The sequence below is a fragment of the Physcomitrium patens genome, chromosome 8, assembly GCF_059467195.1.
Source record: "Physcomitrium patens ecotype Gransden chromosome 8, ASM5946719v1, whole genome shotgun sequence".
NCBI classification, from domain to species: domain Eukaryota; kingdom Viridiplantae; phylum Streptophyta; class Bryopsida; order Funariales; family Funariaceae; genus Physcomitrium; species Physcomitrium patens.
The window spans coordinates 15164201-15236289 of NC_143417.1; the positions used below are offsets into that span (position 1 = coordinate 15164201).

The 72089-nt window shown below is 37.3% G+C and overlaps 3 protein-coding genes and 1 long non-coding RNA gene across 9 annotated transcripts; 3 read left to right on the forward strand and 1 right to left on the reverse strand.

The window, feature by feature from the left end:
* The first annotated feature begins 25512 nt into the window (after window positions 1-25512).
* Window positions 25513-29870, forward strand: LOC112285878 (BTB/POZ domain-containing protein At3g05675). Of its 4 annotated transcripts, none has more exons than XM_024527199.3 (6): window positions 25516-26129; window positions 26766-26935; window positions 27076-27213; window positions 27329-28337; window positions 28493-29100; window positions 29370-29870. In XM_024527199.3, the coding sequence occupies exons 4-6, from the start codon at window positions 27669-27671 to the stop codon at window positions 29485-29487; spliced, it is 1395 nt and encodes a 464-aa protein (XP_024382967.1). In that variant the 5' UTR covers window positions 25516-26129; window positions 26766-26935; window positions 27076-27213; window positions 27329-27668; the 3' UTR covers window positions 29488-29870. The 4 variants fall into 4 exon arrangements, with proteins under 4 accessions (XP_024382970.1, XP_024382967.1, XP_024382969.1 ...); XM_024527201.3 differs by having other exon boundaries at window positions 25561-26129; window positions 27038-27213; XM_024527198.3 differs by having other exon boundaries at window positions 25570-26129; window positions 27052-27213.
* A 429-nt stretch (window positions 29871-30299) lies between these two features.
* On the reverse strand, window positions 30300-32465 carry LOC149988490 (uncharacterized). Of its 2 annotated transcripts, none has more exons than XR_016504587.1 (3): window positions 32329-32465; window positions 31655-32150; window positions 30300-31344 (listed from the first exon to the last, which is right to left on the reverse strand). It is a non-coding gene; the product is annotated as an uncharacterized LOC149988490 (long non-coding RNA). The 2 variants fall into 2 exon arrangements; XR_016504588.1 differs by having other exon boundaries at window positions 32364-32456.
* A 1725-nt stretch (window positions 32466-34190) lies between these two features.
* On the forward strand, window positions 34191-42135 carry LOC112285540 (uncharacterized). Of its 2 annotated transcripts, XM_090252676.1 has the most exons (18): window positions 34191-34401; window positions 34725-34802; window positions 34954-35106; window positions 35230-35389; window positions 35535-35856; window positions 36098-36229; window positions 36380-36572; window positions 36839-36966; window positions 37095-37307; window positions 37546-37724; window positions 37901-37982; window positions 38104-38661; window positions 38833-39257; window positions 39419-39517; window positions 39721-40275; window positions 40393-41213; window positions 41326-41456; window positions 41704-42135. In XM_090252676.1, the coding sequence occupies exons 3-18, from the start codon at window positions 35016-35018 to the stop codon at window positions 41851-41853; spliced, it is 4239 nt and encodes a 1412-aa protein (XP_090108802.1). In that variant the 5' UTR covers window positions 34191-34401; window positions 34725-34802; window positions 34954-35015; the 3' UTR covers window positions 41854-42135. The 2 variants fall into 2 exon arrangements, with proteins under 2 accessions (XP_090108802.1, XP_024382213.2); XM_024526445.3 differs by having other exon boundaries at window positions 34191-34802.
* Window positions 42136-48695: 6560 nt separating this feature from the next.
* On the forward strand, window positions 48696-51872 carry LOC112285514 (glyceraldehyde-3-phosphate dehydrogenase, cytosolic). Its single transcript, XM_024526417.3, has 6 exons — window positions 48696-49423; window positions 49976-50124; window positions 50259-50914; window positions 51005-51088; window positions 51220-51309; window positions 51435-51872. Exons 1-6 carry the CDS (start codon window positions 49414-49416, stop codon window positions 51496-51498), a joined length of 1053 nt encoding a protein of 350 aa, XP_024382185.1. The 5' UTR covers window positions 48696-49413; the 3' UTR covers window positions 51499-51872.
* The last annotated feature ends 20217 nt before the right edge of the window (window positions 51873-72089 follow it).

Below are 72089 nucleotides of genomic sequence, written 5' to 3' on the forward strand. Positions count from 1 at the left end.
ATTTTCATATAGTAGCCAAACCACAATACAATAACATATGGATAGCTTGTGGAACAAGCTAATTATATAGCATACACATAGAATACTTGCTTTGCAAGTTAAGACATGTAGCTTGTAAAGTCAACACATGTTGGATGTCATATAAAACGTCGCCATGTAGCTCTTAGATGGATAATATATATAAAGGCAAGAATGAAGCCTTCTTCACTCTTGTCAATTCTTTTTTAGTCGAGATTCAAGAGTCTTTAGTTTTTTGGTAATAGCCATTCTAGCTTTTTTTTAATATACATGTTTCTTTATTTCTATTTTGTCATACTATTTTAAAAAAAATCTTATTTGATTATTTTCTTTCATTAATTTTTTATCTTTTTCAGATTGACAAGAATATACTTTTAATATTAGAGCTATATCTTTTTTTGATTAAAGGTGGATTATCTCATTCTTTTAATAAGACATAAGTGTATTAGAAAGTTGCAGATTATCTTCTTTTGAATTGATATTGTCTTAAATATTTTATTTTTTTTTAAATCCTCTCTTTTATTTTTCTTAAGTGATATAAGACATCTTTTCTTTTTTAAGTATTATTATGATACAGCTTCTTAAAATAAAGAGTGTAATAGTACAAATGTAAGAATAATTAAAGAAATTAATACTTATAATCCATCAATATAATTTGCCACCACAATGAGCAATAAGAATGGCAGAGAATAAAGATATTGAGATGATTGGAGCTGCTTCAATATTTGTACCAAATAATGTTCCTTCTCCTATGATAGAATATCTTTCTAATATTAGAAAAATAAGGATTAGATTTTCTAAGAAGTTTCATGTCATAAGATCTAAGTTTTGAAGATTTAAAAATCAAGTAAAACTTATGATTGAAATTCAAATCCAAAGCTATTCAATTCCACAATTATAAGTTAGATTCATTAATACACTTCTTTCAGATTCAGCATTATCATGGTTTTTTTTTTTCTTGAACAATAAGATTCAATATTGAATATTTTGGAGGCTTATTTGATATAGTTTTGATTCCTGTATGAAAAACATGATGTAATTTATGTTGCAACCAATAAGATCTAAATTGGATAATAAAATAATTGATTAGTAACATTATATGCTTCACAATTTTGATAATTTCTAACTAATATCAAGTCAAATGATGTTGCACTTATTAGCCAATGTTTTTATGGATTACAATATTAACTAAAGAAATTGATGCTTAATTTACTTGATCTTCAAGTATTGAATTAAGCAATTAACTTTGCTATGAAATGTGATAATCAATTTTTTGAATTTTGATGTAAGAGTTGTACAAATGCACCCCAATATTACTATAATTCAATGGCAATACCAATGTTTGTTCAATACATACTTTTGAAAGTAGAGAATATACAAATTCATGCAACACGTATTAAACTTCTTATTAAACAAGAAAAAACTTGTCATCATTAGAAAAGATTAAGCTTAAATTATGAAAAACCTAAGCATACTGCTCAACATTACCTGTCACGGCCATAATCATGTAAGCTAATAATTACATATAGAAATAGGTAGAAGTAAGTAAAAGTAGGTAAAAGTAAATTAATTCTATAATATTTAATATAGAAGCTTTCTAGAAATTTCCTAGACGCTGCTTTGACTTCATAGGTGTCTTTAATTGACTTTTTGGATTAGAAACGTGGTCAACAAGTTGGCCATGTGCCACACATATTGGTAGCTTGAAGATCAAGCTAACTATGTGGCCCACACATAGAAAAACTTGCCTTGTAAGTCAAGGCATGTGTCCTATAAAGTCAACACATATTGGAGGTCCTATAGAACGTCGCCACGTAGCCCTTAGTTAGAGAGTATATATAGAGACAAGAGTGAAGGCTTCTTCACTCTTGTCAACTCCTTTCTTGCTTCTAGTCTAGTTTCAAGGGTCTCTAGTTTTCTTGTCTTTTGGTAATAGCCATTCCAGTTCCTCTTTTAATATATATACTTGTTTATATATATTTTGTTACTTCTCTTTGAGTGAAGGCTCACTTGTCTGAATTATTTTTTCATCGAGTTCTTGTCCTTGATAGATTGACAAGAGTGCACTTACAATATCAGAGCTTTGTTTTTCTTGAGTAAGAGTGGATTACCTCTTTTTCTTGACAAGACATAAGCATATTAGAAGTTTGCGGATTACCCACTTCTAAACTGATATTGTTCTTAGTATCTTCTTTGTTATCAAGTCTTTTTTTTTTCTTTTGTCTTGAGCAATTTCAGACAAATTTTTCTTCTTAGTATCATTATGGCAGAGCTTGTTGAAATGAAGAGTGCAATGGCACAAATGCAAGAACAATTGAGGGAGTTAATGCTTGCGATGCATCAACTCAATTCACCAACACAGGAAAGAACAAGAATAGCAGAAAAAAGAGATATAGAGATGATCGGAGCTGCTTCAACATCTGCACCAAATCACATTCCTTCTCCAATTGTACAACACCCTATAAGTACTAGAGAACCAAGAATTGCTTTACCCCAAGAAATTTGATGGTACAAGATCAAAGTTTCGAGGGTTCATCAATAAAGTGCAATTGGCAATTGAACTTCAACCGTAAAGCTATCCAACTCCAGGATCACAAGTCAGGTTTATTGGCACTCTACTTTCTGGTTCTGCATTATTGTGGTTTTTGTCTTTTCTTGAACAACAAAATCCAATATTGGACAATTTGGAAGCTTTTTTGGCGGAATTTCAATCTATGTATGGTGAACACGACGCAACTCGTGTCGCAACAAACAAGATCCGAATTCTGCGATAAAGAAACCGCTCAATAACAATGTATGCTTCACAATTTTGACAACTTGCAATTGACATCAAGTGGAATGATGCTGCAATCATCAGTCAATTTCTTTATGGATTACAATACAACGTAAAGAAATTGATGCTCAACTTATCTGATCCTCAAACTTTGAGTCAAGCAATCGATTTTGCAGTAAAATGTGATAATCAATTTTTTGAATTTTGATTCGAGAGTCGTACACGGGAACCTCAACGTTATTACTCAATGGCAACATCAGCATCTTCGCCAAACGTACATTCGGAAGTAGAAGACATGCAAATTGACGCGGTATGTTTTAAACCCCTAACTGAGCAAGAAAAGATTCGTCATCGTCAAGAGGGATTATGTTTATACTACGGAAAACCTAAGCACACTGCTCAACATTGTCCAAAGAAACAACGTAACTATAAAATGAGGGGTACGGCGGTCAAAGAAGATAACATATCGGAAAACAGATTCGTCCAGCTACAATAGGGACCGTGCAGCTGGAACCTTGTACAATTCCTAATGAAGGTCCTATCCTCTTCTCAAAACCCTCTTCTTATTTTATAATAGAATTATATTTAGGACCTAAGAATTACAAAGCCTTTGCTTTATTAGATTCGGAAGCCTCAGCATGTTTTTTAGATGAACAATTTGTTAAAAGTCATAAAATACCTTTTGTACAGGAAACTAAACCCGTACATGTAGAAGTCATTGATGGCCGTCCTTTGTCTTCTGGAGATGTCACTCATGAAACTCGCCTTATAAAAGTAACAATAAACGGTCATGATAGCTACATAGCTTTTAAAATAATTAAATCCCTGTCCAATCTAGTTATTTTAGGTTTATCCTGGCTAAAAAAATATAACCCTCGAATAGATTGGAATTCGTGTAAACTTGACTTTCCTCAAAGCATTATTAATAGTTCTACCAACCAAGTAAAAAGTTATAAATCTAGTATAGTAAAACCCGTACTGATAGGTGCAAAAGCATTTATATACGTAGCAAAAGAAGGATCAACTTTTGCTATTTATGCTGCACCTATTTTTGAAAGCGTAAAGACTTCAAGTGGCATTCCAAGTCAATATCATGATTATCAAGACGTTTTTGAAAAAAAGAATGTAGATATACTTTCTGAGCATCGTCCATATGATTGTTCAATCGACCTCAAGGAAGGAACTCAGCCACTATTTGGACCAATTTATAGTTTATCGTAAGATGAGTTGGCTGAACTCAAGACATATATTGACGAGAATTTAGCGAAGAATTTCATACGCCATTCAAAATCTCCAATAGGAGCTCCAATTCTATTCGTAAAGAAAAAAGATGGATCTTTGCAAATGTGTGTTGACTATCGAGGACTCAACAAGATCACAATCAAGAACAGGTATCCATTACCTTTGATATTAGGACTCCTTGACCAGTTGAATCAAGCTAAGATTTATACAAAAATAGATCTAAGAGGAGCATATAATCTAGTACGAATCAAGGAAGGAGATGAATGGAAGACTGCGTTTCGAACTAGGTACGGACATTTTGAATATAATGTCATGCCTTTTGGACTCACGAATGCATCAGCTACTTTTCAACATCTCATGAATGATGTATTTCGTGAATTCTTAGACAATTTTGTCGTCTGCTACCTAGACGATATCCTGATCTATTCTAACAACGTCGAAGAGCATGAAATACATGTTCGTCAAGTATTACAAAAACTTAGAGATGCAGGATTGTACGCCAAGATGGAAAAGTGTGTATTTCACACTACTCAAGTTGACTTTTTAGAATACATCATTTCAAATGATGGTCTCATGATGGATTCTAAGAAAGTCCACACAATCATGGATTGGAAGATTCCAAGGACAGTAAGAGATGTCCAATGTTTCTTGGGATTTGCCAATTACTATCGGATCTTCATCAAAGACTTTTCACGAGTTGCAGCTCCACTTACACGCTTGACTAGTAAAGATAAATTCCAATGGAATCAAGAAGCGGAAGCAGCATTTGAAGCCTTGAAGACATCGTTTGTATCTGCACCAGTCTTATATCGTGTTGATTTTTTCAAGGCATTTTTTATGGAAACAGATGCATCGAATTTTGCCTTGGGTGTAGTTTTGTCACAAATAGGAACAGATGACAAACTTCATCCGATAGCTTTTCATTCAAGAAAATTCTCAGCAACCGAGATCAATTATGAGATCCACGATAAAGAACTGCTTGCAATCGTGGATTCCTTTCAAGAATGGCATCATTATCTAGAAGGCGCTTCTAGTCCAGTCACTGTGTATATAGATCACAAGAACCTCGAGTATTTCATGTCAGCACGCGTGTTGAATCGTCGTCAAGCTCATTGGAGTATATCTTTGTCAAGATTCGAGTTCATTATCACTTATCGACCAGGAAAATAACAAGGTTTGTCTGATGCATTATCTAGATGTTCTTATTTTGCACCAAAAGAAGGAGATGCAACTTTTGAGCAACAACGAACGGTCCTCTTGAAACCGGAGCAATTTCATCTCCTAGCAATGAAATCAACATTGACTATTGATTCAACTTTTCTCAAGCAAATCCAGTCCAGTATGTCCTTAGACCCTCTTGTTCATGATATTGAGAATAATTCTTCCAAGTCTCATGATTCTTCTAAGTTCGAGTTCAAGAATAATCTATTATATTTTGAAGGACGCCTATATGTTCCAGAAGGAGAAGCACGTTTACGTGTTCTTCAAGTACGTCATGATTTTCCAGCAACAGGATACTTTGGATATAATAAGACTTTGGAACTCATATCAAGAGATTTTTGATGGCCACAAATGTAGAAGTCAGTCAAAGACTTTGTACAATCATGTAATATTTGTTCAAGATCAAAAACTCCTCGTCATCGACCTTACGGACTTCTTCAGCCATTACCTATATCAGAACAACCATGGTCTTCTGTTTCTATGGATTTCATCACAGATCTTCCAAGCTCAAGATCTTATGATTCTATATTTGTGATAGTAGATCGTTTCACCAAGATGGCACATTTTGTGCCATGTACAAAATCTATCACAGGTGAAGAAACAGCTAAGCTTTTCATTGATAATATCTATCGCTATCATGGATTATCTAAAGATATCATATCGGATATGAGAACTCAATTTGTGTCGAGATTCTGGAGGACCCTTTTCAAGATTTTAAAAGTGGACATAAAGCTATCTTCGGCTTTCCATCCTCAAACTGATGGACAAACAGAGCGCGTAAACCAAGTCTTGGAGCAGTATTTAAGGTGTACCATCAACTACCAACAAGATGATTGGACAACCCTTCTGCCATTGGCAGAGTTTGCTTATAATAATACGATACATTCTTCTACGCAATAAACACCTTTCTTTGCCAATTATGGCTATCATCTACGACTTGATGCTTTTGATTTTTCAAAAGTTGATAATCCTGCAGCAGAAGATATGGCAAATCGGTTGTCAGAGTTACATGCAATAATGAAGGCGCAATTGAAGGAAGCTCAAGAACGACAAAAGATAAATGCAGATGTATATCGTAAGGAGCAACCACAACTCAACGTGGGTGATAAAGTATGGCTACTTCGTCGTAATATCAAGACCACTCGTCCTTGCGACAAGTTGGACTATCGAAGGCTAGGACCATTTTCTATTTCTGCACAAATCAATCCAATTGCATATCGTTTACATCTATCGAAGACAATGAAAATCCATCCAGTATTCCACGTGTCTCTTCTTGAACTATACAAGACAGTGGACATACCAAGAAGATGACAAGCTCCACCTCCTCCTATAGAAGTGGACAATAATAAAGAGTTTGAAGTAGAAGAAGTCTTAGATTCAAGGCGGCGTCGAAATAAAATAGAATATCTTATCCATTAGCACGGATATGATATTAGTGAACGCACATGGGAGCCAATGAAGAATCTTACAAATGCAGCAAAGGCGATGGAGGCTTTTCATCGACGAAATCCATCAAAATCAAGATGAAAACCTTCTTTATAAAAGAAACAACATCTAGGCAAGATAACATTCTACTTTCAATTCTTGTTCGTAGCTTCATTGTAGTAGTGGCGCTCAGGAGATGAAGAACCAACAACCAATGGATTTAACTCAAGAGCCTTCATTTGTTGACTTGCCGGATGAGACATTACGATTGTCACAACCTTCAAGACGACGCAATCGAGATGAAGATCTTCAAGAACGACATGTTCTTTCTCGAATAGATGGTGAAATACAACGCGTTTGGTATCACGACTTGGGAAGGGACTCCCGATGTTTGGTGATTTTGCTAGAGGTAGGAACAACTCCTAATGGTGTTCCAAATATTCTATTTGAAGGAAGTTACGAAGGCCTCAACAATGATCAAATAACTGGGTGGTCTTCCCGCCCTGGTATGGGACACTACCGATGGTTGAGAGGCCCTATCAATCATCTTCGAAGAGAATAGAGATCAGAGTATTTGGCGAATATAATTCGTCGCATCATAGATTTCCTCAACATATGATGACCGCTCCTCGTGGAACTCGTCCCTAGAAGGGGGGATAATGTCACGGCCATAATCATGTAAGCTAATAATTACATATAGAAATAGGTAGAAGTAAGTAAAAGTAGATAAAAGTAAGTTAATTCTATAATATTTAATATAGAAGCTTCTTAGAAATTTCCTAGATGCTACTTTGACTTCATATGTGTCTTTAATTGACTTTTTGGATTAGAAACGTGATCAACAAGTTGACCATGTACCACACATGTTGGTAGCTTGAAGATCAAGCTAACTATGTGGCCCACACGTAGAAAAACTTGCCTTGTAAGTCAAGGCATGTGCCTTACAAAGTCAACACATATTGGAGGTCCTATAGAATGTCGCCACATAGCCCCTAGTTAGAGAGTATATATAGAGACAAGAGTGAAGGCTTCTTCACTCTTGTCAACTCCTTTCTTGCTTCTAGTCTAGTTTCAAGGATCTCTAGTTTTCTTGTCTTTTGGCAATAGCCATTCCAGTTCCTCTTTTAATATATATACTTGTTTATATATATTTTGTTACTTCTCTTTGAGTGAAGGCTCACTTATCTGAATTTTTTTTTCATCGAGTCTTTGTCCTTGACATTACCCAAAGAAGCAATAAAACTACAAAATTAGGAGTATGGCCATTAAAGAAGATAGTATGTTGAAATATAAATTTGTTCAGCTACAATAAAAATTGTGCGAGTGCGATCTTATACAACACCTAGTAAACGCCATATTTTTTCTTCAGAACTTTTTTTTTTGTTTTATAATAAATATTATTTTAGGACCTAAACATTATAAAGCCTCTATCTTATTAGATTTAGGAGCTTAAATAAGTTTCTTAGATGAAGAATTTGCTAAAAGACATACGATATCTTTAGTGAAGAAATCTAAATTTTTTCACATAGAAGTCATAGATGGTGGTCTATTATCTTTAAGGGATGTTATTGATAAAATCTCTCTTATAAATATAGCAACTAATGGTCATATTAGCTTTATAATATTTAATGTCATTAAATCTCCTTCTAATCTAATCATTTTAGATTTATTATAATTAAAAAAATATAAACTTAAAATAAATTAAATTTTTTATAGCTTTAATTTTTTTCATAGTATAATTAAGAATATAGTTAATTAAGTAAAAAGTCATTAATCTAGTACAAATAAACTTGTGTTTATAGATGCAAAAAATTTCTTATATGCTGCAAAAGAAAGATTATTTTTTTCATTTATAATACACATGTTTCTAATGGTTAAAAGACTTCAAGTGGCATTTCAAGCTAATATTAATTTTTTAAAGATGTATATATAAAGAAGAATGCAAGTACTCTTTCATAACATTATTTTGATGATTAATTCAATAATCATCAAAATAATTTTTGAATTAAAAACTTAACTACCATTTGGACTAATCTACAATTTATCACAAAATGTGTTGGTCAAATTCAAAGAATATATTAAAAAGAATCTAGCAAAGAACTTCATATGATATTCCAAATCTCCTATAGGAGTTCTAATTTTATTTGTGAAGAAAAAAGATAGATCATTGTACATGTATTGATTATCAAAGACTCAACAAAATTACCATCAAAAATAAATATGTACTATTTTTTATATCTAGACTTCTTAATCAATTGAATTAAGCTAAGATTTATATAAAAATAGATCTATAAGAAGCATATAATTTATTATGCATTAAAAATGAGATGAATGAAAGATTGCATTTTGAATTAATTATGGACATTTCAAATACAATGTCATGCCTTTTGGACTTGTAAATATACCAGCAACTTTTCAATATCTAATGAATAATATTTTTTGATAGTTTTTAGATGACTTTTTTGTTTGTTACTTAGATGAAATCTTAATCTATTTTAAAAATACAAAAGAATATAAACTTCATATTTGTTGTCTATTACAAAAATCAAAAGATACAAAATTATATGCCAAGATAAAAAATAAATAAAAAAAAAGTGTATATTTCACACTACTTAAGTCAATTTCTTAAGATACATTATTTCAAATAATAGACTTATGATGGATCCTAAGAAAGTTCAAATTATTATGGATTGGAAGATCTCAAAAATAATAAAAGATATCTTATATTTTTTGATATTTTCCAATTATTTTTATTTTATTTTGTACCAAAAAAATACATATTTTAATCAATAAAGAATGTTTTTCTTGAAGCCGAAGCATTTTCATCTTTGAGGAATAAAATCAGCATTAATTATTAATTCAACCTTTATGAAAAAAATTCAATCAAATATGTCCTTTGATCCTCTTATTGAAGATATCAACAACCTATTTTATTTTAAAAGACACCTATATATTCTAAAAGAAGCACATTTATGTATTCTTCAAGCATGTCATGACTTTTTTAGTAGCCAAATAGTTTGGATATAACAAGACTTTAAAATTTATATATAGGTATTTTTGGTGGTTGCATATATAAAAGGTAGTAAAAGATTTTGTCCAATTATGTGCCATTTTTTCATGGTCAAAAACTCCTCATCATTAATTTTACAAACTTTTCCAACTATTTTCCGTACGTAAACAACCATTGTTTTCTATTTCTATGGATTTTATTATGGATCTCCTAGTCTTGGATTTGTATGATTCTATATTTGAAATAATAGATCATTTTATCAACATGGTACATTTTGTACCATGTATAAAATCTATCATACATAAAAAAAAAAAAAAACTAAGATTTTTTGTGAAAATATCTATTGTTATCATAGATTATCCAAAGATATTATATCAAATAGATGAATTCAATTTGTATTAAGATTTTGAAGAAACTTATTTAAGATTCTATAGGTAGATATAAAGTTATTTTTGGTCTTTCATCCTTAAATTAATAAATAGACAAAGCATGTTAATAAAGTTTTGGAGTAATATTTGAGATATACCATCAACTAACAATGAAATGATTGGATGATTCTTTTACCATTGGTAAAGTTTGCCTATAATAACATGGTACATTCTTCTATTCATCAAATACCTTTCTTTGCTAATTATGATTATCATCTATGATTTAATATTTTTGACTTTTCAAGACTTGATAATCTTATGGTGGGAGATTTGATAAATTATTTATCAAAGCTACATGTAACAATGAAAGTACAATTGAAAAAAGCTCACCAAGGACAAAAGATAAATACAATACCTATTAAAAGAAATAACTACAATTTAACATGAATGACAAAGTATGATTACGTTGTTGTGATGTCAAGCCTACTTGCCTTTGTGACAAATTGGACTATCAAAAACTTAGACCTTTTTTATTTGTGAACAAATCAATCTAATTTCTTATTGATTATACCTATGGAAATCAATAAAGATCCATCTTATATTTTACGAGTCTCTTCTTGAACCATACAAGACAATGAATATACCAAGAAGTAAATAGGTATTATTTCTTTCTATAAAAGTAGACAATAATAAAGAATTTGAGGTAGAAGAAGTCTTAAATTCAAAGCAATACCAAAATAGGTTGAAATATCTTATTTATTAGTATAGGTATGATATTAATGAATGCACATAGAAGCCAATAAAGAATCTTATAAATGTAGCTAAGAAGGTGGAAGATTTTTATCAATGATATCTATTAAAATTTAGATAAAGAATAGCAAAAAAAATTTATAAAAAAATCAAGATCAACAAAAGATAATATTCTATCTTCTATCTATATTTGTAGCTTCTGTATATATTGTGGCACTAAGAAGATGAACCAACAACCAATGGATTCAACTCAAGAGCTATGATTTGCTGACTTATTAGATGAGACATTGTGATTGTTTCAACCTTCAAGACGATGTAATTGAGATGAAGATCCTCAAGAATGACATATTTTTTTTTAAATAGATGGTAAGATATAATATGTTTGATATCACAACCTTGGAAGAGACTCTTGATATTTGGTGATTTTATTAGAGATAGGAATAATTTTTGATAGAGTTTCAAATATTTTATTTGAAGAAAGTTATAAAGACCTCAATAATAATCAAATAATAGGATAGTCTTCCTACCTTGCTATGGAACATCATTGATGGCTGACAAGATCTATCAACCATCTTCAAAGAAAACAAAGATCAAAATATGTACCAAATATAATTTATTGTGTCTTAGATTTTCTCAACATAAGATGACCACGCCTTGTAAAAGTCATCCTTAAAATGGAAAATAATATCACAAAAAAACATACTTATTATAATAATTACTTATATGATTAAATAGAAGTAGATAAAAATAAATAAAAATAGATTAATTTCATATTATCTTCTAAAAAAGCTTTTTAGAAGCTTCATAGATATAATTTTGACTTTATACATATTTATAGTTGATTTTTAGGTTAGAAACTTGGTCAACAAATTAACCATGTATTGCACATGTGAATAAGTTGTAGAACAAGTTAATTCTATAGTGTACACATATGATACTTGCCTTGCAAGTTAAGACATGTGGCTTGCAAAGTCAACACATATTGGAAGTCATATAGAACATTACCATATAGCTCTTAGGTAAATAATATATATAGAGGCAAGACTGAAGCCTTTTTTAATTTTATCAAATCTTTTCTTACTCTAGTCTAAATTCAATAGTCTTTAATTTTCTTTGCAATATCCATTCTAGTTTCTTTTCAATATATATATATATATTCTTTTATTTCTATTTTATCATACTTCTTTGAAAAAAATCTCACTTAATTATTTTTTTTCATCAGGTTCTTGTCTTTGATAGTTTCTAATCTATTAATCAACAAAAAAACATGTGTAAAATAAAATATGCATCTATGACGCTTTTAAGAAACTTTGCCATAAGATAATATTAAATCTACTTATATTTATTTTCTATTTAATATTTCTTATCTAAATAAATATATATGTTCATGATATTACCTTTCATATGTCAAGGTGCTCAAACTTGATATTATTGTCCAGTGAGCTAGGTAATTTCACATCTTTGACTACCTCATACATGTCAAGGTACTAAAGCTTGAAATTATTACCAAATGAATTAAGCAACTTCACATCTTTAACTTTGTTAGACATATCAGAGTATTCAAGTTTGACATCATTGCCAAATAAATTAGGCAACCTCATATCTTTGGCTACCTTTGATATGAGATATTGCTCAAGCTTAACATTATTATCAAATGAATTAAAAAAAAAATCACATCTTTGACTACTTTAAATATATGACGATGCTTAAGTTTGACATCATTGCCAAAGAAATTTGGCACCTTCATCTCTTTGACTACCTTATATATATAAGAATATTCAAGCTTGATATTATTGCTAAATGAATTATGTAATCTCACATCTTTGACTATCTTTGATTTTAGGAGGTGCTCAAGTTTGACATCATTACCAAATGAATTACATAATTTCATATCTTTGACTATCAGAAGTATATAGAAGTATTCAAATTAGACATTATTATCAAATAAATTTAATAATCTTACATCTATGATTATCTTTAAAACTTAATTTAATAGTTTTATTTCTAATCTATAAAGAATTTTTTAGAAGGCTATAAATATAACACATGGATTTTCAAGAGCTATTATAAATTATAACAAAATATATGACAAAATTTAAAATAATAAAATTGATAATTAAAATTTTACTTATTAAAATTAGTCTTTTGTATTTAATTTTTATAAAAAAATTATCTATTATTGAAAATTTGACATCAATTCTAAAAAAACATATTAAAAAACTTATTAATTATTCTAAATTTAATTCACTTATAATATTTAAAGATTTTAAGGCATTAAATAGTTTTTAATTTTTGTGAATTAATCATAAATTTTAAAGCAAGAATAAATGAAATGGTAGAATCTAAAGCTTTATTTAAATTATATTTAATAGCATCCAAAAATATATTAGAATCATTGAAATATTAATAAATAATTAATTAATTAAAAAACTAACTACAAATAAGGCTTATTACTTTATTTTAATAGATCCTAGATTTTAAACTAGAATTTAAAATCTTACCTCATATGAATTACCAAAATAATTCATGTATTGTATTTGAACTAGAATAATGCAATTAAGATGCCAAGTGTGAATATTTATGTAAAGAATTAGATTAGAAAAGATAGATATAAGCAAAATAAAGTTAAAATATATATAAAATTAGTATAAAAAATCTAATATAAATTTCTACATAGAAAGCATCTTAAAGAGTATCAATTGAATATCTTTTTGCATCTCTAAAATATCTAAAAAGAATCTAATTAATTCAAAATTCTAATATTATATAATAGTATGTGGTCTTAATATGGTATTATATACAATCAAAATATAGTCTTTATATGAGTTGATATATAATAAAATAAAATTTTGAATGCACATTGTATATGGGCTAGATAAAAATCCACAAGATTAGGTATAAGCTATAAGAAGGGTATCAATAGGTCAAATATCAACATTTGGTTATCAAGCCATCCATTGTAGGCATTCAAATTACGAATAGGAATTAAGCTCAAGTCTAAGATCTTTTCTTCTTTGTCTTCTTTTTTATTTTTTTTCAAGATGTTGTTTTTTTGAGAGCTCTAAGATACTAGGTTGTTAAGATTTGAGGATTTTCTCGTTTTTTTGGACTACGTAGGTTTTTCTTTCTTTTTGTTGAATTCTGAAGTATAGAACTCTACATTTGGTATATTTTCTCTTCTTCTATATTGTAGCATAATAAGGATTTTTTTCTTCTCTTTATTGTGGTCCTACAAAGCTCTATGCATTCAAGCAAGTGGCATCTAGGTATTTTTTATTGTTTTTTTCATTAAAGGATTGCAATAGCATCATATTGATTAGATTCAAGTATTTATTAATTCCATGTAGTAGTACCATTGGATATTATATTGCATTATTGATTTTATCCTATAGTGTAGAATTGATGAATTATCATATAATTATAGCAAGTTGTTAAGAGAAACTCTTTGCACTAATATACTACAATTTTGAGGATGCAGCTTATATCAAGTCCTTGAATCAATTATTGTCAACCACTTGGAGTAATTAGAAGAATTTAATTTTCTTTTTTTCTTCTTTCTTCCTTTGGTATAGCATTGTGACAAGGCTTACAATTCAATAGTCAGATTGTAGTTGGATCAACACCAAATCAAGTCCTTCCTTGAGATATCACATCTACATTGGGCTCTCAATGAATTGTGTTATTGAATTCTAGATACAAAATTTTAGTTCATTCAAGGGTGCATGCTAGTTATGAAACTTACATAAACAAGTATTACAATTAATTATAGCTTGCCTTATGATGATCCATCTTAATTTTGGAATTATTGGTATTAATATAGTATGTCAAAAATATATTATTATAATAGTTTTTAGCAACTAAAGAGCATTAAAATTATAGCATCCTTGATTCAATATAAAAACTACAGCAACATACATTGCTAGTTGAAATTATAATACACTTAAATCTAACTTTTTTGAATATGGCAGAATTCCAATTACAAAGACTAGCAATGTAAAAATCAATGATTCTTGTAGGTACAACAAATTGAGCCTTAGTTGGATTTTAAGCTTGAAGGCATCAGCACCAATAAGTCTATGGCCAATGATTATAGAATACAATCAAAAAGAACATCTTGGATTGAAAGGCATCAAAAGAAGGAGATGTTGGCTATTGAATTTTCCATTAGGAGAATCATATCAAGGATATTCAGACCAAGAAATTATGAATTCTTTGATTTACTACAATATCTTCAAGCTTAAGACTTTTGAAATCTTATATAAAAATTGGAATCAATTTAATAAATAAATATGCAAAAAATAAAGAGAACTCATTTCAAATTATACAAAGCATATGACTATCCTCACATATGTCTACTTCTCTCCTAAGGCTGCATACTAAATGAGTGGACTACTTAAGGTGTCATTCATAAATATATTAAAAATTATAGTTTAAATCTAAATATTGTTGGAGATTATTTGATGACAATCATAATTATATTTTAAAGATGGTATAGCATTATATTAGTAATCTAGCTCTTAAATTAAAAATTCAAACAAATAATGATACATCTATAAATTCTAAATCAAAAGAATAAACATAAGATTATTGAAGGATTTATTATTGACAATGCAAAGAACAAACTCATTAGAGCAATTTATTGCTCAAATGAAACAATTAATGCAACAATTAATTCTTTAAAAGATTCTAAGGACAAAGATTTGGTTGAAGAGATACAAGTCAAGTCATGGCAATACTTTTTAAGTTTTCAAAAGCTTATTCATCCAAATCAAAGCCTATGCAAATTGATATGGTACGTTTCAAACCTCTTATTGAGCAAGAAAAGACTTAGCATTGTTAAGAAGATTTTTGCCTATATTATGGAGAAACTAAATAAATTACTCAATATTATTCATAAAAGTAATGCAACCACAAAGTAAAGAGCATGATTGCCAAAAAAGACGATGTTTCAAAAACTAATTTTCTCTAGTTATAATAAAGACTATGCAATTGGAACCCTCTACAATATCTATCAAAGGTCTTATTTTATTTTCAATTCTTTCACCTTGCTTTATAATAGAAGTTTGTTCATGACTAAAAAATGACCAAATCTTTGCCTTTTTAGATTCAAGAGCCTCAATCTCTTTTATAGACGAAGATTTTATCAAAAAATAAGAAATATTCTTAGTCCAAAAAATCAAATCCGTGCATGTATAAGTAATAGATGGTCCTTTATTATCTCCTAAAGCATGTCATTATTAAGATTTGATTTCAATATTACTTTTTAACTTAAAAAATAACAAGATTTATTAAATATAATTTTTAGGCCTTCTTATCTTGCATCTAAAGAAAAAAGTGTAACTTTTGATCAATAAAGAAAAAAATTCTTGAAGTCACAGCATTTTTATCTTTGAGCAATAAAATCAATATTGACTATTGATTCAATTCTTTTCAAGAAAATTCAATTGAATATATCCTTTGATCTTCTTATTCATGATATTAAGAATAATTCTTCTAAATTTCATAATACTTCTAAGTTTGAATTCAAGAATAATCTATTCCATTTCAAGAGATAATTATATATTCCAAAAAATAAAGTACAATTATGTGTTTTTCAAGCTTATCACAATTTTCCAACAATTTGACATTTTCAATACAATAAGACTTTGGAGCTAATATCTAGAGATTTTTGGTTGCCTCAAGAGTAAAATCCAATCAAAGACTTTATACCATCATATGAAGTTTGTTTAAGATCAAAAACTCCTTGTCATTGATCTTATAGGCTTTTCAACCATTATTTATACTGAAACAACCATGGTCTTCTATTTCTATAAATTTTATCATGAATCTTTTAGTCTCATATTTTTATGATTCTATATTTATAATAGTAGATCATTTTATCAAAATGGCATATTTTTTATTATATATAAAATCTATTATAAGTAAAAAAATAGCTAAACTTTTCTTTGATAACATCTATTACTTTTATAGATTATCCACGGATATTATATTACATAGAGAGACTCAATTTGTACTAAGATTTTGAAGAACTCTTTTTAAGATTTTAAAGGTAGATATAAAACTATTTTAATTTTTTATTATCAAATCAATTGACAAATGAAGCACATAAATTAAGTTTTAGAGCAATATTTGAAGTATACTATCAACTACCAATAAGATGATTGGATTATTTTTTTTACTAATAATAAATTTTATTTAAAATAATATGATATATTTATCTACTTAAAAAATATTTTTTGTCTTATATATTGTTATCATCCACAACTTGATACTTTTGACTTTTCAAAAGTTGATAATCCTATAGTAGAAGATTTTATGAAACTTTTATTTGAGTTACATATAATAATAAAGGTACAATTAAAAGACGCTCAAGAATGAAAAAAGACTAATACAAATGTTTATCACAAGGAGCTACTTTAATTCCACATTGGCAACAAAGTATGATTACTTCATCATAATGTCAAGATTAGCCATCCTTGAGAGAAGTTAGATTATCTTAGTCTTGAACCATTTTCTATTTATCAACAAATCAATCCAATTTCTTATTGATTACATCTATTGGAGTCTATAAAGATCTATCATGTATTCTACATATCTTCTCTTGAATCATATAAGACAAAGAATATCTTGAGAAGAAGATAAATGCTACTACCTCTTATAGAAGTAAAAAATAATTAAAAATTTGAAGTGGAACTTATAATCATCTCTCCTTATGGAACTCGTTTTTTATAATTCCAAAAATGATGCCTCAAATATAAGGAATTTATCAATAGAAATAAACTTTATTAAGCCTTGGTTTAAGAATAAGAGTTTAAGATGAGAGCTAATGCAACTTAAGTTAGCCTCATTCAATAGATTGCTCGCACATAACTACTAATTATAGTGGAGTGGAAGTAATGGATAATATTGATGAAGAATGTAAGTAGAGGCAAAAAAATAGTGTAATATCTACTTTTCTATCTATCTATCTTATATAATTGCATTGTATTGTATATAAAAGAAAGATATAAGAGGGCTTACAAAATGAGATATTAGATTGGCTGCCAAAACTTTATTATTAGAATATATCTTTAACAGGATATCTGTCACGGACACAAAATACAGACTTGAAATCTAACAAGAAGTTCAAGAAGAAGTGGCAGAACTAGATTAAACAGATGAGTACAAGAATAACACCAGAAAGGTGAGCTAGAACTCCAAGAGATGTGTTGTCGAGACTGAAGAACCCTTCAGCCTCGACTCCTATATATACTACTGAATAGGAAGCTTCTCGAGCTACTTCCGCTAACTAGGACGCTTCTCCAACAACTTCTACTAATTAGGAAACTTCTCGAGCAACTTCCTAGAATCTATCAGAATATTCTAGAACCTTCTAAGAATATTTTAGAACCTTCTAAGAGAATCTTTAGGAAATATTCTAAGAATCTTCTAGAACCTTCTAAAAGAATCTTTAGAGAATCTTTAGAGAATATTTTAGAAGAATATTCGAAGAATCTTCCAATGTATGTCCATGACATCACCTCCTCTTCTAGCTTCGAGGTCTCCGAGAAGCAATGTTGTTATCAGTCAATACCAACGCAAGAAAATGGAAATCTGTCGCATCACATCCGCTATGAATTCCAATTGTTGTTCGCGAGGCAAATGATTCATCGGCCCTTGGAGCCAACGGTAGTAACCAACACCTTCAACCTCTGACCAAGCGTGGACTTCTGTGTCTTCATTGTGAAACTGTCCTCCAAACACACCTTCTGGCTGACCGTCGTAGGCAGGCTCGACCTCAAATACAATTACTAGCGATCTGTTGCTCGATATCCTCTGACATCGTCGTGGTGCAGGCGGTTCTTCATCTCGCGGTCGTCTTCGTGAGCTAGTCGCTTGAGATGACATAACAAGTGTAGTATCTTGACTATCCATGTCTAAAGGCTAAAATGATGAGAGCAAACTATAGTTGCTAACAAAGTTCTACACTATCGAACTATGGGTTTTGGAGGTGCCCTCTTCCCTTTTTATGCTACTTGATGAGCAAGCTTCAGCAAGAAGCTATCGTTGAATCGGCTTAGGTTTATGAGGATATCGTTGATGAAATTCTTGTACCTTTTTTGGCGCATTGGTAAGATTTTCGGCACGCTCCCACGTTCGTTCATTGATGTCGTATCCACTCCAATGCACTAAATACTCCAATTTTCTTCTATTACGCCGTGAATCTAGTACCTTTTCCACCTCGTATTCCTCATGGTTTTCAATTTCGATACTTGGTGGCGGACTTTGTACTCTTTGGGGAAAAGCTGACTCTCGATAAGGTTCCAACAAAGACACGTGAAAGACTGGATGTACCTTCATAGTAGCTGGTAACTCCAGACGATATGCCACCGCATTGATCTGCTTCCCGATAACAAATGGCCCTAATCTCCGATAGTCCAATTTGTCACATGGCCGCTTGGTCTTGATATTCCGTTGAAGAAGCCATACTTTACTTCCAACTTTAAAAGTAGGCGCCTCATTTCGATATTTATCTGCAGATGCCTTGTAACTCTCTTGGGCAGATTACAATTGAAGCTTCAACGTCGCTTGAAGCTCCGATAGTTGCTTCACAAATCCTTCAGCTGCTGGGTTGTTATTTGCTAAAGAACTCAATAAATCGAGCTTGGGGTGGTATCCGTAGTTGGAGAAGAATGGTGTTTGTTGAGTTGACGCATGAAGAGTGTTGTTGTATGCGAACTCAGCAAGCGGTAGATATGCAGTCCAATCATCTTGTTGATAGTTGATGGTGCATCGTAAATATTGATCCAAAACTTGATTCACCCGCTCCGTTTGACCGTCAGTTTGAGGATGAAAAGTCGAAGAGAGCTTAATATCCACCTTCAATATCTCAAAGAGGGACCTCCAAAACTTGGATACAAACTGAGTACCTCGATCCGACATGATATCATCTGGTAGGCCATGATAACGATATATGTTATCAAGAAAGAGTCTTGCGGTGTCTTCACTTGACGATGTTTTCTTGCAAGGCACGAAATGCGCCATCTTTGTAAATCGATCCACCACAACAAAGATGCTGTCAAATGAATTCGATGGCGGTAGGTCCGTAATGAAGTCCATAGAAACTGAAGACCATGGTCGGTGCGGAATAGGCAATGGCTGGAGAAGTCCATATGGACGATGTCGAGGGATCTTGGATCTTGAACAAACATCACAAGAAAGGACAAATTCCTTCACATCCTTCCACATTTGGGGCCACCAAAAATCTCGTGAAATGAGCTCCAAAGTCTTGTTGAATCCAAAATGTCCCGCAGTTGGAAAGTCGTGGCGAGATTGAAGTACTCGGAGTCGAGTTGGTCCTTTTGGGATATACAACCGCTCCTCAAAATACAGAAGATCTCCCTCCACCTTAAACTTGTCATTATCGACACGTTGTTTGATGTCAAGAGCTATAGAATCCTCAATGGTCGCAGTACGTACCTCGCTGAGGAAGCCGTCATCGATAGTTGCAACAGTAGCAAAAATCCTGAATTTTTCTGGTTTCAACAATGTTGTACATTGTTGATCAAACGCTGCTTCTCCAACCTTTGGCGCAAGATACGATCTCCTCGATAATGCGTCAGATAATCCTTGCTGTTTTCCAGGGCGGTAGGTGATAATAAAGTCAAATCGTGATAGAGACATATTCCATCGAGCTTGACGACGATTCAAAATTCGAGCTGTCATGAAGTACTCCAAATTCTTGTGGTCCGTATAAACAGTCACTGGATGTGCAGCTCCTTCGAGGAAGTGACGCCACTCTTGGAAGGCATCCACTATAGCAAGCAGCTCTTTGTCGTGGATCTCGTAGTTGATCTCAGCAGCAGAGAACTTTCGTGAATAGAACGCAACTGGGTGAAGCTTCTTGTCTATGCCCATCTGTGAAAGCACAGCTCCCAAAGCAAAATCTGAAGCATCGGTCTCTAAATAGAAAGCCTTTGCAAAGTCAAGGTGTACCAAGATTGGAGCCATAGTGAATGCCGTCTTGAGATCTTGAAATGCTTTTGCTGCTTGTGATCCCCATTCGAGCTTGTCTTTGCTTGTTAGACGCGTGAGTGGTGCAGCAACTTGAGAATAATTCTTGATGAAGATCCGATAGAAGTTAGCAAATCCAAGAAAACACTGAACATCTCTAACCGTCTTCGGAACTTCCCAAGATATAATTACTTCTACCTTTTTTGGATCCATCTTCAAGCCCTCTGTAGTCGCAATGAAGCCCAAAAATTCCATCTCATTCTGGTGAAATTGACACTTCTCCAACTTGGCGTAGAGTCCTCGTTCGCGTAGTTTTTCAAGAACCAAACAAACGTGCTTCTCATGTTCTTCTTCATTCTTGGAAAATATCAAAATATCATCCAGATAGATGACAACAAAGTCATCAAGGTACTCCCGAAAGATGTCGTTCATCATATGCTGAAAGACCGCTGGAGCATTGGTAAGACCAAAAGGCATGACATTGTACTCAAAATGGCCATACCTTGTACGAAAGGCTGTCTTCCATTCATCTCCTTCTTTGATTCGCACAAGGTTGTAGGCTCCTCTTAAATCAATCTTTGTAAAAATTCTTGCATGTCCAAGTTGATCTAAGAGGCCGGAGATCAAAGGTAAGGGATAGCGATTTTTCTTGGTCACCTTGTTGAGTCCTCGGTAGTCCACGCACATCCGCAGTGAGCCATCCTTTTTCTTCACGAATAGGATTGGTGCTCCAACTGGCGACTTTGAATGTCGAATAAAATTCTTGGCTAGATTCTCATCGATGTACTTCCGCAATTCTGCCAACTCCGTCTGCGATAGGTTGTATATTGGACCAAAAGGTGGTTGCGCTCCTTCCTCTAAGTCTATGGCGCAATCATATGGTCGATGTTTCGGCAGTATATCGGCGTTCTTCTTCTGAAACACGTCTTCAAAATCCCTATATTGCTCTGGTATATTCCATGTTGAGATATTCTCGCCGCTAGTTGGAGCTGCATAAATGACAAATGGTGCGCCTTCCTTGGACGATCTTAGGAACGCTCTCGCTCCAATAAACATGGATTTCTTCATGTAGGTTCTACCAACAGGTTTATTATTATTTTTTTCAGGAAATGTTATCCTTCGTAGCCTCCAATCAATGGACGGATTATGATCTTCTAACCAAGAAAGACCAAGGATAACAGGGCTTGATGGGGTTCTAATAATATTAAAAATAACGTGACTACTATGGTCCTTAAACACCACTTCTATAGGTTCTGATTCATGGGTAACGTTGCCTGACAATAAGGGTCGTCCATCTATCACCTCTATGTGAACAGGTTTGGACTTCTGTACTAAACGGATCTTGTGGCGTTTAGCAAACTCTTCATCTAAAAAACAAGTAGATGCCCCCGAATCCAATAAAGCTAAAGTTTTTTGTTTTTGAGGGCCTAAAAACAAAAGAATTGTAAAACAACGGGCAGGTTGGACAGAGAAGGAGGAACCTGATTGTTGTCGTGATATTAGATTGTCCAGCCGCACAGTTCCTACTGTGGCTGGGCGTCGTCGTTTTCCGGAATCATCGCACTTCTAGTCTTGACAGGGTGCCAATTTTGCTTCTTTGGGCAATTTCCAACCTTGTGACCTTCTTCTCCACAGTACAAACATAACCCTTCCTCCATACGCCGTTTCTTCTCTATTGGAGTAAGAGATCGGACACGCGTCGTGTCAATTTGCATGTCTATTGCCTCCGAATGTGAGTTTAAGCTATTTGCAGACATAGTCACGTCGTAACGAGTCATTTGGTGTCTTGGACGTTGGTCTTGGCGACGCTGGAATAGGCGGTTGTCACACTTTACAGCTTGGCTAATAGCTTCGTTGAACGTTTGAGGATCAGGAAGAGATAACAGCAAGTCCTTCACATCATCCTTCAAGCCCCAATAAAACTGACTCACCAACGCCTCTTCACCCCAATTAATGTCACTTGCCAATTGTCTGAAATCCGAGGCATAGACTGATGCAGAGCGTGTTCCTTGTCGTAGCGATCGGATCTTTGTTGTAGCCCATCGAACTTTATCATGCTCGCCAAATACTTCTGCAAACGCCTCCAAGAACGTTTCAAAGTTGCTCAGGATTGGCGATCGCTTCTCAAACAAGGGAGTAAACCAAGACAGAGCTTATGTTGTAAGCAAGGTTCCAACATGCCCAACACGCGCTTCCTCCGTCGGATAACGTTCGGGCTGTAAAATTGTTATCAACCTGATTTGGTTGACAAAACCTCGAAACTTGGAACGAGTTCCATCAAACTTATCCGGAAGACTAACTCGAGGCTCCTTTCGTTGTAGGACTACTCGATCTTGTTGAAATGGAGGTAGAACTGCTTCTTCTGGCGCAAAAGTTTGAGGCTGATATGCTTTAGATGGCGCTATCCCAGATGCTCCATTGTTATGGAGTCCTACCATGACTCCTTCGATCTCTGTTGTCCTATGTGACAACGAGGCAAGAGCATTTATGATGGCGTCTAGTTTGGATTCCAAACTTTCAGCCATTTTAACGTCTTAACCTTCGGCTAACCTTCAGAAAGAAGAAAAAAGAGTTTTGACAAGAGGACAATATTGGTTCAGAGGAGAGTACTCCGCAACCTCTAAAACGCCTTAAGACTCCAAGATGAGGGGTAATCCACTCTCTCCAAGAAGAATAAGGCTCCAATATTGAGAAAGAAGAGATATCAGTTTAGAGGAGGGTAATCCGCAACCTCTAAAACACTAGCACACCTTCAAGAAGAGGGGTAATCCACTCTCTAACAAGAAGGAACTAGCTCTGATACCAGTGAAAATGTAGTCTCGACAAACTGTCACGGACACAAAATACAGACTTGAAATCTAACAAGAAGTTCAAGAAGAAGTGGCAGAACTAGATTAAACAGATGAGTACAAGAACAACACCAGAAAGGTGAGCTAGAACTCCAAGAGATGTGTTGTCGAGACTGAAGAACCCTTCAGCCTCGACTCCTATATATACTACTGAATAGGAAGCTTCTCGAGCTACTTCCGCTAACTAGGACGCTTCTCCAACAACTTCTACTAATTAGGAAACTTCTCGAACAACTTCCTAGAATCTATCAGAATATTCTAGAACCTTCTAAGAGAATCTTTAGGAAATATTCTAAGAATCTTCTAGAACCTTCTAAAAGAATCTTTAGAGAATCTTTAGAGAATATTTTAGAAGAATATTCGAAGAATCTTCCAATGTATGTCCATGACAATATCATGGGAGTCTTTTTTAAACATAAATAATATAAATAATCTTCAAATAAATTTAAAATAAATTATATTTTATAAATTTAATATAATATTTTTATTTAAAATATTTAAATTAAACAAAACTAATTGATAATTTTATCTTGTTTATAATAATATTTACATATAATATAGAAGTTTTGAAATATATATTTATGTATAAATATAAATAATTATAATAATAATAAGATGAATGTTGTTATTATTTACTACAATGATGTCTCTATATTCTTTATAAATCTATTTTTTTTTAGAAGACAATTGCATAATCAAAGTAAAAAATTAGAAAATATATAAAATATAAATTTGATTAAAGTTAGTAAATTTCAAAAGGTATAAAAGAAATTTGTGCTTATTACGAACATGTATGAATTTTTATTCTTTATAAAAGGAATTTTTACTTATGCAAAGTAATTTGAATATCATTTTTTTAAATTAAAATTCTCATTATGAGTAAATAATTTATTTTATATTAGATTATAGATTGATTCAAATGGTTATTAATTACTTTTAAACACTTAATTTATATTAATAATTTAAAATCTTTAATTAAAACTTATACATGTCTTTGTATAAAAAGATGTGAAAAAACATATATTACAAGAATGAAATTAGGTAGCTTTTAATGTATATTTTGAAATATTTAAAATTTAAGAGTATAAGGATTTAATTCTTTTAATAATACCACTAAAAAAATAAAGTATTTAAAAAATATTTTTAAATTTCTAAAGTTACAATTTCTATAATAAATTTCAATTTGAATGTTACCTTCTTCACTACCTTGGTTTTACTCATAAAAAATGTAGAATCAAAGCAATGGTTTTATATACCATTTGTACAAATTACAATTACCTGTAAAAAAGAATCAAAAGAATCAAAGAATCAAAGAATCAAACTACATATGTTCTTCAAAACAAAATTCCCCAACTTACATTGCCCCTCTGCCACCCATATTAACTGGCTCAGAAGTTTCTCAAACATACTCACTTCATTTGCCGCCCACTAGTGACAAGAATTGATAAAACTTAACCCACCACCAAGCTCTAGGACTAGGGTGCTGGTTGTCCAAGGTTTCATCTATGGGTTTCCAAAGCTGGAAGTTATCCAATGGTGGTCACCAACAAAACTGCAGCAAAAGCCCTTGTCCTTATTTATATTCTTCTCCAAAAGAGAGAGAGAGAGAGAGAGAGAGAGAGTATTGCAACAACACCCATTTGTTGTGGGGATGCATTCTCCGTCATGTACAAACTTCTGCACTGTTCACTGGGAAAAATACTTCATAAAAATTGCATCTTTGCAACTGTTACAGGTATCCAATAGATAAACAGTCTCTGGGTGGGTTGGTGGGTGGGTGTGGGGTCTGTCTATCACCTTGGAGTCAAGGCCACACAGCTTCATGGAGCCCTTTACGCCTGTGGAGATCTGTCTGAGGTGGCTATCTGTTTTGTGTTTTTTGCATATGGATGTCTATCCAGTTCGCCTCCAAGTATCTTGCCATTCCGACAAATCTCACAGATGTCTTCTCCTTCATCTGGTTTCCTGGAACCGTCGTCGTCGTCGTCGTCGTCAGCTCAGGGCAGTGCAGTTGCCACCTGCAATCGCAGGCATAATCTGTCATCACTTGCGAGCTTGATTGCAGCGCTGGGTCTAGAACTGAACAGAGCCCAGGGTAGGAGGGATCAGAGACTAGTGGAGAACTTTTCAGAGGGAGTTTTGTGTTCACTTGCTCTACATCTGCGTCGACGCGTATTGTTTTTCTCTGGTGGAGAGTGGCTGTTGCCGATTCTGCTTGCAGGATGTTTCTGCGTGTCGGCGTTGTTGAGAATGTTTGATGACCGGTTGGGGGGATTTTAGGATTGGTCCTGCTGTGAGCTTGGGGTGGAAATCATAGGATGGGTTTGAGTGATCGTTGAACGAAGCTCTATCTCTCGGTGTTGGTGTTGAAGGAAAAGAGTGTTGGCTTTCGTCGGAGCGTGTGAAGGGGACGTCATTGTGATTGATTTTTTGAGTGATTCTTCGAGCAAGGATATGAAGGAGGCTGCAAGCAATACTAGGTGGGCGGGATCAAACGATTCCTCCATTTTTTGGTTTCAGTTTGCTTGAGGTGTCTTTTTGCAATTTGTGGTGCTGGAGATTTTTATGGATAGTTGGTTGAGCTTTAGAGTGGATGCTCTGAGCTTCTTGCACGTTGTGGGGATGCTGGCTGATTGACGTCAGTTCACAACCCCTGTGTCACGAATTATGTCTTTGGATTTAAAGAATGAATCTGAGATTGAGAACAGTTAAGCCAACTTCTGCGTGGCTGGTGAAGAATAGAGAAAGGGTTAATTGTAGCAGTCTCGCTTCGTCCTGGCCTTGGCTTTCTATTTGAAGTAGACATTCTGAACTGATGTTGATTTGGTCATGAAGAGAATGGATTTAGTCGGAGCATCCTGGAGACAGCCACGTTGTAGCACGTTTGGATTGTGAGTCAAGGGTATCATGTTAGATGTAACATTGTGCGGTATTTTGTCCTCTTCAAAGCTGAGATGCATCGTAACTCCCCCAACGTGTGTGGAGCAAACACCTTCAATTTAAAGTAAATTTGAAGTTACAATAGTGATACTTAGGCCTGCTCTGGATTAATGAGTGGACCGATTTCTATTTTCCTTGAATTGCGATAATCACCTGGAGAATTTTGGCAATGTCAGTGTGGTATCCAGCACAATTGAATCGACGACAGGCAGGGGCAATTCCATGTGAAAAATGCTCGTTAGGCAAGGTCACCCTCCAACTAATGTTAGGGGAAAGACCAGAGAATGCTGGCAAGCAAGTCACAAGAACGGCGCGAGCAGATTGATTCTTTCATTCGCAGCAACTGGTACGTTTTGAATTCACCTCTGCATCACTCTGTTGTATGAATATTTTTCCAAATCCCTTTTCTTCTGCAAGGTGAGTATGGCTCGTAAAAGGATCACCTCAGACAATATTGTACAGGTTATGGCGATCTTCTTATCTCAGGTCGACCGAGGATTTCTTCCCTGATGCGTTATACCTGGCGCTCGCAACATTGTATAGTTTAATTGGAGCCACGATCAACTGGGATCTTCTGGAGTTTAGGAAGGATAAGCGCCTTTTCATTACACAGTAGCAGAAGAGGTTATGATCTAGAATCCTTCAGAGCCTCTTTCCCGATCATAAACTACCGTGAAAACTTTCCATTAAATTACTCACAATATCGAAGATTCTGATATCTCTACTTAATTTTTGACAGGTATGAACAGCAAATATAGACAGCAGCAAGTTTCTTGACACTTCTGAGGGGCTCCGTGTATCGACATGAGGGTCTTAAATCATGTCCTTTCCCTAGTCTCCTTATCCCAACTTCCGATCTAGTCCATGCTTCCAACAAAATGCTCATCATCAGCATTCGCGCAGTGGAGTACCAGAATTGACGGACAACCTGATCATACAGGAAACGCCTACGAATCCTCAAATTTAGTGTCTAGATAGCAATTGTTAGTGTCGGCGTGTATGTCAGCAACATCACTCAAAGATCCTACACAGAACTTGGAACCCCCTCGCTCTGTTGCTCCATCCCCAACTCATCAACGATGACGGAATGTGAAACCGCTGAGGTTGAGTCCCCGCTCAATGTCGTCAGCAATGGCTACGAGGTCGGAGAGCGCGCGACAAGCGACGTGATTGTCAGGTTACGCACAGTTCATGGCCGTGACGACTGGTTCTACACTCACTCTAAGATCCTCTGTGCAAAGAGCCAGTACTTCGCCCTCCGGCTGTCGGATGACTGGCCAACATACCATCTTCTTGACTCGCGCTACTGCGTGGAGGTCTTGTGCATTGAGAATGATTTCGACTACCATGTCAATCTGCTGCGCATGATGTACTCCAATCTCGATGAGCCCGTCGGAGACATGTGGCACAGCGTGAAGAATGCGCTCGGGATGTTGAAAGTGGCTACCAAGCTCGGGTGTTCCGCTGTAGCTTCTAAGTGTGCTCGCTACTTGGAGGCGGTGCCGTGGGAAGAAAGCGAGGAGGAGGAGATTCTGAAGGCGCTGCCAGCGATTGTGGGCTCGTCGCATAAACTGGTGGCGGAGCTTGCAGCCGAAGTGCAGCCCATTTTAGCGCGGTTGCAACCTGTGGAAGCGGTTTCGGTCCGCAATGTGTTTCTCTGTGCAGTGCACGCAGCCACCGCGCCACAGAGCAGATCTAAATATCTTGAGAAGTCACCAAGTGATCTGAAAGTTGCAGCTCAGGAACAGGTATACATACATCTGGAAGTCGTTTCTGTGCTTTCATTTGTGTCGACGTAGTTGCACGATGAGGGTCACATCGACTACTTTGTCTGTATTATCTTCTTTCAAATTGTACATGCATACTTCAACTGACTATCATGTTAAATTTTCGTTGTGTGGAGGTTGAATACATGCTGGAGGAGGATGACGATGCCCCACTGCTCATACCGGACGATGACCTGAAAACCGACCTTAAAAAGCACTTCCTGAAGTTATTTAAAGGATTCAAAGCTGAACTCAGCGCTCACCTCACTGATTCTACCAAGGACTTGAAACTCTCTGAGAAGACAATCTTCGAGAAAGTTTGTGACCTCGTGTGGGCATCGCGCGTGCTTCCTCACGTGGGGCTTAACCCCGACTTTGTAGAGTTTTGGGTGGAGGCTTCAAGCGAGATAACTCAGACCTTGAACACTGCAAAGTTGCGAGAAACCTCCTGGAATACCAAGCTGCTAGTTGTGGAGATCACTGCCACGGTCCTGAAGGCAGTCGGCTATGGGGATGTGATACTCACTACCAACGATCGAATCCAACTGGTGAAAGTGTGGCTGCCATTCTTTCGCGAGACGAAGCCTGTGCTGGACTCTCTCTTTGAAGGGGAGAAAATGGAATTGGAAATGGATTTGGACTTGAGCGAGAGCATCGAAAATTCTCTTGTATCACTCGTTTTGTCGTTGCCATCCGATGATCAAGCTGAGATATTCGCTGACTGGCTTCGATGGAATCATTCTTGGTAGAACAGCCTCATGACTACTCGTACATAATCATTTCCAATTGCTCTCCAGTTAATGCTAATACCCACGAGGTATTAGCGATTTTCGAAGCAACGAAGAGTTAATAGGGGATTCCTGTAGTGTTTGCTAAAATAAGAGCACCTCACGATTTTAAGGCCGAATCCCCAGTAACTCACTCTATCCATTACTGTCGTCACCCAGAATGGTACATTTTCTGTAGCTGTATCCTGGTTTCTGACAAGTCGAGGCCTCTCTTTGTTGTCTACAGGTTTCCGGATCTGAGCGAGGCATTCGAGGTGTGGTGCTGTCGATCAAAGGCTGCTAAGCGGCGGCTGAATATTGAGGTGCCCAATGGTGCGAACGCCATCAGCAGTGTTGGGGCATAATGAAGATTATCTTTTATAGCGTCATCTCCGTCTCCAGTCTTCTTCCAGATGCTTCTTTCCTTCCTTCATTGGTAGTTGAAAGCATCAGACTTGAGTGCGCGGAACCTGCGTGACTAGAGTCATTTCTTTGGGCTTGTATAATTAGATTCTTTTCGCGAGCATGCGATAGATTTTTCATACCCTTCTACTTGGAACCCAAGTTCTTGGTCATTTTGCCTTCGATTGTGTACTAGTCCTGGCCTTTCCTAAAGGTGTAGATTCTTCAACACTTGAGGTGAAGATGTAGGCTACCAAAGGTGCGCTCCTTTGTTTTGAACTGTTGATCCTGCGAATTATTTGTCGATATATTAATGCAGAACTACTGGGAATTGTCACAATAGAAAGGCTGAGGTTCTGTCGTGCATGCAATGAGAATACAGAAGCTTCTATAAGTAAGGCCCTGGCACATTTTTGCCCAACGATTATAGTTAAGTATTATTTGTCAAAGAACATCCTATAAAAGTCTTTCTGCTCAAGGTTCTGTGCTAGCACCTCAATATCAACCCACTTGGGAAGTTTAAATACCTTCAGCCAAATTTGGAAATTAGTGTCTTAGATTCAGCAAGAGAGTATTCCTCATGATAAATTTTGTTAAAATTTTAAAAACTTCATTTTGAAAAGTAAAAATTAATAATAATAATGATAATAATAATAATAAATATATAAACTTCAGGGGACAATAATTTTATCATTTAAAAAAAAACTAGAACCAGAGCAGTTGTAATAAAGATTGAAGAGAACGGATGTGTCTTGTATGAGGATAGGCAAGTAAATCGATGAACCAACATAAAAAATTTGCATGTCTTGATTTCGTCTTTTTTTCTCATTTTCTTTCTTTCTCTCTTTCTTTTTTTCAGTAGTAGCACTGCCAATGCTAATACAAGCTCTTGCAACCTTATAGCGAGCTGCATTACTGCTCGCAGACAATCCCATTTACCAGCGGAGAGGGCTACAAAAGCTGAAAAGAAGTTGTCTGTCCAATTGCTGTCGACACCCAAGATTGAGGTTTCTAACGAAGCCGTCACACCTTAAGACAATACCGGCGGCAGACACCTGATATTTGTAACCATTAAAACAGTATGGATTTTTGACGTAGAGATCACCCAGTCCAGCATAATTTCCTACCTTGACTAACATTTGTTACAACCCTTTCCTAGTCTAGTTCTTCATGTAACGGTAGTGCTGTTGACACTCTGTAAGAGGAATCTCTATCATGGCAATCAATATCTTTACGGTTTTCAAACCACTGTCACCCCACGTCTTCAGATTATGTGCAACGTAGAAAGAGAACATCATGACTTCGTCTGAACTACATTCCCCGACCAGCACCAGACGCCGCACTATGTCGAAAATACTCCTTTACATGACTGAAGCGCGTTCTCTAATCCCGCCTTCCAATGTTGCGCTCTCTAAAGTCCCAGCCAGGTCCACAAACCCCTCAAGCTCAGATTGGTAGAATCACATCTCTATTCATCCAACCGCTCGTGTACAAATTTATTTTTCAGTGACACTCCAGCCAGCTAGAGAGACTCCTCTGGTTTCTTGCGCAGAGTAAGGACGATGTTAAACATGAAACTCGCCGATTAGAGACCATGAAAGTCACGCATCCTGCAACATAAAGCCTCAAAGAGCTTCTCTTCTCAAAGAACCTCCACACCCCTACCACCGTTTCCCGTCTTCCCCCTCGTGCTCCCTCGATCATCAACATCCGAATCAGAGTCAAAAATCCGATTGTGAGTCTTCATAAAGAGCAGAAGCAGACTTCAACTCAGTATTTAGCATGAACCTGATAGGCATGTCCGTCTGCGCCCCTTCGTCCTGTGTAAACACGATAACTTGTGAGTTCAAGGAACTCAAGTTGAGTAAATGAATGGATCAGTAGCTGCCCACCATAGAGACTCAGACCATCGATCCAGTGTGCAGCGGCTGATGCAAATTGCGAGTGGAGCCCCAGTTTCAGAGGGAGCACTACCAGATCTTTCTAAGAACGCGGCGACGGGCCTGCGCGATTATAGATGCTTTACAATCCTACAACTGAGTTTGCAGAGCAGCGCGCAGAATCCTGGACTAAGAAGTGTGTGACGATTATGAGATCACAATGAGAGTTATCTGAGGCGGATGGAAATACCAGTTGAGGATATCCAGCGGCTGTGGCAACTAACTTCCGGAGATTGTCGTAGAAAGCTCCTACCTTTGTCTCCCAAACCTTGGCTATGTACACGATTAAAGACACGACTACAGCTTCCAGTCCAATCGGACACATTTTTTCGTCACCTCCCAGGAACACAGCCACGAAGACTCACTGTCCATACGTACACATATGCACCACTTCATGTCTTCAAAATATATGAAGCTCCCAAAAATAGACATAATGTGCCAGTGCGCTGACAATTGTCGATCTCCGACAAGCCCACCGCTCTCCATCCCAGACACACGTAAAGGAAAATCAGAGCACAAATCCAGCACTCTCATGCGTGGCAAGGTCCAACGTCGAATTGGATCAAACATGTGCAAAGGTGCCAGCGGCCGACCAATTGCCTCATGTTCGGCAAACGCCTCAATGCTCCTGAAAACATCACACAATCCACACAGCGCCTGTTGCAACAAACCTGCAGAACTTAGACCTGCACACAAAACAACGAGCCAGTCCAATCACTGATTAGGCAAAACCCTAAAACATCCACGCACCCACAGCATTTCCAGAGTGAGACCCACACACACACACACACAGCGAAGAGAAAAGGATCGGGCAGCATCAAAGCTGAGAAAACACAAAAAAGAATCACACGGATGAATTCGCACTACTCAGTAATCATCGAAGGAGCAAGGGTCACCACGGTCAGTGGACACTAATTGGAGGGGAGATGGAGTGGACGGCAACGCGATGTCGAGCTCGCAGGAATTCACCCGGATTTAGAAAACGGGTGGGCAAATGTTTTATTGCCCCCGCACCTACCTTGGCTCCCCCGCTCACGCTCCGTACCGCCTCGGAAGTCGCGCCCTCCCTTTGATTTTCAAAAATCAAAAAAACCCATCATCATGATTTGTACCCCACTTCTCTCGCTCCTAACGCTCCCCACGTTCCCAGGGTAAATCCATCCCCACTGAAGATGGGTTGTAGAACCATTTTCTATGAAGACTAATTTAGTGATGACGCACGGATGAAAACAAAATGAGGATTTGAATGTAGCATCGTGAGTGTATGACGCGTAGTCACAAACATTTACACCAAAATTAATTATTTATTTATTTATTTATTATTTATTTAAATAGAGAGAGAGAGGGAGAGAGAGATGTTTTGTACTTGAAGAAGAAACCTTCATGGAGAATTTTTTGGTGTTTCCTTGATTACTTATGCATATTGATTATGAACCCGTGTAGTTGATTCATATTTATACAGAAAAGAATCTAGCTACAAAAATATGTTAGAATTTTGTTACACAATTGTTTAATTGCACTTAGTATTTTGATATTGAAGCATCACAAATCTATTATAAACTATACAATATTTGATTATACCTACTAAAATCAATAAAAACAATAGCATTCATACTATCCAAACCCTTGAATCTTTTAATAATAAGATGTATTTCTTTTTAGATGTCATTATTAAAGGTTTCAATATGCACTAAATATTTTCATCATAATAGAATTTTAAACTACACGATTTATATATTAAAGGAAGAGGTATGTATTTATACATCTCTTTATTCATTTAGTAGCTATGCATCTATTTATGTGTCCATCTATGGATATATCTATAGATATATAAATATATAAATATATATCCATTAAATTCAAAATATATTAGAAGATATGTAATTTGAGAGGCCACATCCATACTGCCAATTACGATTTGAGCACTGGCATCATAAAAACCATATTGCTACATTTGAAGTATCACTAAACCATGAGAAAGGCAACTAAAATGGTCTTTGATTCAAATCATAGTGAAATCATTTTTATTAAAGATTCTGTACATACATTTTTAGATGGTTACATAGAGACGAAAGAAAAAATGTTTCTTACGTAATACTTTATCCATTAATGTATTTGATTCACAAATACTAAACGTACTGATTGTACAACTATCAAATGACTAAATGTTCTGAGAATAAATTTTGGATTACTTCACATCAGAAAAAGTATATGCTTTTATCATTACACACTAAAAAATTTATGACTTATTTTATGAGAATTAAAAAATAGTAACAATCCCATCAAGTTGTATGTTCGGTTAATATTTGCAACACAATAGCAAAACAGAATATTGCTGCTGCAATTCGTTTTTAACCTCAAAAATTAAGTCGAAATGTTCAATTGTATAGTGCACTCTCACCTTCAACTCATTTCAATCACATTTTAATTAATTGATACAGGGAGTTGAGTATTACGAGAACCAAAACACATTAAATTCAATGGGACTGGACATTGATAGATATTACCATCCATTCATCTAATTCAACATGGATGATTTTAGTCATGAGGTAAAAGGCTTCCCTGAGATATCACGATGGCACTGGTGAGTGACACGTCCCTGGGTAAAAGAGCGGGAACGCGAGGATGACAATGACAAATGAGGCGGGGAACCGCGGGTTTCCCGCTCAGAGCTATCGAAGCGAGCGCCACCGTGGCTCCCACCATTTGTTTTGAAGCTCTCCATTCCCGCTCTCCCTTCCTCTCCCTTGCGTCTCATATGGTCGTTGCGCATCGCACTGATGCGATTCGCCTCTTTCTTCTCATTTACGGGATTGTGTAGGAGGCCGCTCCACCATCAGAGCTCTGGCGCTTGTGTATATCTTAGTCAGCAGTAGTCGTCGGTGTGGTTTGAAGCCATCGCTTCTGCGCTTCACGTTGTGGAGAGGTTTTTTAGATGTCTGTAATTATTAATCTGGAGATGAGTCGTTGAGAAGTGATTTATTTTTTTTATTTATTTTTTTTTTGTAACGGAGATGCAATGTTTAGAGCCAAGTTTTGATGTTTGTGAGGCAATTTTTGTGTTTTTCAGCGAAGTAGAGCTTATGGTCGAGTACCTATATTATAGAGGTCTTATCTTTTGAGTCGAGTGACGGTCAATTTTTGGATATTGCTGCGTAGTAGATACGAGTGTGGGATCTTGGTCAACACGTATGCACGGTTTGTAAGTGGATTTCTGCGGGGAAGTCAAGAGGTTGAAATGGATGTTGATCATGTGACAGCGGTCTGCACTGGTCTAGGCTCTCTGCGTGAAAGCGGCAGCGGCAGGGCTGTGTATGTGAAGCATGCCGATTGCTTAGGTATGTATTGTGAGACACAACTCAGTTACGCGTCATTGATTCGAATTATGTTCAATACGTCATGATCTCTTCCATTTCGTCGCGAGTTCCATTACCTCAGAAACAGAGCAATTTCTGATGATCGCGGGAATCGTGATTCGTTGTTTCACAGCTAATTTGAGGCACCTGCAACGCTTCCTGAGGAGGGACGACCCTGTGCAACGTGACATCTTCATGCAGCTCGGGAAGTGGAACTCGATTCGGCAGGACATATTGCCTATCATTAACCATTACCGACATGACTTCGACCTTGTCCTAAATGCTGGTAAGAAGGCTTCAATCTCCTCGACAAATCTGCAGTACGTGGAAGGTTGAAGGCACAAGTTCAATGGACTTAAGTACTATCACAGGTTTCTGATCCCCGTGCGATGTTTATACATTAATGCAGTGAAGGTCATGGTGTTTTTGACAATGCCAATTGATCCGTCGTCAACTGACATTCCGCAACAGCTAGAATACTTGCGTCAATTCAAATCGGCTGTTCTCGAGGATGACTCTATAGGGGTGATAGTTTCTCATCTACAAGATCCCCTCGAGCACATGGAAAGGTACTTCTTGACGCTCTGGGGAAGCTCCTTCTGATGAGGTTGGGTCGCGGTGCAAATTCCATCTGGAGAAAGATGATTTGATAGAATTTAGATGTGTGAAGGCCGGTGTGAAATTGACATTCGCTATGATGTGTTGGTCGTGCAGCGGAACACTGACTGATATGGATGGCAAGATGTTCCAACTGGTGCTCACTCTAATAAGAAACCTTTTAGCTGTTGACGACCCATCATCTTCCTTAGTACGGGCTTCCGTGGCTAGCCCCCAAGCATTATATGTCAAGGATGCGCTCATCGAGCGACTGTTCAATGAGAATGTGATGGACCTACTTCTAGCTCTCATACAACATGTAGGTGGAGAGCAACCGTTCCTGCGGCACGACAATCTTCTCATATTGGAAATCTTCAACTACCTTTTCTCGGGACAGATGCCAGATGTTATTGCGTCAAGTTACGACGAAGCACATGCGGTATTTGATTCCATCCGAAACTTCCCACCCGATAGGTCAAGTGGTCGACTTTTGCTTCCTGCACGTGGATTGTGACCCTCATCGTTCCTAATTTCTTCGTTTCGAACATCACAACCAGTTAAAATGTCCACGTAGGCTCTATGTACGAAAATAATCGATGGTCCAGTTCTTGTTGTGTCTGAGTAATTTTTGTGTCATATGTTCATGATAACACGATACTGATGCCTTACATGTACTTCAGAAATCCAAAAGTCAGCCGTCTGGAGCAGCTCTGGAGGCATTGATGGCTAAGGAGAGAGAGGAGAGACGAAATCGCGGTTTTGTGGGCCCACGTCACTCAAACTTCTGTGGAATGTTCGTCCGCGTTGGCAAGGTATAGAATGCCACTCACAAATACTAATCTGCATCACACAACTGCTTTGGGATCATGAACATGAGAAGGATCATTGAAGTAGTCTGCAAACCCAGCACTCGGTTGAATGCACCAGAGTATCTGACTTCAAATGTTATTGGTCCCCGACAGGATGGATCCAAGACCATGGTCACTAGAAATCCATACCAGTCGCCTCTAGATAATTTGTTTCAGAAACCTGAAATCAAAAGGGGGCAAGTGAAGAAAGTTGCTTCTGACCTTCCAGTACATGTTCCATCCAATTCCACTGTATGTAGCATGCTTAAGGTCTTCGCAGACCAGCTTTTGGAGGGTAATTATAACTGTAAGTCATTTCACTTTACTTTGAATAGGCCTTGTTTACGTCGTCAGTAATGAGTGGATTCCAGCAGCATTTGATCTACTTTTCTCGAACTCGTTTAGAAATCTCCTGAGGGGCATGGATCTCACTGGCAGTTTTGGTCCTATGTTTGACGGTCTGGAAGACCATCCCTTGTAATTTCATAAGAGAATCGTGGAACTTCGCTTGTGTATGACTTGTCTGAAGATGCCAAATCAAAAAGTTTGACTGTTTGAGGTTGCGTCTTGCAGTGTTAATGCAGACTATTATAGATGATATCCGAGGTGAAAGAAACAATGTGCAGTCGCAGGATATCGTAATGTTTTTCGCTGTCGCCAAATTTTTTACGGCTTACCAGCGCTGTCACCTGATGAAGAAGGTATGTCCGAATTCCTACATCCCTGTGCATTCAGAAACAAATATGTACACTGAACGTAAATAGTCTTGTTTCGAAGATCACCTGTTCTGTGCCGAATGTTTGAAACTTATGCGCCCTCCCCTTTGCAGCCAAATGAGGGTGTACAATCAGCTGGAGAACGTGGAGATCCGGCTGGAGATAGTGGTCCTACGTTTCAAGGAAGATGTGGTCGAATTGCATCCACCATGGATGAAGATATGTTCATTCTGGTCACCATGAAATGGCAATGCTTTGTCGAGAATGCAAAGTTGAGCAACGATTGGTTTCCAGCAACGTCCTCAGGAGAGCTTCTCAAAGAAATGGTAAATCCTTATCTTGTTAATGCTTGCATGAATTAGGGACTTCTGGATCAACTTGAATGTTGGTTCTTTGCCAGGTCATTGTCATCACACTGGCTGATTGGTCTAAATCAATTTAGACACGATTAATGTTTTGAATACGCACTTACGGGGCGTTCAATGCACTTAAGCTGCCCAGTGATGCAGGTTATTCCCCAATCATGTGTTTTCTCAATTACACTTCGCTGTGGGTATTTTGCAGATTCACATGCTAGACTACATTCTGAAGGCAGCTGATCGGAATTCAAGTGAAGGACAACAGGAAGTGCGTGTTGCACGAATCCTATTGTATAAAGTCTTCTACGACCACACAGAAAACGGAATCCTTCCATTCATCTGTCGTCTTATCAAAACATTTGACATCCATAAACAACCCCGCAGGCACGTCGAGCAATGATTTGAATCATAAAAAATGACTGTGTAATGAACTGAATTTCTTAGAGTTTTCGATAGCTCTGTAACCAAGAGCTCATCTCTGGTGCGGTTAACTGTAAGTTTAAGAGAAGGTCCCCATTTTCCTTGTGTTGACATCAGCTTGGCGCTTTTCTCCTGTGCAGTCAATTGGCGGGTTTGGTAGAGACTACGCACATTGTACTTCGGTTACTCGATTCCATCACTAAAGAAGACGGGGCACTGAGGGTATGTTGTAAACTATTCTTTTCTTTCGCTCAGTGTTTCTCTCCTACGAGTGACTATTTCGCATCAACTGGTGAGGGATATCGTCAACTACTGTTTAAGTAATGGTGGTGTCTCTCTCCAGGTCAAAAAAAAAGCTCGTGGTACTAAGAAGTCCTCCAAGCTCTCTCGGAAGAAAGGTGTACAGCCATCTGGATCAACAAGGAAGGAGCCGGATCATAAATCCGGTAGCATCCATGAGGTAGAGGAGTCCAATACTTCTAATGAACCCCTAGTTGCACCCGAAGATCCTAACAGCAATACACTACTCTCCAATATTTTGCATGCCCAGCACGCAGATACGAATTTTGGGCCTGTTGAAGATATCGAAGTGGCAGGAGTGGAAGGACATCATGGTGTTACTGATGAGCATGACTTTGATGAAGTTGAGGACAAGGAGGTTCATGACGTGGAAGAGAGCGAGATGGACAGTGAAGAAGAGGAAGAAGAGGAGGTGCAAACAAAAGAAGAGACTCTGGACGTTATGAAGTGCGTGAGGATGTTCGCTGACAATTCCATATTGCACAACTACTGTTGGCTTTTGAAGAATTACCTCCTTAACACTCCGGCTATAAATTATTACATTGTAAGGATGTTGCAGCGGATCTCCCAGGACTGCATGATGGAGCCTATGTTGTATCAGGTAATTCTTGATCTCGAATAGTGCAGCTTCCAAATCTTTTATTTCTGCTACTTGATTTTACTATATAACTTCCTACTCCCGTTTTCATGGTTTGTCTTAGACTTAAAACCCGAAAACTGTAGGAATTCTGGATGTCCTCTCATATTGATATTGTTGCATGCTCTGCTGCAGCTCTCAATATTGCAGACCTGCTACGAGATCCTTTCCAACCACAGCTTAAGAAACTCCGAGCAACATCAGTACGTGATAGCATTTTTGACCAGCCTTGTCCGTCATCTCTTCGAAAAGCTGAAGTCATCACCCATGTTGTTTGTGGACATTCTCTTCTGGAAATCAAAACAAGACTGTCACTGCATCACAGCAAACTACATGATTCATGACCTCAAGAAGTTTAGCAGCAGTGGTAAAACTCTCAGCAAATGGGCACAACTTGAGGATCGAAGGTCGTTATTGGATGGTTTGGGAGACGACGACGACGATGATAGTGGCAAGGAAACACATGCCCAGAATCGAAGAGCCTTGTTGAACAGTTTGGGAGATGGCGACGATGATCTAGGAAATGATGGAAACCTGCCTAGTGTTGAGACTCTCTTCAGGTCAGTGGACCGGTTTGTGACCTCTCACAACTCAAGATTGTACTAGTGCTAGTCTTTTGTGGAGATGATATAGCTGTTGGTACTTATGTCTCTAATTCGAAGGTTCTGTGGAGAGTGAATTGTCAGAGGAAATAAATGACGAGGATTTTTTTTGTCTGCAGCAACAAGGAGAAAGGAAAAGTAAAAAGGCAGAAGGCTGTGAAAAAGAAAGGTCTTTTTACTGATTTTCAGGAAGACCTGATCAAAGACCTGTTTAAGACGTATGCCCCCTCCTTCATAGGCACATTGGATGTTTTTTTTTGTCATTTCTTTTATCTGATTTAGAATCCAAATGTCAGTGTAGTTTTCCTTGGATACACTTGGTAAGAGCTGGTGTGAGTAGTTGGTGTCTCCCTCTGTAATTTGTCTGATCTGGGCCTCTCCTGAATTCTAACGTCTTCGAATGAATCGTAATGCTTTACAGTTTCGAAAAGAATCGTAGCTGCAACAAGCTTATTGCAGAGGGACTAGAGAAGGCCGGGGCTGTTCAGGATTCTGGTGAGCCGTTCACTCCTTCGCAAATTGGTCGAGGCCTAAAACGGCTGGGCCTTGCCAGAGTTGTTGGGAAGATCACCCAGAACAAGTTTCTTCGAAATATCAGAAATGACAGCGAGAATGAGGATGGAAGTGATTCTGATAATCAAGAGAATACGCATCACACCGATGCACAGAGAGATCATGACCCAGATAGCAGATCCGACGAAGAAATAAGCGAGGAAGAAGACATTGCAGGTCCTGGAGGGATGAAGGGGCTGCTGGAGAGCTTAGATGAGGAAAGTGACGATGAGGATAGCAATCAGGATGATATTTTGAAAAACGATGTACTTTCTGCAGAGAAAAATGATTTAAAGGGTTCCAAGAAGAAGAGAAAATCTGGAATTTCAGAAATTTCAGGAGGAAATGAGGTGCCTAAACGGAGACGCAAAAGTGGGCTTTTTAGTAAAGAACAGGACCATAAACTTCAGTCTCTATTCGAAAAGTAAGTCTGTCCTAAGATTGAATTTATCTAGGCTTTTCATTTTTAGGTTAAATGAATGCTCATTTGAATGTCATCTTCCTGTACTTACATTTCCAATTGGTTTGGGACATCCTGAAGGTACAAGGGAATGACAAGATTTAAGCACCTCATATCGAATGATCTTGAAGGAGACTTCACCACTGCTCAAATTGAGCGGAGACTGCAGCAATTGGGTTGCGTTGAACCTCGAAAGCGGAAATCTAAACTGGCACAAATGTCAGATGATGAAGATAAATCTGAGAAGGAAGATGATGTGGAACCCAACCCGGATGATTCTAAGGAGGGCCAGCATGCCGATATTAATGTATCTAGTGCTTTTAAGGCTTCCTGGGGGCTTTCAGCGCGAAAACATACTCAAATCAACAAACCTACAGCAGACGTGCACCACGAAACGCAGCAGGGAGATTCTAGTGATGATAACATACCCTTAGCTCAACATCTATCTATGAGGAATTCTTTGCGAAAGAAAAAAGCACATCCCAATAACGAAGGTCCTCGTGAGGAACTAGAAGTGGGAATGGGGGTTGGAGGCGAGAACACAGGGGCCAAAGATGCTGCCGATGAAATTCAGGTGTCAGGTGTAGTAGTTAGTTGCGAGTTACCAAGACCATCTGAAGTGGGAATGCTGGAGGATCAGCCAAAGACCACAAATTCGGCCTCCAAAGACTGCGACTCTGACGACCAGTTGCTGGAGAAATCAGAGACTGGAAAGGTCTCCAAGGTTTTCCAAAGAAAGAGGCGACAATCGGGGAGACATCCTATTGAGGGTGTAATGGACAAATTCGAAGTTAGTGATGGCGACAGAGACGATGCCATTATCAATGCCAAGAAGACGCACGAAAGAAAGAGAAGGCCTTCTTTGGAGCCGAAGAGGTCAACTTGGGGTGACTCGGACACAGGTACCTTTCAAAATCCTTTTGGAAGTCAATGCTCTGCGCCTGTAATATGTATTCGAGCATTACTTTTGTATCGCAAATTCTTACTCTTGGCTGTTCGCGTTGTTTTTTAAAGATGTATCCGACATAGAGGATACGCAAGATCTTGCAGCAGCTTTGCAAGAAGTCCGAATCTACGACAACCATCTTGCATCAACATCAAAGAAGCGTAGACTTCAAAGAAAACAGACGTCGAGCAATGATGAGGTTAGTATCACTCACCAATGGCGATGGAGTGCGTTAGAGGATTTTGGTTCCCATAGGTTTGTTTCGTACAAGTCTCACCTGCCTTGTGCATTTTGGCATAGTACCTTTTATTTAGATGCATTGTGCGCATCTCAATGCATTCTTAAGATATTACTATTTACTATGTCCAAGTGTGCTTTTTAACGAAGAGTGCAAATGTTATCAATGTCTCCTCGATGTTCTCCTGAAACGTGAGCTGTTTCTGCAGGTGGATGTTGGTGGTGAGGAGCTGGTTACCATTAGTTCAGGTGTAGAGAGCTACTTTCAAGATGACACCACATTGGAAGAACATCTTCTCACAAGGAAAGGTGCAAGGAAAGCATTGATTGATGCAATGACGTCAGATGAGGATGAGTGAGATGTCCTGATTGAACCATGTTTCGTGTAATATAGCCATCTCTAACGATTTACGAACAGCTTGTATAATTTTCAATGTAGTTTACAGATGCTAGATGGCCAGAAGGCTACTTAGCAACTATACAGTCTCTCTGCCTCGGCAATAAACAGGACAGATAATTGATTCAGTGCAGCAGTTATCATTTATCAATGAGGGTTAAACCTGCATTGGTGCTAGGAGTTGGAGCAAAGGATATCTGAGAATACTATATTTCTAAGGCAGTTGTGGATTTCGAATGTGCCATATTTGATTGCGGGTGTGACGTGAATCTGACGTGTAACACTTGAGCCACGTGAACCCTGATAGGAAAAATCTCCGTGGAGTTCTTGAGCATTAATTCTTCTCTGCTGCTTCTTCTCCCAATTCGGGATCTAAGTTTGGTTTAATCCATGGATCAAATTGCATGGGAGTGTGAAGACGCGTTTTGTGTGGGTATGTTACCAAACAATTCCAGAGCTTGTCTGATAGGGCAAATCCATCTTCTCCGCTCCATTTGCCGTCCGAGCTCCCTCATCTATTTTCTCGGATCAAGGCTGGCGAGGATTATTATATCATAGACGGCAATCTGAAGTTGAAATGCCCCAAGTTGCTCCTCCAGCGAATGTGCCCATATCGGGCCGGATTACCTTACCGAAAAGTCAAATCATCTATATGTGGAGTTTGGAGTGGCTAGTTCAGGAAGGCCGACGTGCGGCGGAACGGCTCCATTTAAGGGTGGACTGCCTAAATAGTCACCAGAACGTCCTCTGACCAGCACGGTGTACAGACAATGCGCGTTAATTCTCAGAGAAACTCGGTATCTAATATCCGAAACCCATAACGAATGTAAGCTGATTGAGAACACGATGATCGTCCATATCACAAATGAAAACGGAGGTGAAGACATTGTGCCAAAAAACTCGGTGGGATATGGTTGCAAACGGATAAGATGTTGCAGTTATGCTGGAGAGCAACAGTATCTGGAATGGATGATTAGGAGGAGATGTAATGCTGAGTACTTTAGGCTTAGAGTAATACGAGTGCTTTTTTTTCGATCAATTGGTTTATGACATTTGGAAATAAACCACTGAAGTCTTACAATTCAGTGTAAGGAATGCTTCAATAATGATTACCTCACGGATAGTAAAATATTTAAGTACTTCAGCTGCTCATGTTTTTCAGACAATGTCAGCATTGATATCAATCCTAAAACTCAAAGACATCATTAACTTTCAGTCCCAATGCTTGATAGTAATGCTGAACTTCTAAAACCTATTATTAGAAAAATTGATAGGCACAATGATAATAAGTAATCTCAGAATACTAATGTGAACAACTGTGTAAATATGTATATGGGTTATGTAGAGAGTGCTTTGTGACTTCCCGGGGTAAATGCCTTTTAAAAAAATCATATTGACACGATAATTAACTGTTACGTTCATTACATGTTAACATTATTCAACATCAATATCTATTTACTTGAATGTTTGATTGAATACAATGGAGTTGCAACATCTTTATTTAGTAATTCTATTTATATTTATATAGAAAGAGATTTTGTACTGTTGCAACAGTATTTGCAAAAGCAAATTACAAAGGGTTTGAGAATTCGAAAATTTAAAATTACAGTGAAATTATAATATTTCTATTAAATTACCATAGAAATTCCAATTATTGGCAAACTTTTATATGTAACTAATGTATGTGTATGTATGCACATATATATAGTAATGTTATATATAGCTATCCAAGTACCTTTATAAATTCATTACCAATAAACAATTTTTATCACTGTCACATAAAAATTAGTACATTAATGGGATTAAATTCATTTTCTCTATTATAGGTCTACAAATTATTAGTTTTGTATTGTAAACTAATATTTTTATCATTATGGTCTACATACTAAGAATGGTTTGAAGAAATCTATGATGCATATCAAGTAGTTTAACAACGTTGAGAGAAACAACAAAAAAAAAAAAAAAAAAAAAAAAAAAAAACTTGGTAATCAATGTCGACATTAATGCATGATGTTACATGCAGAAATGATGTTAGTGATATTTCACTTGTAAATTTTAAGCGTAATTTACACACAATAGTGAAGTTGAATCATCAATGCAGTACCACCAGTCCAAAAATGAATTTAAGTCCACCACTTTGATCTAAAAATTAATAAATTATTATGCCAACAACGTTTGTTTTGAAGTAGTTTGATGGTTTAAAATGAAAAAAAAGAAAATAAAAAGGGGGTTAGGTTTTCATTTGACACAAGATTTCAATTCCAATTAACTTAGATCTTTATAAACAGTCAGGTAAAAGCACTTCTACCGTGACTTGCAATCCACGTCACCAATCCACGTCAACACCTCATGTGCTGTCGTGGCACTGCACTCCATGCCCCACATGACCCCCATTTCCACTGTAGCTCACGGATGGATGATATCATCCAGCGGAAAGACACATCAACTCTGTTTTCAGATCACATTCGTAACTAAATCTGAATAAAAATACAATCATATCTTACATGTTCCCATTCACGTTCTCATTTCCGTTCCCATCATGTTCCCGCACATTTCACATGGAATGGGGTTCCTCAATGAAAAAGTTCTCACAGTGGTAGTTGTATTTGACAGGTGAAACCCACTAACTAGTCTTCCCTGAACAAAAAATACTAATAATAATGATGAGAAGCACAAAAGAGAGTGTGGCTTATGAGTCACAAGCATATCCAAATACTCTGTCCACGCATGCACTGTTAAAACAGCATGGGAACACAAACTGGTGAGATAGTCCTCCATCATGTCCCGTCAGCACCACACCAGATTAAAGAACATTGGCACAATCAAATGACACCTGTGTCTTTTTGAGTCCACTCACACATTGAATGTCAAAACTCTCGCACACTCTCACAATACACAACAGTTGGTGCCTTTTTTTCATGAATGAATGTCCCCTCACATCCCTTTCTTTTGTGAAGTACTGGGTCTGCTTGTGATAACCCATCCATCCATCCGTTCCACAAGATACAGTTTCCTGGATGTGATCTCTCCTGCCTCACATGATCCACCATACACATGTGTGCAAATGGCATGGGGAACCTGTTCACGACCTCCACCATGCTTTTCTGCTGCTGCTGCAGGTTTCAAAGTTTCCGATCTTGGAAAGGGGGTAGCAGATTCATGTTCCTTGGTTGCAGCTCCCTGTTCATCCACCATTCATTCATTCATCCATCCATCCAATGGGACATATCTGGATCGGTTCTGTCCATCTGAGCCAATGTCTGTTCTGTTCTGTGGCACAAGAAAGGCCAGACATTATTTATTTATTTATTTTATGACTCTTATCTTTGTGTGTATTTATTTATTATTATTATTATTATTATTTTTTACATGCATCTTTTTCATTCTTGTCCTTCACTTTACCTTGTTGAACATATTTGAAGGGGAATTTCTTAAGGTGGGCCTTGTTGGACAAGTTGATGGCTAGCAAATGTGGGTGCACCACCTTGCAAAACGCCCCACATGAACAATTCCCCTCATCCACATCAAGTTGTTGCCCAAAGTGGTCCTTGGGGAGGAAGATTGAACATGTGTCTCCACCCCCATATCACCTTTAATTCCTTTGACTTTCTTTTCAGTTTTCATTATTTCGACTACCCAAGATAGTTCTTTCATAACAACACCTTAAAATAAAAACACCCTGAAGAGAATGGGGCAACACTTTGCACTTGAAGCCTGATGACAACAAAGAGCTGAGAGATAAGACTGATGATGGTGGTGCTAAGAACCTTTTTTTGTCTGGTTGGTGAGGCCCTGCAAATGGAGGTCGGATTTAGGGCTGTGTAGAAAAGGTAGTGGTTGCTTGAAATTAGGGCTGTTGGATATGGATTTTGTTGTTGAGACACATGGCACCATGAACGCATGCCATGTTTCTGAGACTAGCTTCCATTCAGACAGGTCACAGTCTGTCTGTAAACTGTCTGGAAATTTACACAGTGGTCAATGTTTTAGGGTTGGAGTTTTGGCACTCATGGTGGTGTTTTTGTTTGTTTTAAAATGTTGGACATATTGCACATTGAGTGTCAAAGCAGGAAAATATTAAGATTCAACTTGAAATCAAGTAATTGTGGCAATCTATGTATTGACACATGGGGTGCAACAAAGCTTAATTTCAGAGTTGCAATGAATAATAGTATATACAAAACTGCTCACTGAATGCTTGTCACTATGTGTGTCAGAACTCCCCAAATTACCTTTTAAAAATATGTCAATGTTGTATACAAGAGATGGATTTGCTGGTGGCATCTTAAAATTCATACCTTGTGAAATGGCTACTGTACAAAATAAGTGAGTAATTGAAAGGGGTTTGTGAAAAGGTTCCATTTAGTATAAAGCAATGAATTGGTAATTTAACCATGTCAACTCTTACAAAATAAGGACACATTAATGGATGGATTTTATTGTATATGTATATATGCATCAACAACAATTTCAGCACCTGCAAAAAATGCTATTAAGGTACAAATTTGAATTATTTGAATCTAAGCATTTATTTTAATCATTGTGGATAAAAAGTTACTAATGATTGAAAATAGTTTCCTATTGAGACGTTTTAAAAAAAAGGGTAATTCATGTATCTATTTAAATTTAAATAATATTCCAAATCAATAGAAAAATAATTAAAAATAAAAAATGGTAGTGGGGTAACTTAATGTGTTGTGTCCATAGTGTATGACACATATTTGATCCTATTGCAATTATGGTGCTTTACCATACTTTTTAAAAATCCTAAATGTCCTTAACATCATTAGTTAATTGAATGGTTTACTTTTTATAAAAATGTTTTCTTATGATCTTAAAAACAAGTTAATGTATCATTCTTCTCTCTGTCTTTCACAATCTTAGATTAAAGTCTAAAACAAAATACAGTTATTTATAGAATGAAATCTAAGTTCTGTCATTTATTTTATTGTTATCCTTTCATGTTTATACATTTTCTCCTTGTAAAGCTTGTCCTTTAAAAAAGAAAATACTATCTCAAATACAAAATAGAAATTCAAAGGTTATTATATGTCCTTGTTTCATATATTTTTTAAAAATTCCCAATGATTACAAAAAAATTGGTATTTAACTTAACCCACAATTTCATGTGATATATGAAGTTAGCCATTTCATTATCCTGAAAAAAAAAGTGGTATAAATGATGCTTGTAGACCACAGAGAGAGAGAGAGAGAGAGAGAGAGAGAGAGAGAGAGCACAATAAAATTCAGAGGAAGGAAACCCAATTAAATTATCACAAGTTACAGGGCTCTTTGTGTAAGACTTTGTCAGAATTCAAAGAGTGAATGTATATTGAATTAGAAAACATGGGCCAAGAAGAGACCTATGATGCACATGAAATCATGAATTAATTTAGGAAATTGATTTTTAAAAGTTTCTACCTAAAATGTTTTTATAGTTGATGATTTGAGGTTAACATAATTTAAGGGAAATTATCAAAAAGGGGAAATCAAAATACAAATTAAAGTGCACCAATCAAATATATTTAAAAGAAAAACACATAATTTCAAGTGAGATTGTTTTCTAATTGTTGCACAATACGTCTCCCTCTATTCATTTGTTTTTACACACATACACATATATCTTAATCTCTATATATACATGTGTGTGTGTGTGTGTGTGTGTTTCTCAAAGAGCCTCACTCAATCCCATCTGACTTTATTTAAATTTAAATTTAATACTTTAATTTATAAGTAATCAAGATGGAAAAGCAAACATTTGCCTGGATTCTAGAATGACTGGCCACTCAGCTTTTATGTGCAGCTTCCCAAGCAGGAATGTTCTTCATCAAGGAGGCAAAAAAGAAAAAACGAAGTGTTGATTTCTGTGCCCCAAGCTCCCCTCAATGTGGGCTGATGAGACATGACCTTTGAATTAATATATTAATATTTCACATTTGTATAAAAATAAAACCCATAACACATTTGTGTAGATGCATGGGCTGCTGTTTTGGTCCCCCTCCCCTTTTTACATCCATGCAGACCAGGTGACTGCTGGCTGGCATGGGGCAAAGAGCTCCTATACCCACCCTCCAATTTGACACCTCAGTGTCACCATTAAACCAAGCGCCCACCCCCCCCTCCCCCCTCCATTTAGAAACAGCATCTGCACACAAATAAATCAAAAATAAAAAAGCAAATGAGCAATGAGAGAGGATTCCATTTGTATTGTTCACGGGCATCCCTTGTGTGGAGGAGCTGTGCCTGGCCTTCCACTTAATTAGAGCCCCCCCCCCCCCCCCCCCAATGGACCCATTCAAAAGGGACCCAATTGAGAGAGTAAGGGGAGGAGGGACCATAAACAGTGAGTGTGTGAGAAAAGGGGGCCTTGATGGGCAATGATAGAGTCTTCAATGCCCAGTTGAAACAGTCACATGATTCCACTCTCTAGTAGTAAAAATTATTAAACCCCCCCTGACCCCCCATTGGAATCCAGCTGTTTTCATCCATTCCCGCGAACTTTGCATCGACTTTTTTTGCTGCCAAGTGTCGCCCCGTGCACCGATGCTGCAAATAGACCAACAGAGAGGCGGGCTGTGATGGATGGATATAGTAGAGTGGATTTGGATGAATGTTTTGACGTTCGTCTGACAGCCGCAATGTACTTTCACGGCAAACGACCGCTTGTCCGCCATGGGACTGAGCTGGGCCTTGCTTCGGATCCGAAGCGTGGCGCAAGGTTCGGGAAGGGGGAGGTGTGGAGGTGGCGGGTGGGAGACTAGCATGAAACTGCGCGCATGGGGATGAAGAAGATGCATTCAAAGCTCGCCTCGCGATGACTTATTTTTACCGGATTCGGGTGCTGATTGACGAGGAATCGCAATTGCGGTTTGATGAGTGAGCGCGGTGGTGAGACTCGGAGAGTGTTGAGCTTGTCGAATATCTCAGTGAAAAGGAGTTTTGAGTGAGAGAGTTTGTTTGTGTGGAGGATCTGAGAGCTGTTTTTTTGTGTCGGGTTTGTCCTCTCGAAGTTGGAGCTGGCTTTGAGGAGCAGGTTGAGTGGGGAAGAACTGGTGACTGTACTGGAATTTTTCGCGAGCGATTGAAGAATGAGGGGGTTGTAGTTTTTTTTTTTTATTTTTTTTTTTATTATTTTTTTTTAAATTATAGTTTTCTTGTTTCGGCAGACTCGCGGGAAGCGATTGTGTGTTGTTGTAGAGAGTTTATTTCATGGGAAGGTGGTGAGCAAGAGGGTCGAAGCGCTTGGACTCTTAATTTGAAGAGAGAACTGCATTGCAGTGGTGAAGTGGTGAAGGTTTTGCGACGTGGATGAAGCAGGAATATGAGAGTCTGCAACGTATATGAGAGTTTCTTTCTTTGACAGCATTGCCCTTTGAGTCGCGGTAACCCTCGTATTCTTGCTTCGGTGAATCTGTGGCTCCTGAGCAGAGAGAGAAACGCGGCTGCCCTTCGGCTTTGCGCTGACTTGACGACGATTCTTTGCAGCTACACAACTTGGGGATTTTATATTGCCAGAGTACTCATGGGGAAAGGTCAGTAATCTACAGGTTCTTCTACAATGTAACCATTTTCTTTTCTGGAATTCAATCTCTCGGAATTTGCGCAGCTCAGCTTCGTGACTTGGAGAGTTTAAACATTGAAGATATTGAATAGGACGGCCTTTCTTTGCTTCTGTCCGCCAAAACTTGTTCGAGCGGGCCTCTGCGCATGAGGTCCGCGAGCTTGTCAGTTTTCTTTGAAATGAACTAGGGCGGTACACGCACATTTCCAGCTGTTTCACGACATGATGTCGTTGTGTTCCGAGAAGTTTAGATTGCACGAGAATTGACAGCATGTTGACTAGGTGTCATGCTGCAGGATCTTGGAATTCTTCCTTCACAGAATCGTAATAGAGATTGTTTCCGGTGTGGCAACCCCCTAGGACACACCTTAATCTCATGGACCTCGTGCAAAGTTTCTACGCAGGTCTTCAGAGAGATTGTTAAAACCAAGTGGTACCGAGGCTTTCTTTGTTAGTTGTGCGTTGGTTCATGTTATATTTGGTTCTTTGCGCTGATTCTTTGTCACTTGTGCAAATTGTTCAGGGTCCTCAGCGAAGATCATTCCTGAAAAAATCAGGATTGGCATTAATGGTTTTGGTAGGTTTGGCCGTCTCGTGGCTAGAGTTTCGTTGGAGAGGGATGACATCGAGCTAGTTGCTGTCAACGACCCATTCGTCAGCACAGACTATATGGTTAGTTGTAGCAACCCATGAAAGTTTCATTTCAGAAATCCTTTTTTGTTTAATTCTGCTCTTCGATCCGACTTTGGGTCCAACTCAATCTAGGATCTGCTAGACTGACATTGACAATACTCATGTTACCGCAGGCATACATGTTCAAGTATGACACTGTGCATGGGCGGATGATGAAAACGGACATTTACGCTGAAGATGAGCAAACCTTCTCTTTCGACGGCAAGAAGGTTGCCGTTCTTGGATACAAAGAGCTCTCCGAGATTCCATGGGGTGAGTACGGCGTTGATTACGTGGTGGAATGCACTGGCAACTACACCACGAAAGACCGAGCAGCCGAGCATCTTAAGGGTGGCGCAAAGAAAGTGATTATCACAGGGAACAGCAAAGATGCACCAATGTTTGTTATGGGCGTCAATGAGTGCGATTACCGGTCCGAATACAACGTCGTCGCTATGGCCAGCTGCACCACGAACTGCTTGACGCCGCTTATTAAGGTTCTCGATGACAGATTTGGAGTCGTGGAGGGCGTGATGACAACCGTGCACTCTCTAACCGCAACGCAGAAGTTTCTCGATGGTCCCCCGTTAAAGGATTGGAGAGGCGGCTGCGCCAACATCATAGCCAGCTCCACGAGCGCTACCAAGGTCATCGGTCGGTTGATCCCACGCATGAACGGAAAAATTAGTGGCATGGCCTTTAGAGTTCCAACTTCTGATGCTTCGCTTATCGATTTAGCGGTCAAGCTCGATCAGCTCGTCTCTTACGAGCAAGTTTGTGAAGCAATCAAGTAAGTACCATTCTCCATGTGTCGTACATATTTGGTTAATCGAAGATTGTTCGTGATTAAGTACTCATGTATGGGTACTTGTTATTGCAGAGAAGCGGCGGATGGACCTATGAGGGGAATCTTAGGCTATACGGAGGAAGATGCTGCTTCGACCGACTTTATTGGAGACAGCAGGTATGTTCAAAATTTATCATGAACTCTTTAACTGCGGATGTGTTCACTTTGAATCTTTACTGCGAAGTTCTTCTTTGTTTCTAGTTGTCTCCTGAAAGCTTCTAACAGGATTCCTACCTCTCTGATTTCAGATCGAGCATACTCGACGCAAAAGCTGGGCTTTCATTAGGCAACGGCTTCTTCAAGCTTGTGACATGGTTTGACAACGAGTGGGGTTATAGGTACAGTTACATAACATTAGTCCTCGCTGAAGATGCGCCGAAGTATTGCGTGCTTGAAATATCGTAACATTGTTTTCAGATTCTAGAGAAGCATCAAGTCTCACAAATGGATTCTGGTTGTGCAGTCACAGGGTGGTGGATCTTATTGTACATATGGCATCGATGCAGCATTCACCATTCTATTTTTAATTTAATGACATGTCTGTGAAGATCAATTAGCAGACAACCCTGTAATTAATAGCGGAAGGAGATGAAAAACAACCCCTGGATTTGGGTGATAGTAAAAGGAAAAGCTGCCAGCGGCTGAATTTTTAGACATGTACCATAGAGTCAGGAGTAGAAGAGGAGGCATCCAACTTCACGCTGTAGGAGAGATGTGACGCTTCGTTGACGATTTTTCCCGGAAACTTAGACATGCATATTTGTAAATTCATAAGAGAATGGACAGACAAAGAGAAAAAACGAACTGATACATGATCTTAATGGCTTGAAACGACAACGTCGACGGTCATGAATTGTATTGTGACAGGAAGGCAAATAATGTCATGGACATGCATTCTCTATTACGTGCAATCTGACATGGTGTTGGCAGAATAATCGTGCATGTTTTAAACTTCCTCGTCACACGTTATTGCATCATCCTCATAACTTCCACAACAGCTGTTCAAAGACATCCTTAAGTTTTCTGAAACTCTGGGTGTAACTATCTTGAGGAACTTGCAACACGTGTTGCTGATGCTTTCTTTTAAACCAGTTAGAAAAACACTAACTTCGTCGCAATAGCATACATTAGCTTGCAGAGGGAAGGCATGCACGTCATTAATATCTGGAAGGAATATATTTAAAAACTTACAATGATTGTACTGAAGTCTTCATGCAATGGACCTCAATTTTCATAACAGGTCCCATCAACCTTTCTTTTCATATCTGTTAAAAGAGATTAAAACCTTCATAACAAAATTGTTTACAAAAATTAAAATATGTTGTAAATTACCATAGTTTTTTCATCTGCTATGTTCATTCACTTGTGAAAAATCAAAAGGATCTTTCTTCTTTTATTTTGAATATATAATCGTATTTATTTGTATTTTTTCTTTTTACATATCACTTACAAACCACAATAATAAGACTTAGTTATTAAAAAATTTACATGCTTGAAAAATATACATATATATATATATATATATATAGAGAGAGAGAGAGAAATGATAAAACAATTCAAATTTTTATTAAATCAATTCACATGTTCAAACCATCATTGTACCCTTTCAACCTCTTCCTCATTCCAAACCATCTTTCTGCTCTCAATTGTCATCCTTATTTCTACCCCCCCACTCCCATCCTAAGCAATAGTTACAAACAAGGAATGATTAGGAATAGAAATGAGGGTTGCAAGGATGCAATGATGGTTAAGATAGAGTGGATTTCTTTAATAAAAATTTAGACCACCTTATTATTGTCATATATATATATATATATATATATCTATTTATTTTTGATGGAATGAAATATAAGAGTACTAATATTTTTTCCATTGGTTTTAAATCTTTTTTGACTATGAATTTAAAAAAAATCATATCTTCTTTTATTTTAAACAACATGCACACATTCTACAAAATTTCAAAACTTTTATCTAATACATATGAATATATTATTCATAGTTACATCTTCAATATATAAATCAAATAATTTATTAAAAGTTCAACTATTGATAAAATTCAACATTGTAAATTTTAACATATCAATTCTTTATAAATACATTGAAGGAAAAGTATTTATATATATATATATATATATATATATATATATATGTATTTTTATATATATATATACATATATGTATATGTAATAGGATATAGATAAGATAATTGTATAGATAGTTAGAATGATGGAAGTCTATAGAATTAGGGATATATTAGTGGAGTAGGTAGGATCCATCATGGAACATTTTAGAAAGATTTTAGGGCAGTTATTTATATGGGGCTCACCATGGAACCTTCTAGAAGACGCTTAGGGCGATTATCTAGGTGGAATCTATTACTTAGGAAGATTCTAGAAAGTCCAGGGTGATATGACAAGATATAAATATGACTGGCCAAGGCCTTTTGGGCATCTGTTCAGGTATGGCTTCGAATCCTTTCTCTTAGTAAAATTTGGTTTTTTATCTTTTTATTCAGTTTAGTTTTATTTTGTTTTCGTTTGCTCAATTTTGTCTTTCATGTTATACTCCATTTAGTTTCATTTAGTTTAGTTTTGATTTGTTTTGTCCTATTTTGTGATGAAGCTTTATGTTACTTTGGATTAGAAGAGTCTAAGATTTTTGAGATAGTCTAATCCTGTTTTATTGGTATCATAGTGGATGTTAGACTATTTACTTTTGGTAGCGTATAAATAGTCATCATTTAATACAAAGTTAGTTGTTATGGATACATTCAATACTATGTTGAGGCTACCACAAGCTACTTTTAAAAAGTCAATTGAGAGGTGAAAAGACATTATAATAGTGGGATCTAGAAGAGAAATTACAATATGGAAGATATGGTAGAGCAATCCCAAATAAAGGCTCAAATACAATACCTCTTAGGCCAGATAGCTACTTTGCAAGGACAAATAGAAGCCTCAAGGATAAGAGAATTAACATGTGTTAGGCCGAAATTGAGTAAGTCTAGTACATACTTTGGAACTATAAGACAAAAAGATGTATGTCAATGGCTCTTCAACATGCAACAATACCTCCAACTATCTGGGGCAAATATCACTGAAGGAATTATATATACAACCAGCTATTTGAAAGATGCGGCAGCCATTTGGTGGCGACATTAAGTTCAAAGCTATAGGGCTCAAGGTGGATTTTGTGACTAGGAAGAATTTGAGACCAAATTTAGGAATCAATTTTGGCCCATCAATGCAGAGAGGGTAGCACGTGATTAGTTAGCAAATCTTACATAAGCTAGGTTGATGCAAGTTTATCTCTCACTATTCAAGTTTCTATGTTTCTAAATTGACAATTTTTTAAAGGTGGAGATGATGGGTTGATTCCTATGGGATTTGAAACGTGAGGTCCAACGAGAGGTGGAGCTAAAAAATCTACAAATATTCAAAGAGGCAATTGAGATTGTAGAGAGACTTGATGCTATAGACTTCAAAAATTGTAGAGTACGACCTATAATACAAAGTCCTATGCCACTATCTAATACTATGACACAATAACCAATGCCAATAGAGATTGATGTCATACAAGGATCATTGACACCATAAAGATGACAAATATTGGTGTAAAAGGGATTTTGTTTTTATTGTTGGGAGTGAGACCATCAAATTAGAGGTTTCCCAAAACGTCAAAATTCAAGTACCAACAAGACAAGGCGAGTTCATAGTCTCAAAATTCACCAACTCAATGATGACTCAAAGCAGAAAAATGAGGCTTTCTAATAAAGGTGCCGAGGGTCAATACTTGGAATATCTATTGTCTCTCAAAGATAAATGGTATGGCCTTAGATAACTATAAAAAGAATCGATTGGTGCATCTAATAGAACTATTAAGAGGACAACCATATTGAGTACTTGTAGATTGTGGCTCTATAAAAAATTACATCTCAATTAAAATTATCGACTAGGTTAAAATTAAAACTAAGAAAATTAAAAAGGAAGTATATACCTTACATACAACCAAGAAAACATATTGAATGAGACATATGAAGAAGAAACCTTAAGATTGATAGATGCCTACATCTTAAGAGAGAGATTCAAGGTGACAAAGCTAAGATATGATGTTATCCTTGGTATGCCATGGCTAGAGATGGAAAATAAGTAAGCTGATTAGTGTCACGGACACAAAAATACAGGCTCGAGATCTAACAAGAAGTTCAAGAAGAACTAGCAAGAACTAGATTAATCAGATGAATACAAGAACAACACTAGAGAGGTGAGCTAGAACTCCAAGAGATGTGTTGTCGAGACTGAAGAACTCTTCAGCCTCGATTCCAATATATACTCCTATTTAGGAAGCTTCTCAAGCAACTTCTACCAACTAAGAAGCTTCTCAAGCGATTTCTTCCAACTAGGAAGCTTCTCAAGCAACTTCCACCAACTAAGAAGCTTCTTAAGCAACTTCTATCAACTAGGAAGCTTTTCAAGCAACTTCCACTAATAACGAAGCTTCTCAAGCAACTTCCACTAACGAGGAAGCTTTTCAAGCAACTTCCACTAACGAGGAAGCTTTTCAAGCAACTTCCACCAACTAGGAAGCTTCTAGAAGGTTCTAAGGACTATGTCCCTAACATCACCCCCTCCTTTAGCTTCGAGGTCTCTGAGAAGCAATATTATTGTTAATCAGTACAAACGCAAGAAAATGAAGATCTATCGCATAACGTCTACTATGAACTCCAATTGTTGTTAACGAGGCAAGTGGTTCATCAGCCCTTGAAGCCAATGGTAGAGGCCCACGCCTTCAACTTCTGACTAAGCATGAACTTTTGTGTCTTCATTGTGAAATTGTCTTATAAACATGCCTTCTGGCTGACCATCATACGCAGGCTCGAATTCAAATACAATCACCAATGATCGGTTACTCGGTATCCTCCGTCGTCGTCGTGGTATAGGCGGTTCTTCATCTCGGGGTCACCTTCGTGAGCTAGTCAATTGAGATAATCTGACTGGCATAGTATCTATCTCTTGGCTATCCATATCAGAAGGCTATTGCAAAAATTCTACTTTATCAACTACGAGTTTTGGTGGTGCTCTCCCCTTTTCTTATATTCTTGGATGAGCAAGCTTCAGAAGGAAGCTATTGTCGAACTGGCTTAGGTTTACGAGGATGTTGTTGATGAAACTCCTCTACCTTTCGTGGCGCATTGGCAAGATTTTCAGCTGGCTCCCACGTTCGCTTATTAATATCGTAGCCACACCAATGAACAAGATACTCCAACTTGTCCCACCTTTGTCGTGAATCCAATACCTTTTCAACCTCGTATTCCTCATGGTTCTCGATCTCAATACTAAGTGGCGGACATTGCACTCTTCCAAGAAAGGATGACTCTCGATAAGGCTCCAACATAGAAACATGAAAGACTGGATGTACCTTCATAGAAGCCGGTAATTCCAAACGGTATGCCACTGGATTGATTTGCTTCTGGATGATAAATGGTCCCAATCTTCGATAGTCCAACTTATCACATGGTCGCTTGGTCTTGATATTCTATCGAAGAAGCCATGCTTTATCTCCAATTTTGAAAGTAGGTGCTTGATTCCAAAATCTATCTGCAGACGCCTTGTAAGATTCTTGAGCGGATTGTAATTGAAGCTTCAACGTAGTTTGAAGCTCTAATAGTTGCTTCGCATATCCTTCAACTGCTGGATTGTTATTTGTTGATGGACTTAATAAATCAAGCTTTGGATGATACCCACAGTTAGCAAAGAATGGTGTGTATTGAGTCGACGCATGGAGGGTGTTGTTATATGTAAACTCGGCTAGCGATAAATATGCGGTCCAATCGTCTTGCTGATAGTTGATGCTGTATTGTAAATATTGTTCTAAGACTTGGTTCACTCGTTCCGTTTGGCCGTCAGTTTGAGGATGAAAAGCCGAAGAAAGCTTGATATCCACCTTCAGTATCTCAAAGAGAGATCTCCAAAACTTTGATACGAACTGGGTTCCTCGATCTGATACGATATCAACTGGTAGTCCATGATATCAATACACATTATCGAGAAAGAGCCTTGCTGTGACTTCATTGGACGATGTCTTCTTGCAAGGAACAAAGTGTGCCATCTTTGTAAGCCGATCTACTATGACAAAGATGCTGTCAAATGAGTTCGATGATGGCAGGTCCATGATGAAGTCCATGGAAACTGAAGACCATGGTCGACGTGGAATCGGTAATGGTTGTAGAAGTCCATAAGGGCGATGTCGAGGATTCTTGGATATTAAACAAATATCGAAGGAGAGGACAAAATCTTTCACATCCTTCCACATTTGGGGCCACCAAAAATCTCGAGAAATAAGCTCCAAGGTCTTGTTGAATCCAAAATGTCCCGCAGCTGGAAAATCATGGCGAGATTGAAGAACTCAAAGTCGTGCTAGTCCTTTTGGAATATACAACTGCTCCTCTAAGTATAAAAGATCTCCCTCCACCTTGAACTTGTCATCATTGGTACGCTGCTTGATATCAATGGCTACTGGATCTTCAATGGTTACGGCACATACCTGGTTCAGGAAGTCAACATCAATTGGCACAATAGTAGCACAAAGCCGAAATTACTCTAGCTTCAACAACGTCGTACATTGTTGATCAAATGCTGCTTCTCCAGCCTTTGGTATAAGATACGATCTCCTCGATAAGGCATTGGATAGTCCTTGCTCCTTTCTAGGTCGATAAGTAATAACAAAATCGATTCTAGATAGCAACATACTCCACCGAGCTTGACGTCGATTTAGAACTCGAGCCGACATGAAATACTCCAAATTCTTGTGATCAGTGTATATGGTCACTGGATGTGCAGCTCCTTCAAGAAAGTGACGCCATTCTTGGAAAGAATCCACTATAGCAAGAAGTTCCTTATCGTGGATCTCATAATTGATTTTAGTAGCAGAGAACTTTCGAGAATAAAATGCAATCGGATGGAGCTTCTTGTCTTCTCTCATTTGTGAAAGTACAGCTCCCAAAGTAAAATCCGAAGCATCAGTTTCTAAATAGGAGGCCTTTATAAAGTCTGGATGTACTAAGATTGGAGCCATAGTAAATGCAATTCTTAGGTCTTGAAACGCCTTCTCTACTAGAGGTCTCCATTCCAGCTTATCCTTGTATGTCAATCGAGTGAGAGAAGTATCAACTTGAGAGTAATTCTTGATGAAGATTCGATAGAAGTTAGCAAAGCTAAGAAAGCATTATACGTCTCTAATCGTCTTTGGAACTTCCCAGGATACGATTGCTACCATCTTCTTGGGGTCCATCTTCAAGCCTTCCGTAGTCGCAATGAACTCCAAAAACTCCATCTCTATTTGGTGAAATAAACACTTCTCCAACTTGGCATATAGTCCTCGCTTGCGTAGTTTTTCCAAGACCAAGCAAACGTGCTTTTCATGCTCTTCCTCATTTTTGGAAAATATCAAAATATCATCCAAGTAGATGACAACAAAATCATTAAGGTGCTCCCGAAAAATGTCATTCAACATATGTTGAAAGACTGCTGGAGCATTGGTAAGACCAAAGGGCATGACATTATATTCAAAATGGCCATACCTTGTACGGAACACTGTCTTCCACTCATCTCCTTCCTTGATTCGTACGAGGTTGTAAGCTCCCCTTAGTTCAATTTTTGTAAAGATCCTTGCACGTCCAAGTTGTTCTAAGAGACCAGAAATCAAGGGTAACGGGTAACGATTCTTCTTTGTTATCTTGTTGAGGCCTCGATAGTCCACGCACATCCGTAACGAGCCATCTTTCTTCTTCACAAATAAGATGGGTGCCCCAGCTGACGATTTTGAATGACGGATGAAGTTCTTAGCTAGATTCTCGTCGATGTACTTCCGTAATTCCGCCAACTCCGTCTGCAATAGATTGTAGATTGGGCCAAAAGGCGGTTATGCTCCTTCCTGCAAGTCTATGGTACAATCATATGGTCGATGTTCAGTAGCATGTCGGCATTCTTCTTTTGAAATACGTCTTTAAAATCCTTATATTGCTTCGATATACTTGCTGTCGAGATCTTCTCTCTGATAGTTGGAGCCGCATAAATGACAAATGGTATGCCTTCCTTAGACGATCTTATAAACGCTTTTGCTCCAATGAATAAGGATTTTTCTATTTGGGGGTTTCTACTAGGCTTGCTCTTGGATGATTTTGTGGGAAAGGTCATCTTCCGTAACCTCCAATCTATGGATGGATTATGCTTTTCCAACTAAGAAAGACCAAGAATAATAGGATTTGATGGGGTTCTAATAATATTGAAAATAATATGGCTACTATGGCCCTTAAACGTCACTTTTATAGGTTCTGATTTATGGGTGACACTACTAGACAATAAAGGTCGCCCATCTATGACCTCAACATGAACAAGTTAGGATTTTTGTACTAAAGGGATCTTACGACGCTTCGCAAATTCTTTGTCTAAGAAACAAGCAGATGCTCCTAAATCTAATAATGCTAAGGTTCTCAGTTTTGAGGGCCACTAAACAAAGGGATTGTAAAATAAAGGGCACGTTGAGCGAAAAGAAAGGAACCTGATTGTTGATGCGATATTTCACTGTCCAGTCGCACGGTTCCTATTGTGGCTGGGCATCCTCATTTTTCTGAACAAATGTACCCCTGGTCCTGACAATGCGTCGATTTTGCTTCTTGGGGCAGTTTCCAACTTTGTGGCCTTCTTCACCGCAATATAAGCATAGACCTTCCTCCATACGCTGCTTTTTTTTTTTCTAGAGTAAGGGATTTGACATGTATCGCATCAATTTGCATGTCTTCTACCTCTGAATGTGAATTCACGCTGCTTGCTGACATAGTTGGGGCGTGACGAACCATATGTTATCTTGAGCGTTGATCTTGGCGACGTTGGAATAGACGGTTATCGCACTTCACAACTTGGCTAATAGCTTCATTGAGCGTTGGCGGATCAGAAAGAGTTAGCAGTAAATCCTTCACATCGTCCCTTAAACCCCAATAGAATTGACTCATCAATGCTTCTTTGTCCCAATTGATGTCGCATGCTAGTTGCTTAAAATCTGATGCATAGACTGATGTAGAGCGCATCCCTTGTCGTTGTCGCATTACGTGCTTTCTTGCTCGAGAATGCATCGGGCGTTTGGGTGTTGAAGGTAGTATGGAGATTCGCTAATATTCAAGTAGTCTATCGATTTTTGATTATTGGAATATAAACAACTATAAGAATATATCGTAAATCTATACGGATGTCCTTCGACTGCTCGCCAAAATCTTTTTTGCCTTAGCCGGTAGGTCTCTAAACGTTATAGAGAACCCCGAACAACCCAAACTGGTAATCTTTGATACCGCTTTATACTCACGATCTTGTATCCACTGATTGTCTTGTTAGATTAATCCAATTTCATTCACTCCGCATACTCAATCCTATAGACACCCTTTTAATTCTTCAATCACAGACGTAACTTTGATTTCACAAAACAGTCAAGAGTAATCACACCCACTTCATTAAAACCCCGATTCACTAATACAACACTGACTTCAGCAACGATTGCCTCAGTCTTCCCAAAACCCTATGAAGAAAAAAAACCCAATTCTCTGTCTTTTTTCCCCGCCCGAAGCATGAAGCTCTCTCCGACCCTTCAAACCCTTCTCTCCCTTCTTTCAAACCCTAGCCTTTGAATTTCTTCAATCTTCCGTCTTGGATCCGAAATTGGCTCCTGCCGTCAGAGCTTTCTCCTCCGTTTTTACCTTTAAGAGATCTTTTTACTGAAAGGACGTTCCCAAAACGGCACAAAGGACGGAACAGCCTGAAATGGAATCGGAACCCCCGTAATCGGGACCACATTGAGTTGCCTGACCAATTCAGGTCTCATATTGGCTAAGAGGCCCGTAGTAAGACCTGGATGTTCTCATAATTGGACCGCATAGGGTTGCCCGACTAAGTCAGGTCTCATATTAGGTAAGAGGCCCGTAATAGGACCTGGATTGGATATCTTGAAATTGGATCCAATTGGCTCTTTGAACCAAACTCACCCGTCGTTGAATTGGTCCTTTTCCTTTCTGTTGACTCCCATTATTGGAATCGAATGGAGCATTTCAGTATGCCCGGGTTGACTGTAACGGGGTAACTGACCCTGGCCTCTCAGTATTTGCACTGGAATTGGTCGATGCTCCCAATATTTGAGATAATTGAACATTAATAAAAGTTTGCTTTCTTTATATTTTCATGGTATACTCGTGTTACAACACGACATCCACTCCCTCTGAACCTGTGCATCTTCCTGTATGCACCAATTTATCCAATTGTTGTTTGATTTAGAAAATATTTTCTATGTCTTTGTCTAGTTCGTCTTCGTCACCTTCATTATCCAAATCACTTTCATCTTCTCGCTGCAAAATCTCTATACCTTCATTAAGGCCTTCCATATTCATCTCCGCATGTCTTCATTTAAATATTTTTACTTGCTTCCCTGCAATTGGTATTTTCAATTTTGTACCATCTAAGTCCCGTAATGAGTAAGTCGCATTATCATGAACAGTTGTTACTACATATGGTCCAAACCAACGTTATAAAAATTTCCGCAAAGTATTATGTTGATTATCTAGATTATTCTCAAAAACAAGTACCTAGTCACCTTCCTCGATTGCTTTAGGTCTCAATCGATGTTGCTGATCGAATAGCGCCTTGTTTGTAACCTTGCGCTTTCTAACCTTTCCAATGCTATCTGGACATCTTCCGATCTTTGCTCCAATTGTCGAATCCTAATAGCCAGAAGTTCTTCTCTTGTCAATCCATCTTCCCATGGTAGCATACTCCAAGTAAGTACCTTTTCTTCAATCGGCATAATTGGTTTTCGACCTGTCATAAGTTCTACTGGCAAATATCCTGTCACTGAACTATGTGTTGTTCGATCAGCCCATAATACAAATGACAAAAGCCGTGGCCACTCTTTAACTTTCCCATTACAAGCTTTAACTAATGTTTTCACAATCGGTGGGTGACCACGTTCGCTTTTTGCATTCCCTTCCGGATTATAAGTAATAGTCAGTGATAGTTTAACTTTACATCTTTCAAAGAACTTACGAGCTTCTTGTGCATTTAATTCTCCACGATATGCAGTGATTTTTCCTACGCATCCGTAGCGGCAAATGACATCTTCAAGCAAAAACCTACAAATCTCCTCTGTAGATTTTGTCCTCAATGCTCTTCCTTCTACTTAATTTGATAAATCTTCGCGAGCTAAAACTAAATATCTCATCTGCCATAACCCAACTGGCATAATAACCAAATCAACAACCCATTTAAAATGAATAGCCAGAGGATATGTAGGATGAAGACTATCTCGATGTCGGATATTAGAATACGATTGACAGATTTCACATGACTCTACAAATGAGAGTACATCTCGATACATATTTTTCCACCAATATCGTTTCTTGAGTTTAGCAAAAGTAGCCCAGATTCCTCTATGCCCTGCCCATAAACTATCATGGAACTCCTTTAATAATTTTAGTTTTTCTTCCTTTTTGCCTATCACTCGTTGTGGCATCCCAATTCCTTTCTTCGGTCTCTTCCATAAGAATCCATCTCGAAGCAAAAATCCATATGCTTTTTTTCTTATTTGTTTGAATTTTTTATAGACCAATTCCCCTGCTTAGTCAAGGTATTCATGTAATGACCAATATCCAATAATTTTCATTCATAAGATTCTTCAAGAAATAGCTTGTCTTCTCTGTTGAGATTTGATATTGAATAGAATTTAAATCTGACATCATCAATGTCTTCAACCATTTCGTCCTCCCTCTCGTATCTTGCTTGAGATAGCATATCTGCTATTAAATTGTCTTTCTCAGTAACATGCTTAAATTCTGGATTTAGTGATTTAATATAAGCAATCCATCTCAATATTGCAATATCTGGCGTTGAACAGTTAGTAATCATTCTAAGCAATGGCAAGCAATCTGTTTCAATTACTACTACTGCCCCAATCAAATAGTCCTTTTCAGCTTTCATAGCCGAAACAACTCCCCAAAGTTCTCTTTTGACTTGCAAATATGCACGCTGACGAATACTTAAAACTTTGGCTCCAAATCGAACTGCAAATCTATTCCGACTTAAATCATCTTGACCCACAGTCCATCCAATGGCAATTGGACTAGTGTCCACAGTAAGAATCACTGGTCTATTGCACTTATAATCAACCTTCCTCAATATTGGAGGTGACATCAATAATTTCTTTAATCTTTGCATTGCCTAAATATGCCTTTCTTCCCATTTAAATCGGTAGTCCTTGCGTAACAGTTCATATAATGGATCCGCTATGTGAGCATAATGAGGGATCCAGATTCGATAAAATACACATGCACCTAAAAACCTGCGAACCTCTGTTAAAGAATCACAATCCTCTTTCATCCTTCCAATTGCATCAACTTTAGTCGGATCTGGTTTTCTTCTGTAAGATCCACATAAATGTCCAACAATCACAACCTCTCGTACTCCAAATACGAACTTCATACCCGATAATGTAAGATGAACTTCTCCAAGCCGAGTTAAAATCTTTTCACAATCTTGTATATGATCAAGAACATATTTGCGACACCCCCTCTTATCTAAAGTTTCATCTTTGTCTCCTTCTCTGCACCCTTTTATAGGAACATCATCCAGAAAGGACATAGTCTTTTTCGGAATAAAATCTCTCAATACCTTATTCATCCCATTTATCATATGTGCAACTGAGTTGGTCGCGCCTTGAAGAAGAGTGCACATTCTAACCAATCCAAGTGGTGTCCTCATTATTGTCATATCTCTACTTCCTTCGGCAAGTTGAAATTGATCTTAACCTGAATACAAGTCATCCATTGAATAGATCGCCCTTCCAGCAAACGCCTCAGCAAATTCATCCACAACAGGTCCAATTCCTACATTTCTGACAGTTACTGCATTCACCGGTTGCATATCTTGAATAAACCGTAGTGACCCATTCTTCTTAGGTACCGTAAACCATCGACTAGAATACGGTGCAAAGGAGGGTTCCAATATTTTCATCTTTATCTTTTTTTTTATTAGTTCCACCAATTAAGGTAAATGTGCCCTCGATACTCGAATCGGTCTTAGATTCCAAGGTACATGCGGTATAGTGAAGATAACCATAGGTGTTATAATATTCGGGTCCACACATCCAATTTCATGAGATTCGAAAGCAAACGATCTACCTTGTTTAGCCAACATCTTTTTGAAGTAAGTAATTTGTTCCGGCAGTAAAGAACCATCAGAACTAATCTTCAATTCTTTAAAAGTCTCTATAGTAAACTGATGTCCAATACTCATTGGATCTCTTAAACTTGCTTCTTTTGATGCTTTTCCTATTTGTTCCTTAGAATCTTCTGGTAATGGTCTGGCAACAGGCTTTACCTTCTTATCTACCGTTTTATATCTCGTCTCTACAGTGACTTCTGGTGTTTGAAAAGATTCAAGTATGGTATAAACCTCTCTTGAATGAATCTCAACAATCTTATCATTATCCCCTAATCCAATAGATGTAATCAATTCTAATGAATCTTCCAGCCATTTTTTTCATAAACACCTAAAATCCTCTCATTATCTTGTAATGTACCTAACATGCATAATTCTCCTTCAATATTATATAATCTTTTTCTTTATTTTCTTTTAAAATCATCAACTTTCTTATACATAATATTTCCATTCTCCAAAATATCAATAAAACTCGCATCAAAGGCACCTTCATCTCACAAGAGTACCTCCTCTTTTGTACCTCCATAATCACGCTTTATAGTGGTACCTCCTCAAAATCCTTAAATCCTTCAACAATCTTTGGCAATGGTTTCTCCCTCAACCTATCTCAATTCCGTTCATGGTTAGGAGTTACTATTAGAAATTGTACATCTTTCCTCCCATCTTTGCTACGTACCTTTGCATAAGCAGAACCATCGTCAAAAACTTTTTTTTTCATCCATGTTGCCGTAATATAAGGTTGTCCTAAAATCAACGAATAAGACGTTGTATCTTGAATAAAGAAATATTGCTCCGTTGCAACATCCCCAATCCGAATTTTGACATCTGGACAAGCTCCATATAATTCGCCCCGTGTGTTATTAGCTGCTCGTATTGTCCATCCATGTTCCATATCAATTGGCCATTTTTGCTTCTTATAAAGATCTTTAGACATGAGATTTATTTCAGAACCATGGTCGATTAAAGCAACAATTGGTTCTTCTATATCTCCTACTTTCACCAATACCTCAGTAGTTGCCCTTGCCCAATACTTTCGAGTATAATGATTCAAAGTTTCCATTTCCTTATCACTATAATCTTCGAAACGTAGTCGTTGATTATATCCATTCTTTTCATTTGTTGGTTGCTTGTAACCAATATCAACCTCTTCTTTTTTTTTATATATTCTTGCATCAATAGCATGACTCATTCCAGTTTCACCCATTAATTGCCTCTTTCGCTTAATGCTGTCAATGATAACATCATGAAACTCCTTCTTTGCAATTCACAAGACTTCTTTCAATGTGAATTCCACCTTAGCGTTTAATATACGTTCTTCCAACACCCCTTTCAAATTTGTTGCTGCTTCAATGTCAGAAAGTAGCTTATAAGCAATTGATTTGCCCTTATCTTTTGTCTCCGTTGTTTTTTCTCCCAATGATGCTGAGGTATCTTTTACAGGCAATTCTTATAAAGTTGCCTCCCGAGCCTTGTCTCCTCGAGTTTGCCTCTTAGAAGAATTTTCTTCTCTCGTATCATCAAAATTTCCTCGTTTCTTTTCTTCCATCAAAGCTTCATGTTGGCTCTTAGCAATATATGCATGAACTGAAAGAGACTCAACAGGATCCTCTCAACCTGTTTCACCTCGTATTATAGCTGTAGTCTTCAATAACGCTTCTCGAGGTAATTTTCCTTCTTGTATTGTAAAAATGATAGAAGCCCAAAACTCACTAGTTTTCGTACTTCCACCAAGGTCATCATCTACTCTAGCACCATAACTTGCACTTTCTCGTGCTGTTGTTTCATGCTCTTTTAAGTAATCTTGAACCAATGCTCTCATTCCTCCCTTACCAAAATTGGTTTGAAGAAGATCCTCCCTATTTTTTAATGCTATCTTTCCATCTTTCTAGCAAATAATTTCTTGCCGTATCATATTATTAAATTCATTGCAATCTTTTCTAGTGTGTGAAGCATCATCACACCAAATGCATCTTTGTACATATCCATGTTTTGAAACATTCTTCGAATTGTTTGTAGAGGTATTCTCTTCAAGTCTTGCTAATTTGATTTGAAGATCTCGCATTCCTCGTATAATTTCTTCCATCCCCATATCTGCTTTCTTTGATAAGGATGTCGAAGGTTGAACTGTAGGTATTGTTGGTGGTGTTGTACGTACTGGAGCTTTGGGTGCTTGTACTGTTTTCAGAATATTGCTCCTATCCTTCCTCCTTTCTCTTTTTGTAAGCAACCCCACCGCATCTTCAACGTTCTTCCACTTTGTTGTCAATCCTTCATCTTCTTCTTTGTCTTCAAGAAGGAGTTCTAATTTCCCTTGCAATTTTCTATGAGCAGCTTGAAGAAATAGATCATTTTTGTTCGGCTCCAATGTCAATTTTTCTACCTTTGATAATTGAGAGTACTGCCTCTCAAATTCCCTTAGTAGCTCTGTTGCTTGCAAATTCTTATTAGGCTGTTCAATCTATTCCAAAAACACCTTCTTAGTAATGCGATCAACATCTTCCAAGAAATATTTGTCTTTCAATGCAAGTGAAAAAACCTCCCATGAATTTCCATTACGATCCGTAATCGATATAATATGGTCTCTTATCTCCGGTATCGTGGCAAGTCCAAATAATTCAACCATTTTCTTCTCAAAAATCTGATTTAATTCCATTTCACGAACATAACATCTTAAATACCTTGAAATATTCCTTGCATCAAATTGATCAATTTTATTGACCACTACTTGCAATACTTTGGTTGCCAAAGCTTCCTTTTGATCATTGCTTTGCTGTTGCTGCATTGATAATGAGAAGGCTTGAAACATACTAGCAATAGACGGATCCATGTGCATACCTTGTCCTTTAGAAGAACCCCCACTAGAAACTCCTCCTAAAGATCCTTCAAAATTTTTATTTTTGTTCTCCATAAAAATAAAAAATAAAATCAAACGAAATCCAATTTCTTTCCACGTCAAGCTTTCACGTTGGGTTCACCACTTTATGTCACATTATGTGCTTTCCTGCTCGAGAACGCGTCGGGCGTCTGGATGTAGAAGGTAGTATGGAGATTCGCTAATATTCAAGCAGTCTATCGGTTTTTGACTGTTGGAATATAAACAATTATAAGAATATACCATAATCTATACGGATGTCATTCGACTGCTTTCCAAAATCTTTTTTGCCCCAGCCGGTAGGTCTCTAGACGTTACAGAGAACCCCAAACAACCCAAACTGGTAATCTTTGATACCGCTTTATACTCACGATCTTGTATCCACTGACTGTCTCGTTAGATTAACCCAATAAATTTCATTCACTCCGCATACTCAATCCTATAGACACCATTTTAATTCTTCATTACAGACGTAACTCGATTTCACAAAACAATCAAGAATAATCACACCCACTTCATTAAAATCCCGATTCACCAGTACAACACTGACTTCAGCAATGATTGCCTCAGTCTTCCCAAAATCCTATGAAGAAAAAAAACCCAATTCTCTGTCTTTTTTTCCCGCTCGAAGCATGAAGCTCTCTCCGACCCTTCAAACCCTTCTCTCCCCTCTTTCAAACCCTAGCCTCTGAATTTCTTCAATCTTCCGTCTTGGATCCGGAATTGGCTCCTGCCGTCAAAGCTTTCTCCTCTGTTTTTACCTTTAAGAGATCTTTTTACCGAAAGGACGTTCCCAAAAGGGCACAAAAGACAAAACAGCCTGAAATAGAATTGGAACCCCCATAATCGGGACCACATTGAGTCGCCCGACCAATTCAGGTCTCATATTGGCTAAGAGGCCTATAGTAAGACCTGGATGTTCCCGTAATTGGACCGCATTGGATTGCTCGACCAAGTCAGGTCTCATATTGGATATGAGGCCCGTAATAGGACCTGAATTGGATGTCTTGAAATTGGATCCAATTGGCTCTTCGAACCAGGCTCACCTGTCGTTGAATTGGTCCTTTCTCTTTCTGCTGACTCCCAATTGGCTCTTCGAACCAGGCCCACCCATCATTGAATTGGTCTTTTCCCTTTCTGCTAACTGCCATTATTGGAATCAAACAGAGCATTTCAGTATGCCCCGACTGACTGTAACAGGGTGACTGACCCTGGCCTCTCAGTATTTGCACTGGAATTGGTCGTTGCTCTCAATATTCGAGGTAACTGAACATTAATAAAAGTCCGCTTTCTTTATATTTTCACGGTATACTCGTATTACAATACGACATCGTAGTGATTGGATCTTTGTTGTAGCCCATCGAACCTTGTCGTGTTCACCAAATGCTTTCGTAAATGCCTCCAAGAAGGTTTCAAAGTTGTTTAGTATGGATGATCGTTTCTCAAACAAAGGAGCAAACCATGATAGAGCTTACCCTGTAAGTAAGGTTCCAACAAGCCCAGCATGTGACTCCTCCATTGGATAGCATTCGAGCTGTAAAACTGTTATCAACCTGATTTGATTGACAAATCCTTGAAACTTGGAACGCGTACCATCGAACTTGTTCGGAAGGCTAACTCTGGGCTCCTTATGTTGTAGAACTAACGGTGCTTGTCGAACCTGAGGCAAAGTTCTTTGCGATAATGTATCGAGGACATTCATGATAGCATCCAACTTGAACTCCGAACTTTATGTCATATTAATGTCTTGGCCTCGAGCCATTCTAAGAGAAGGACAGAAATGACTCTACAAGAAGACAATATTGGTTTAGAAGAGGGTACTCTGCAACCTCTAAAACGCCTTAAGAACTTCAAGAAAAGGGGTAATCCAATCTCTCCAAGAAGAATAAGACTCCAATATGGTAACAAAAGAAATATCAGTTTAGAGGAGAGTAATCCGCAACCTCTTAAATGCTAGTACACCTTCAAGCAGAGGGATAATCCACACTCTAACGAGGAAGAAACTAGCTCTGATATCTCAGGTGAGTTCAGTCTCGACAAACTGTCACGGACATAGAAATACAAGCTTGAGATCTAACAAGAAGTTCAAGAAGAACTGGCAAGAATTAGATTAATCAAATGAATACAAGAACAACACCAAAGGGGTGAGCTAAAGCTCCAAGAGATGTGTTGTCGAGACTGAAGAACTCTTCAGCCTCAATTCCAATATATATTCCTATTTAGGAAGCTTTTCAAGTAACTTCTACCAACTAAGAAGCTTCTCAAGCAACTTCTACCAACTAAGAAGCTTCTTAAGCAACTTCTACCAACTAAGAAGCTTCTTAAGCAACTTCTACCAACTAAAAAGCTTTTCAAGCAACTTCTACCAACTAGGAAGCTTCTCAAGCAACTTCCACTAACTAGGAAGCTTCTCAAGTAACTTCCACCAACTAGGAAGCTTCTAAGGACTATGTCCCTAATAATTCGATAACAAAGACAATCTCTTTTAAAGATGGAGGATACAAAGTGACTCTTTAGACCTTTGCTTCAAGTAAAGAGGAAAGACAATCTGCAACCAAAAACTTACTCGTAGAGATGACCTTTGTGAAATAAAAAATATAACATGAGCAACTGGTATATATGGTGGTTCTAAATCTTGCATCAATAGTGGAAAGGAGAACAAAAGGAATAGAATGGGTAGAACAACTTATACGAGAATATTAGAATGTCTTTTCAACCAACCTACTTAGTGGCATACCTCCTAATTGACGTGCCTCATTTCAAATAGAACTATTATTTGGAGCCAAACTAAAAAGTCGACCAATTTATTGCCTAACACAAAAAGAACTTAAAGAATTGTGGAAGACATTGGATAAAATCTTGGAGAAAGACTTCACTCAAGAAAGTACATCACTATAGGGATTATCTATATTCTTTGCACCTAAGAAAGATGGAAGACTTTGCCTTTACATTGCCTATCGAGGCTTCAATGAGTAGATTGTTAAAAATGCATATCCACTCCTATGCATGGATGATCTTTTTGATCAACTTTGAGGTACAACCATCTTTAGTAAATTGGATCTTTAGAGCAACTATTGGCAAACACCTATTACAAGAGAGGATGTAGAAGAGACGACATTTTGTATATGCTATGAACATTTTAAATGGTTGGTTTTACATTTAGGCCTTATCAATGCTCCAGCCTCTTTCATGAGTCAAATAAAAAGATTATTTCGAGATCTTTTGAATAAGTATGTATTTTTTTATATTGATGATATCTTTGTATATAGTAAAATTCTTAGAGAGCATGAACATCATCTATGAGAAGTGCTACATCAATTACAAGATAGTTGCTTCTGTTGCAAGTAATCAAAATGTAAACTTTGGAAGTCGGAAGTTACCTTTTTGAGGCATGTGGTGTCCTACGAAGGCATGCATATGGAACAAGATAAGATGAAAGCAGTGAATGATTGGCCAACTTCCAAGGATGCTTCTAAAGTTCATTCATTTTTAAGCCTTGCAAAATACTATTGCTATTTCGTTTGGCAATTTTTTCACATTGCTACTTCATTGATAAACTTATTGAAGAAGAGTGCTCCATTTGAATGGAAACTAGAGCAACAAAATGCCTTTGATAAGTTGAAGGAGACACTCATTACTACTCCAATATTACAACCGTATGATCCTAATCTTCTTTGTACACTTAACATTGATATTTTTGACTTTGCTATTGAAGTAGTCTTTTAACAAGACTTTGATAGGGGCCTTCAATTTGTGGCATATGAATCATGCAAGCTTAGAAGGATAGAGTGAAATTATTCTATACATAATTGAAAGTAATTAGCCATTGTACATGCCACAAAGGTGTGGCATTACTATTTATTAGAAAAACTAGTGGTTGTTCGGACTGACCATCAATCCTTGTTATATGATTTACATTTAGAAAATATAAAATTAATGGCATTATCATTGAGTAGAATAGTTGTAGCTTTTTGATATCTTGCTTGTAAAGAAGCAAAGGTGATAATATACTATACCAAATAGCTTATCGCGAAGATCAGACTTGAAGGATAAATTAAGAAATAAGATAGAAGTCACTACCATTAGTAGTGTCATTTTAAATCTAACCAAAGAATCAGAATGGAAGAAAGCTATGCATCGGAAAGTTTATTTTAAGATGATTAGCAATCGATTGAAGGTGGGTAATATATAATATCAAAATAACACTCTTAGTAATAGCTTGTTTTATTTCAAGAAGCAAATTTATATACTCCACAATGCTAAAATCTAGAGGTGCATATTTCAAGAGAGACATGACATTCCAATATTTGGACATCTCAGATAGAATAAGTCTCTAGAATGGATCTCAATGACATGATTTTGGATAGGATTGAATCATGATATTCGAGCCTTTGTATGCTCCTACAAATTATATCAATGTAATAAAATATGCAATATAGTGATTCTTGGATTCTTGCAGCCAATTTCACTACCTGTAGTACATTGGGAGTAGGTGACTATGGAGCTATAGACGCATCATAATTATATCGCAATTGTCATCTTTGTAAATTGAGTTTAGAAGCAACTTCAATTAGTTGTGGTGCGCTTGGATATTGATACCTCAATGCTTGTACGAGTCTTCTTTGAAATTATCTTTTGTCACCATGAATTACCTCGTGTTATCATTCTAAATCAAAATCTATGCTTCATGGGATATTTTTGGCAAGCCTTGTTTAAGCTCCTAGGTATACAACTTGCCATATCTACAATCTTCTATTGCCAAATAGATGGACAAACAAAGTGTACAAATTGAACCCTAGAAGATATGCTACAAGCATTTGTAATGGTTCATTATAATAATTGAGATGAATACTAGATGTTCTTGGAGTTTGCTTATAGTGATAGTATTCAAGCAAGTACTAGTCATTCATCATTTTTCTTTAATATCGATCAACATCTGATTATGCCAATAATTCTCTATCATTTCATCAATACCATTAATCCGATAATAGAAGAA

What these genes read in the sequence shown, in the direction of transcription:
- LOC112285540 (XM_024526445.3), top strand. Translation starts at nt 34,703, where the DNA reads ATGGATGTTGATCATGTGACAGCGGTCTGCACTGGTCTAGGCTCTCTG. An exon ending in GAAGCATGCCGATTGCTTAG is followed by an intron (nt 34,803 to 34,953) that starts GTATGTATTGTG and finishes GTTGTTTCACAG; the next exon opens with CTAATTTGAGGCACCTGCAA. An exon ending in GCTGTCACCTGATGAAGAAG is followed by an intron (nt 36,967 to 37,094) that starts GTATGTCCGAAT and finishes TCCCCTTTGCAG; the next exon opens with CCAAATGAGGGTGTACAATC.
- LOC112285878 (XM_024527202.3), top strand. Translation starts at nt 27,669, where the DNA reads ATGACGGAATGTGAAACCGCTGAGGTTGAGTCCCCGCTCAATGTCGTC. An exon ending in AAGTTGCAGCTCAGGAACAG is followed by an intron (nt 28,338 to 28,492) that starts GTATACATACAT and finishes CGTTGTGTGGAG; the next exon opens with GTTGAATACATGCTGGAGGA. An exon ending in CTTCGATGGAATCATTCTTG is followed by an intron (nt 29,101 to 29,369) that starts GTAGAACAGCCT and finishes TGTTGTCTACAG; the next exon opens with GTTTCCGGATCTGAGCGAGG.
- LOC112285514 (XM_024526417.3), top strand. An exon ending in TCGTCAGCACAGACTATATG is followed by an intron (nt 50,125 to 50,258) that starts GTTAGTTGTAGC and finishes ATGTTACCGCAG; the next exon opens with GCATACATGTTCAAGTATGA. An exon ending in CAAGTTTGTGAAGCAATCAA is followed by an intron (nt 50,915 to 51,004) that starts GTAAGTACCATT and finishes TTGTTATTGCAG; the next exon opens with AGAAGCGGCGGATGGACCTA.